This window comes from Telmatherina bonti, assembly GCF_933228915.1.
Source record: "Telmatherina bonti genome assembly, chromosome: 12".
NCBI lineage: Eukaryota > Metazoa > Chordata > Actinopteri > Atheriniformes > Telmatherinidae > Telmatherina > Telmatherina bonti.
In genome coordinates this window covers 3,571,048-3,643,136 of record NC_136610.1, presented here as the reverse complement: position 1 = coordinate 3,643,136, position 72,089 = coordinate 3,571,048, and the positions used below count along the sequence as shown (strand labels likewise).

At 44.3% G+C, this 72,089-nt stretch overlaps 1 protein-coding gene across 1 annotated transcript; it reads left to right on the top strand.

Moving 5' to 3' along the window:
• Positions 1-14,324: 14,324 nt before the first annotated feature.
• Positions 14,325-56,750, top strand: gfra3 (GDNF family receptor alpha 3; the record flags this gene model as incomplete). The annotated part of the gene is made up of 7 exons (XM_079249703.1): positions 14,325-14,637; positions 26,742-26,810; positions 30,428-30,782; positions 34,810-34,919; positions 38,777-38,911; positions 41,042-41,178; positions 55,877-56,750. 7 exons carry the CDS (start codon positions 14,325-14,327, stop codon positions 56,087-56,089), a joined length of 1,332 nt encoding a protein of 443 aa, XP_079105829.1. The 3' UTR covers positions 56,090-56,750.
• Between the last annotated feature and the right edge of the window lie 15,339 nt (positions 56,751-72,089).

Here is a 72,089-nt window from a genome sequence, read left to right as displayed (position 1 = left end):
TGCTCCAACATGCATTTATTTTTTACATGAGTCCAGCTTAGAACCCAGACCTGGATTGAGGCAAGTCTTTACTGGAGCGTCTCTCTTCACACAGTGTTGGTATGCAGCAAATGGATGTTTGTTGTTTTCAGGAGGAAAACAATGATAAACTCTTCTAACAATGATAGAAGGGTCTGCCGGCTGCCTGCAGACACACAGAGGCTTCCTCAGTCTAATCTCCCCTTCTGCTGAAAACAAATATGTCTGGAAAATTAAACCAATAAGAAGCGTGCACATGTATTTATCAGCCTTTTTTTTTTTTTTTTTACCAAAGATGAGGAAAAACATTGTCTAGTTGAAGATTTTTGAGGTAAAAGAATGAAGCCTTTTCATTTCCAGCATGCTGGTGGAAGCTGTGCAGGGTCCCTGACATGTTTGGTTGCCACTCTGTCTTGGCTGGAACACACACAGCATGCATCTGTTTGATGGGTTCAGGTCGTAGTTTTGTGATGGCAGGTTTTTTTTCTTCACTATGGAAAACATTTAAACCATTCTTTAGGTCTCTAACTCTGAAACGGACTCTTCCTAAAATCCAAAGTACTCTCTGTTGTTAGGGGTAAAAAATGAGGCGACTGTTTCTGCGCTGCTCATCCTGTCCATCACTGATACTTGACTGCTTATTAATTAATGGTGTCAGCTTTAAACCAAGAAAATAAGCTAACTAATGTGACCTGAAAGGTGTTGACGTCCTTATGAGACAAACCATGAACAGATGTCATCAGCTCTGCTTGCTGCCCTGGTGGGTTCCACTCAGAATCACATGACCGGCAAACAAGAAGTTTTTATCCCACATCAGTACTGCGACTGTAATAAGTTCTAACACACACGCATCGCTGCACGTATGCGCATACAGAGTATGACACACACACAGACACATACACACACACACACACACACACACACACACACACACACACACACACACACACACACACACACACACGCAGATAAATCAGCAGCAGCTTATTTTCTTTCTATGATTTTGTATTTATGAACAAATGTTTACAACTGGAGGGAAATAGAGGTGTTGAACCGCTGCGTCTCTTTCATCGCTGCTCACTCGGACTGAACGACACCCGCATGAACGGTTCCCCCGGTCCGGGGTCTGACGTTTTAGAGCCGAGACCCCAAGTTTTCTAACAAACCAGGTCCCACGTCTTTAGCAGACCCAACAGAACCGCTGGAGATACGGCAACAGTAAGAAACAACGGGAAGAAAACAGCGCAGACCCCCCCCACCCCTCCTCCCCCATCCCGACGCACATAGTAAACAAGCCCCCCCCTCCCCCCCAGCCCCATAAACAACAGAGTAACTCATCTAAACAGCTTATAAAGACACCGTAGCTGCATATAGAAGTTCTTACTTTTCATGTTCTTCTCCTTCAGGAACCACATCTTCTTCTGCAGTCAGAGACGTCTTCCTCTGTAAACATCACTGTTCCTCCGTGTAAACGACTCCTCCACCTCCTCGCGGGTGTAAACGACTCCTCCACCTCCTCGCGGGTGTAAACGACTCCTCCACCTCCTCGCGGGTGTAAACGCCTCCTCCACCTCCTCCCGGGTGTAAACGACTCCTCCACCTCCTCGCGGGTGTAAACGACTCCTCCACCTCCTCGCGGGTGTAAACGCCTCCTCCACCTCCTCGCGGGTGTAAACGACTCCTCCACCTCCTCGCGGGTGTAAACGACTCCTCCACCTCCTCGCGGGTGTAAACGACTCCTCCACCTCCTCGTGGGTGTAAACGACTCCTCCACCTCCTCGCGGGTGTAAACGACTCCTCCACCTCCTCGCGGGTGTAAACGACTCCTCCACCTCCTCGCGGGTGTATTTCCGCTTTTTCGAGTTTTGCATTTGTTCATACTGAGAAAAAGTGGACAAAAAGACTTCCTCTGGTTTGCGCATAGACGCACACAAGTACGCACGTTGTCGTAAATGTTTACGCACGGTCCCCCTGAAGCTATTTTACATCCCACACAGAGAAGCTGCACATCGCCATGACGGGAATTTAAATGGCTTGACGACAGCGGTGTCAGAACTGGCATCAGGGCTGATAGGCCAGGTCTGGAAGTGGAAACAGATTTGATGGTCAGCTAAAGGGATTTTGGAACAAGTCAAGAACGGGAATATACTTTAAAGCACTGGCTTTGTTTTTCCATCAAAAGGAAGCATCTCCCCTAAAAACTCCCTAAAGTGCGCCTGTAAACGTCCCCTCACCAACGTGGACACTGTTGCCATGGCATTTTCCAAGGGAACTGATTGGTCATGAAGTGGTGCTTTTATACTTGTTGATCTCTTATCCAGAACATAACCAGCTCAGTTTAACTGTTCAGCAAAGGCATCGAGTTACCCTGTTAGGAGGGAATCTTTGTGATTCTAAGTCAAAGTTACTTTGATGAGAAAATATTGTTTCATAGTGAAGGCCGCAGCTACTCACTATCTATTAGTACTCTGGAATGGTTCTCTGTCACACACAATCAGCTTTATTTTCTTCACTAAACAAAGCCAGGAAAGTTTTCATCAGGATGGATTTATCATGTTGATCAGTTCTGATGGGAAGGGTTCTTTTCAAAGCTTCCTTCACCGTTTGGCATCCATTCAGAGTTGATGCATTTAGCAGGCTAATAGTTTTTTAAAGTTGCTGGGTAATGTCAATACTTTACCCAGCAACTTTAAAAAACTGAACTATTCACAGAGCTGCATTAGCAGGAGATATATATATATATATATATATATATATATACATATATGTATTTATCTTTATTTATCTTTATTTATATATATATATATATATATATATATATATATATATATATATATATATATATATATATATATATATATATATATATATATATAGCTCCATCTTAAAGGTGTGGAGGGAGTCTGCCTCCCGAACACACGGTGGGAGCTGGTTCCATAAGAGAGGAGCCTGATAGCTAAAGGCCCTTCCTCCCTTAGTACTTTTTGAGACTCTGGGAACCACCAGTAAACCTGCAGTCTGAGAGCCAAGTGCTCTATTTGGAATATATGGAACTATAAGATCTTTTATGTACAATGGAGCTTGGTCATGGAGAGCTTTATATGTGGACATTCCATTCTAGATTGCACCGTCTGATGGCAGCAAATTGTAGTAGCTCTGACTTGCTATCTTGATTTTAAAAAAAAAACAAAAAAACCCCAACTCTTCTCACATAGATGTTACCTCAAATTCGGTCTTTTTTTCTGAGGATTTCATGTCGGTCCGGAGGGTGTGCTGCAAGAAAGATTTTTCTGCATATTTTTGGTTCTCTCAAGACTTGTTATGATGAGTCTCCATGGCAACGAAAGACTTGTTTACAATCATGATCATCTAATTAAACTCTCCAAAATCAGGATTATCAGTTAAACAACACATCAAATCCCGATGGAGTTGAAAAGAAAGAGAAGAGGATGCAGAGCGGGAGTGAGACAGAGGAGAAAGCGATGGAGATTTAAACCATTTCTCCCGACCGTCGTCATGGGTAATGTGAGATCGCTAGCTAACAAAACGGACGAGCTTGAGGGCAACACAAAAACAACTTCAAACACAAACTAAGAAGTGCAAGGAGGACTACAGGAAGAAGTTAGAAAGTCAGCTCCAGCAGAATAACCTGAGGGATGTGTGGTCTGGAATGAAGAAGATCACCGGCTTCAAGTTAAAGGGGGAGCAGCCTGATGGAGGTCTGGACAGAGCTAATGAGCTGAACATATTCTTCAACAGGTTCAGTTCACCCCCTACCTCCAGCCCAACAGACCACACACCCTCCATAAGCCCACTGCTTTCCTGTCACGCCTCCAATCTGTCACCCTGCAGCTCAGTCATGGACCAGAACACAGCTTCATCTCCCTCCACATCAGGACATCCTGAGACCTCCACCTTGTTTGTCTCCTGCAATCAGGTTAAGAAGCAACTTGAGAAACTGAACCAGAACAAGGCTGCAGGTCCAGATGGTGTCAGTCCCAGAGTTCTCAAGACCTGCTCAGAACAACTATGTCCGATTCTCCAGCACCTTTTCAACACCAGTCTGAGACAAAATAGGGTCCCAGTGCTGTGGAAAACCTCCTGCCTTGTTCCAGTGCCTAAAAAACACAACCAGCTGAACCAAGTGACTACAGACCAGTTGCCCTGACATCTCACATCATGAAAGTCCTGGAGAGACTCTTACTGGCTCACCTCAACAAGCAAGTAAACACCTTTCAGGACCCATTCCAGTTTGCATATCGTAATGGACTTGGGGTTGAAGATGCCATCATATACCTGCTCCAGAGAGCACACTCTCATCTGGACCATTCCGGCAGCACTCTGAGGGTCATGTTCTTTCATTTCTCAGTGCTTTTAATACCATTCAGCCTGCTTTGTTATGTGAGAAGCTCCATAAATTCCAGGTGGATACCTCCACAACCACCTGGATCTATGACTACCTCACAAACAGACCCCAGTTTGTGAGACTGAAAGGTTGTGTGTCTGAGATGGAGGTCAGCAGCACTGGTGCACCACAAGGAACTGTACTCTGGCCATTCCTCTTCACTCTGTACACCTCAGACTTTCAGTACAACTCTGAGTCCTGTCATCTGCAGAAATACTCTGATGACTGCAGTTGTGGGGTGTATCAGGGATGGACAAGAAGCAGAGTACAGAGAACTGGTCAGTCAGTTTGTTAAATGGTGCGGTGACAATCATCTCATATTAAATAGCAGCAAAACAAAAGAGATGATTGTTGACTTCAGGAGGAAGAAGAATAAACAAAGCACTGTTTCCATCCTGGGAGAGGAGGTGGAGGTGGTGGAGGAATACAAGTATCTTGGAGTTCAGCTGGACAACAAACTGGACTGGAAATGCAACACTGACTACATCTACAAGAAAGGTCAGAGCAGACTGTACTTCTTAAGGAAGCTGAGATGGTTTAACGTCTGCACCAAGATGTTGCTTATCTTCTATAAGTCTGTTGTGGAGAGTGCAGTCAGCTTTGCAGCATCTGCTGGGGTAGTAGCATCAGAACCAGAGACTTGAAGAGAATCAACAAACTGATCCAGAAAGCTGCTTCTGTGCTTGGAGTAACTCTGGAGCCGCTGGAGCTGATTGTCCAAAGAAGAATGCTGCACAAGCTGATGAAGATGATGGAGGATTCTTCACACCCTCTCCACAACACAGTGATGAAACAACAAAGTGTGTTCAGTGAGAGGCTTCTTCAGGTCCGATGTAAGACTGAAAGATACAGAAGATCATTCCTGGCAGCAGCCATCAGCCTCCGGAACAAGACCTCCTCTAGTTATTATTATTATATACTATAATATTGAATTTCCCTTTGAGGAAAAGTATCAAAGTATTTTTCATTCATTCATTTCATATAAAAGAAACCACCTGATCAGGGGTGAACAAACAGAATGGCTCAACACCTTATTGATGCCAGCATGACAGAGTTTCCATCTGTCCTGGAAACCTGGCAGATGCTTTTTTGTGCAAAAGGCTGAGTAAAGGGCACCAGACATCCTGATGTTTTTGATGTGGTGTTAGGCTGTCTGAAGCGCTGACAGATCCTAATGCTCTGCTGGAGCTTGAGGCTGGATGAATGCAGCTTTGATAACTTTATCAGTAAAAACAGACAAAAATGATACAATAAGACTCATAATCTCAGTTTTCTTCCACAAGTAATATTGTGATCTATGTGATTGATAGAATGTGTTGTAATTATACAGCTTGAAATGAAAGATGGAGTTTAGTCGCTGTTATTGCGAGACCAAAGAAAATCACTGCTGGCTGCCATTGAACAGATTGTTATACATCCTTGGTTGTTTCGTCATTTTCCTTTTGGGAATTGATAAAGTACTTTTATTTAGACCCCTATGATGATAATTACCATTGGGGGAAATGTTCCCTTGCCCAGACGCGGGTTACCGGGACCCCCCTCTGGAGCCAGGCCTGGAGGTGGGGTACGAGTGCGAGCGTCTGGTGGCCGGGCCTTCGCCCATGGGGCCCGGTCGGGCTCAGCCCGAAAGGGTTACATGGGCCCCACCTCCCGTGGGCTCACCATCAGGAGCCGTAGGGGTCGGGTGCAATGTGAGCTGGGCAGCAGCAAGAGGTGGGGACCCTGGTGGTCTGATCCCCGGCTGCAGAAGCTGGCTCTAGGGACGTGGAACGTCACCTCTCTGGTGGGGAAGGAGCCTGAGCTTGTGCGCGAGGTTGAGCGGTTCCGACTAGATATAGTTGGACTCACCTCGACGCATCCTCGAGGTGTGGAAGAGTGGCAGAAGCTGGACCTTCTTCCACTCTGGAGCTGCTCATGGTGGGAGGCGCCGAGCAGGTGTGGGCATTCTCATCAGCCCCCAGCTTGGTGCCTGCACGTTGGGGTTTACCCCGGTGGATTAAAGGGTAGTTTCCCTCCGCCTCTGGGTGGGGGGACGGGTCCTGACTGTTGTCTGTGCTTATGCATGTTACTACCCAGCAGTCTAGGGGTAAGAGCCGCAACATAAAACAAATGTGCCAGACTGAAAAGGGTATTGGGAAACTTTATTGTCCCACAGAAAAATAAAAAGGATTCAATACAGGCCAAATTGGAAGGGTAGGGCAACAAAATACTAGAACAGAGTAATTTTACACAAACACAATCAATCACCTTTAACCCAGGCCATTAAACAATCAAAACAAACAGCAAAGATCCAAGGCTACACAAAAGCCAACAAAACTACAGACTAGGCCTCAAAGGCTCTCCAAAACCAACCACCAAAATAAACCAGTCTCAGAGAGGGCAAGCTGTAGGCACCACACAGCTGCCACTGAAGGAAGAAATTGGCGCTCTTTTATCCTGATTTGGAGAGGTGTCGAATCCTCATTGGAGCAGAGGTCAGCCACTCAGAGAAGCCGAATAGACCAGGTGACGTGAAGGAAACAATCCCAGCCAAAGGGAGGCCAGATGATGGTTTCCAGGCTGAATGAAAATGGGTTGATGGGCAATTGAGGGCAGCCGTAACACAGCAGTTCAGAGTACCCACCCTTTCTGGAGTCCTTGGAGGGAGTGCTGGAGGGTGCTCCTTCTGGGGACTCCATTGGTCTGCTGGGGGACTTCAATGCTCACGTGGGCAATGACAGTGAGACCTGGAGGGGAGTGATTGGGAGGCATGGTCCCCCCCCTCTGAACCCAAATGGTGTTTTGTTATTGGACTTCTGTGCTCGTCATGGACTGTCCATAACAAACACCATGTTCCAACATAAGAGTGTCCATATGTACACCTGGCATCAGGATTCCCTGGGCCACAGTTCAATGATCGATTTTGTAATCATATCATCAGACCTGCGGCCACATGCCTTGGACACTCAGGTGAAGAGGGGGGCGGAGCTGTCAACTGATCACCACCTGATGGTGAGTTGGCTCAGATGGTGGGGAGCTCTGCCGGTCAGGTCAAAACATGTTGTGAGGGTCTGCTGGGAACGTCTGGCTGAGTCCCCTGTCAGAGCGAGCTTCAACTCCCACCTTCAGCAGAGCTTCAACCATGTCCTGAGTGAGGCGGGGGACATTGAGTCTGAATGGGCTGTGTTCCGTGCCTCTATTGCTGAGGCGGCCAGCCGGAGCTGTGGCTGTAAGGTCGTTGGTGCCTGTCGTGGCGGTAATCTCAGGACTCGTTGGTGGACACCAGCAGTGAGGGATGCCGTCAAGCTGAAGAAGGAGTCCTATCGGGCCTTCTTGGCCTGTGGGACTCTGGAGGCAGCTGATGGGTACCGACAGGCTAAGCGGCATGCGGCTTCAGCAGCTCCTTCAGCAAGGAGAAAAACTCGGGCATGGGAGGAGTTTGGCGAGGCCATGGAGAAAGACTTCCGGACGGCTTCGAGGAGATTCTGGTCCACCATCCGGCGGCTCAGGAGGGGGAAGCAGTGCTCCATCAATACTGTGTACAGTGGAGGTGGGGAGCTGCTGACCTCAACTCGGGACGTTGTGGGTCGGTGGGGGGAATACTTCGAAGACCTCCTCAATCCTACCAACACGTCTTCCGATGAGGAAGCAGAGCTGGGGGACTCAGGGGTGGACTCTCCTATCTCTGGGGCTGAAGTCGCTGAGGTGGTCAAAAAGCTCCTTGGCGGCAAGGCCCCGGGGGTGGATGAGATCCGCCCGGAGTTCCTTAAGGCTCTGGATGCTGTGGGGCTGTCCTGGCTGACACGCCTCTGCAGCATCGCGTGGACATCGGGGGCAGTACCGCTGGACTGGCAGACTGGGCTGGTGGTCCCCCTTTTTAAGAAGGGAGACCGGACGGCGTGTTCCAATTACAGGGGAATCACACTGTGCTGCCACTTCAACAATCTTCGGAGTGGATCAGACAAGCTCTGATAGAACCATCAACTCTGACTTGCAGATGAGCTCCCCTCCCAGTTTCAGTTCATTCTCTGCCATCTTTGAAAAATTTTTGCATTCCGGCTTGACTTGATGACAATCGGAGAGTTGGAGTAGAATGCCGAGGCGGACCTGAACATGTCGTTTGACCCTGGCATGAAGGGAAGCGATGCTTTTTTTATCTCCAGCAATGGAAGCGAGCTGATGATGATGATGATGATGATGATGATGATGATGATGTGCTGACAGGAGACGAGGCAGCCTCTGGTCAGAGACCGTCTGAGAGCTGAGCCGGCCCAGCAGAGCGATCAGCTCGTTGTTAGTGGAGTGTCGGGACTCGGCACTGCACAAAGACTGTTTGTTGAACCTACAATGTTTTATGTATGTGGTTAGTCTTTCATCAGTATTCCATTTACATACTGTCTCCTGATCCGCCACTGAATGTTAAGCTGTTTATGCTCTCTCAGCCACTTTATACTGACACTGAGATGTGTGTGTGTGTGTGTGTGTGTGTGTGTGTGTGTGTCTTAGACAGATTGCTTTGCCCCCTCTGCCCCCTCCCCTGTGGTTGTGCAGTATTGTGTTCGGGTAATAATGATGGGTTCTGTGCCTCCCAGTCTTCCTCCCAGCAGGACACACACATAAAAGAGTCCTATGGGCAGCCATATGTGTGTGTGTGTTTCAGTTAGTTTGCTGAATGTGTGTGTTTGTGTGCATATGTGCACATCTCTGTGCAATTCTAAGAACATCATTTTCGGTGGTGCATGCTGATTGTGCTTCATACTGTTCGCGTCCAACCCATCAAGGTTCACATTGGTTCTCTCGCTCTCTGTCTCTCTCTCCAACTCGCCTATATTCATCTATCTTTCTGTTCCTCAATTTCTCCTCTCCATATGACATTTTTGCTGTCCTCAGACTACTTCTCTAAACTTCCCTAGCACATATCAGCTTTTGGATTTGAGAAGGGAGGAGGGGCTCTCCTTTTACACGGCTGCTAATCGAAGCAGTCTGAAAATAAACAACTCCTCTTGGAGAAACTTTTGGACTCCGCATAAAACAGATTCTGCTAATAAACAAGAATTAAAAGTGGAAAATACCCAATTTCTGCTGCAAAGATAGGAGTCGCTTTTCACTCCACTCGAAGTTAGACTGGATAATCTAACATTGACTCTTATCATATATTTTGTGGCTATGTTACTGACAAAGTGTGAAATGCTTTGATATTTCATAGATTTCTAGTTGTTGTGCTGAACACTAAAAGATAAACCAGCAGAGTCCAGAGAGAAGAAGTTGTTGTGATGCACGGAGGAAAGATGCCTGGATCTTCTGCGGTTTGTGGCGGAGCAAACCGTAACCATCTGCGAACATTGGTCATATGATACGTTCAATAGTGAGACTAAACGTGTTTTTTTTATGTTTTGTTTCATTTTGTCTTAATATCATTAGTGTTGCTACTGCACCTCAGTCTTTAATCACATTACTACGGTGTTTACTGGAATATTTATTGTCGTACTATAGGGTTTACCATAATAATGTTTTTACTGCACTTTTGCCATGATAATGTTGGGATGGTTTTGACCGATGCTTTGTTTTAAGAAACTGTTGCATGGTGGTGTCGTGGTTGGCACCACAGCGAGTTGCTGGTTTGAGCCTCAGCTGCAGATGTTTGAACAGTGAGCTTTCTGTATGGAGTGTGCATGTTCTCCCCATGTATGCCACATGCATAGTCCAGGTGCACCCAGTGAATTTCAGGGATTAACTCCAGCTTCCCTGCAAGCCTGAATGTTAACTGGTGGAGGAAATTAATTAATTAAAAAAAAAAAAACAAATAAATGGCCGTTGCATGTTAGACGTCATGTCGACGTGCTCTTACTGTTTACATAGAGGTTGTTCTCATTGAATATTATGGAGCACCCTGAACATTGGTTGTTGATAAAATTAGAATGTGAAGGAGTTCTTATACTTTGGAATAACATATAAAATCCCAATGTGTGGTCTAAACAAACGTTTGGTCGAATAATTTTTTCTGCCACTGTGTGATCCTTTCACAGCCAGTGTCACCAACTGCGGCCCAAGATGGAAGATTTGCAGCCGACGCTGATTATGATATGTGCAATTTTAATAGTATATAATGAATAAATAACTTGTTCTTGCTCCCCTTGACACTTAGAACAAGAAAGGTATGAATTAGAGGCAAAACATTTTACTGGCGGACGGATTGAACTTGAGCCAGGAGGATGTTTTAATACACAGTGGCACCAAAAAGCACCTGAGTAGGATTTGTTATTCGGTTAATAGTAGCATGAATAACTGAAAAAGAAAAGAGGAAAAAGGAAGCTGGAGGAAAAAGTGCAAATTTAACTGAACATATAATGATAATAACTGCAATCAGTAGCTGTGCTCTGTCGCGGATTAGTTCTGGCGGACTGTTGAGGACTGGGAGGCAGAACTGCAGAGAGAACGATGGATCTCAGGTGATCCACTAAACTAATAAAGGATATAAAAAAACACAAAAGAAAGACAGAACCAGAGGGTTGGGAGGACTTTGCAGGAGCATGACTTTGATGTCCTCAGTTAATGTCCAACAGAGTAAACCAGAGAGTATGAGACATGCAGATCTGCTGCAGGAATTCCTGGCTTCTTTTTAAAAACCTGTAAACTAGAAGTTTAAAGTAGAAAAGTAAGAACTGTGGATGTCATGACCTGTGGAACATGCAGTCCCACATTTCATGATGGGCTTGACCTTGGATGGGAATAAAAATCAGCTGAAACTCCAGAGAATACAACACCATCATTGCTTTTTACCTGTGTGGCACAACAACCTTGCACTAAAAGTAAACTGTTCCATGTAGAGCAGAAACAGGAAACACTAGAGAAATTTAAGTTTGTCAGAAATCCGCTTATCGATAGTCAAAGGGAAACTTCTGGACAAACTTCAGCTTTTTTTCTCCATTAACAGAACTGTTTACCTTTAATGTTATATATTACAATGAAAATTTTATACAATGGCAGACAGATGCACACACACCACATATACAAAAACACGCTGCATAGATGATTAGAAATGCTAGCAGGAAAAGCTGCAAGTACAGAGGGGCGCGGCAAACCCAGAAACATGACGCAACGAAAGAAAAGTGCTGCAAACCCAGAAACGGGACGCAACTAAAGAAAAGCGCTGCAAACCCAGAAACGGGACGCAAATAAAGAAAAGTGCTGCAAACCCAGAAACGGGACGCAACAAAAGAAAAGCGCTGCAAACCCAGAAATGGGATGCAACAAAAGAAAAGCGCTGCAAACCCAGAAACGTGACGCAACGAAAGAAAAGTGCTGCAAACCCAGAAACGGGACGCAACTAAAGTAAAGCGCTGCAAACCCAGAAACGGGACGCAACGAAAGAAAAGCGCTGCAAACCCAGAAAGGTTATGCAACAAAAGAAAAGCGCTGCAAACCCAGAAACGGGACGCAACGAAAGAAAAGCGCTGCAAACCCAGAAACGGTACGCAATGAAAGAAAAGCGCTGCAAACCCAGAAACGTGACGCAACGAAAGAAAAGCGCTGCAAACCCAGAAAGGTTATGCAACAAAAGAAAAGCGCTGCAAACCCAGAAAGGTTATGCAACAAAAGAAAAGCGCTGCAAACCCAGAAACGTGACGCAACGAAAGAAAAGCGCTGCAAACCCAGAAAGGTTATGCAACTAAAGAAAAGCGCTGCAAACCCAGAAAGGTTATGCAACAAAAGAAAAGCGCTGCAAATCCAGAAACGTGACGCAACGAAAGAAAAGCGCTGCAAACCCAGAAACGGGACGCAACGAAAGAAAAGTGCTGCAAACCCAGAAACGGGACGCAACGAAAGAAAAGTGCTGCAAACCCAGAAACGGGACGCAACGAAAGAAAAGTGCTGCAAACCCAGAAACGGTACACAACGAAAGAACAGTGCTGCAAACCCAGAAACGGGACGCAACGAAAGAAAAGCGCTGCAAACCCAGAAACGGGACGCAACGAAAGAAAAGCGCTGCAAACCCAGAAACGGGACGCAACGAAAGAAAAGCGCTGCAAACCCAGAAACGGTACGCAACTAAAGAAAAGTGCTGCAAACCCAGAAACGGTACACAACTAAAGAAAAGTGCTGCAAACCCAGAAACGGGACGCAACTAAAGAAAAGCGCTGCAAACCCAGAAACGGTACACAACTAAAGAAAAGCGCTGCAAACCCAGAAACGGTACACAACTAAAGAAAAGCGCTGCAAACCCAGAAACGGTACACAACTAAAGAAAAGCGCTGCAAACCCAGAAACGGTACACAACTAAAGAAAAGTGCTGCAAACCCAGAAACGGTACACAACTAAAGAAAAGTTCCATTCCTCAATATTGCAAAAATACATTTTTTTTTATTATAGCTATTAATGTAATTATTAACAGCAGCCCAGGAAATGAGTAAAGCATAATTTTTCTTCAGAATAAACAGCCAAGAGACAGATTAAATATATTTTTTTCATTTCCAGTTTTATTTTCTGTTTCATTTCCAGTGGCGTCGCTCAGAACGTCACACCACAACTTCAGCTCTAACCTTGCAAAAAAGAAAAAAGAATCCACCAGCTCAGGTGATAAGACAGCTGGAGTCGAAGCAAGCAACAAACTGTCGGCTAACAGCGAGTCGTACGTACTGCGAGGCGGTGGAGCGAGTTAGCGAGTCGTACGTTCTGTTAGTCCAGTGATGTGACGTAAGCGAGTGAGTGGTTCAGAACTCACAGAGAGGTTGAGCAAGTCGAGGCTCACGTACGTGAACTTTAAGTGATTAGCTTGTGTTACTGTGAGAGTTGTACTGTTTTTGTACTTCAGTTTCACTGTAGCGATATTTTATCCCTTCAGTTAGCTCTGCGGTTAGCTAGCTCGCAGTTAGCTAGCAGTAGCAGAGTCAAGTCAGTTAATGATCAGTCGTGATGAGGAATCATGATTCATGAGTCAGTAAAGTGACTCTGGAGTTTCAATTCTTTCCTGACTCAGAAGCTTCCAGAAACCAGTGTGAACCCAGTTCAGGCTGAAATCCACACATGCAGGTTAAAGCTCCATCATGAAGAGGATCCAGAAACACGCCGTCTTCTCTGGACCAAAGCTCATTTAAAATGTTCTGAGTGGAAACCTGGATGAAGATGTGGAATAGTTTGTGGACAGCATGGACGGCGTGTCCTGCAGACTAAAGAGGAGAGGGAGCATCCAGCTTGTCTCTGACGGGACGGGGTTTCCGTTTCATCATCCGATACGTTGATATCTGCTGCTGGGAGAAAACACGAGATGATTCTGTTTTTATTTACATTTCAGACAGAGACCCAACATTTTTGGAGCTTACTGCTGGTGTCCACAAAAAAAGCTTAAAAAATTGTTGTAAGGTTTTACTTTTTGTTGATTTCTTTGTGTTTTCTACATAAACCGTGTGGTGGAAAATACTCTGGTCTTGAGAAGTTGTAATACATCTAAGAGTCAACTGTCTTCTTACAATGAGCATTTTATTATAAACTAATACAAGCACACGCTGGAGCTTGGAGAGAGAACGCTCTCTGCAGATGCTGAAGTAACACCCGATTATAAACCATGCCTAACTCCTCCTAGTTGCTGGGCAGACCACAGAAAACAATTATTCTCTCATTCAGAGTTAAACTGAGCTCACTAAGCATCAGTCACTCACTATATTACCTTTAACCTTTAGACAACCGGTCAACAAGCAGCTGACAAAAACAGATGTGCTGCAGGGAACGCTCCCTGTCCCAGACTTCATCTGCACATTCCAGACAAGGATCATATGACTTAAAGAAGCAGGATCACAGCAAATCAATGCATATATGTCTAATATTTAATACAAACCAAAACCCATAATAATTTCTCCAACAACCGCTACATAGGATGTCCACTCTTCTGTGTTGTCTCCATGTCTGCTTTCTGAATGCATCCTGCATGTTTTGTCTCCTCTCAGGTGTGCTGCCAACCTCAGGACCGATGTTTCCCTTCCCTTCAGCGACTGACTGTGTTGAAACTCATCGTGTGTGTTCTGTGGATCCAGAATGTGAGGCTCTGTATCGAGGCCTGGAGCTGTGTGCAGAAGATGCAGCAGTCTCTCCGCTTGGAGAACAGGCTGCTTCTGAGTGCCTGGAAAGACAAGACGCCCTGTTGGCCAAACACCCCTCTCTGCTGGCCTGCAAGTGCCAGCGTGGCTTCCGCAAGGAGCAGCGGTGCCTTCGTATCTACTGGAGGGTTCGTCTTCTGCCAGGTGTGCTGGGCTACTGATGGGATTAACTTAGTGTTTGTAAAGGAGCAGTAGAAGTTTGATGAAGTTAATATAATATAATACAACATAATACAACATAATATAATATAATACAACATAATATAATATAATATAATATAATATAATATAATATAATATAATATAATATAATATAATATAATATAATATAATATAATACAGTATAATATAATATAATATAATAAATTATAATACAATACAATACAGTATAATATAATATAATATAATAAATTACAATACAATATAATATAATATAATATAATATAATATAATATAATATAATATAATACAATACAATACAGTATAATATAATATAATATAATAAATTATAATACAAATACAATATATTATAATATAATATAATATAATACAATACAATACAGTATAATATAATATAATATAATAAATTATAATACAATACAATATAATATAATATAATATAATATAATATAATATAATATAATATAATATAATATAATATAATATAATATAATATAATATAAAATTAGGGGCATGAAGATGTTAATTACATGAATTATTTACAGAAAAATATGCATTAAACTATTAAGGTATTTATTTTCAGAACACAGAATGTTTGTATGTGCACACTTTCTTGGTACACGGATGACAGTGATGTTAACGGTCGGCCCAACTTAGAATCTACACAGTTTAAAGTGCAGATTTGCTGGTGAAATATGTCATAGTGGAACATTAAGCACTATCCCAGTTTGAAAGCTTCTTCAAATCCACCAAAATGCTAAAGTCCATCTCCCTCATGAACTGTCTCCATCTGCTAAACACTACACCCATGCAGACTCTCCTTTTATCCTGTTTATTATTATTTTTTCTGTTCCTGGCTATTTTCTCCTCCTTCTCACGGGGCAGAGTAGAGACAGTTCTGCATTCCAATGGAAAGTGGCATGTTGAATGATCCACTGTCGTCTTTGCTTGTTTCTCCTCCTCCAATGACACACAGGATTCACAGTTCACACTCCTGACTTTACTTTGGGCTTACAAACGTTTCCATTTATTTATTTTCCCTGAAATAAATAAAGAGTAAGACAGCTCTTCCAAATCCCCCGTAGGATAGGCGGAGTGTTTTTATACTCCTGTAATATGACAACGTCCTCCTTTCAGAATTCCTTCTAATAGTTAACGTAATAAGACCTTAGCGACTCCTTGTTGCGATATTGTAGATTATGATTACAGTTCACTGATGATTACGACAACAGAACTTTACCACACCGCAGACCACGTTCTGCATGAAGCAGAGGAAAATAAATGGAGGTACACCAATTCCAACCTGCTCAATGACTTATTTGTGTTTAGATCTGTATCAGAGGGAGCGGTTATTTATATTTACGCCCCAGGAGATATAAAGTATAATATGAGGTAAAGGTCCACCTCTTTGCCCATGTTTGTATTTTCATGCGTGATGCTTCCAAGATGGCGCAGATGTGAACTGCCCAATGAGCTTCAGCTCAGCGGTCTATGGCTGCAACCTTTTATAAATAACTCATTCTGAACTATGAGAACACTTCAATTGGATGCAACTGTGATTTGACATGAGCCAGTGTTTGGAAGCACCAGAGTCATCCACTGGTTGGCGTCCAGCGCTGGAACTAGTGTGATTCCGGTTAAAGGAGTCAAGGCGCCTTGCAGCCACCTGAAGAAGCAATATGGTGACTGCACATACGACCACAGAACTGTCAGATATTAAGTCCATTCTGAAAGGGATTGCTTCAGATACTTGCAAAAGTATTCATAACCCTGAACTTTTCCACATTTTGACACATTACATGCCACAAACATGAATATATTTTATTGGAATTTTATGTAAAAGACCAACACAAAGTGTCACACAATTCTGAAGTTCAATGAAGTATACACATGATTTTATCTTTTTCACAAATAAAAAAACTGAAAAGTGCAGTGTACAAAAGTATTCAGTGCCCCTGAGTCAATAATTGTGGAACCTTCTTTAGCTGCAATTACAGCTGCAAGTCTTTTGGGGTTCGTCTCTACCAGCGTTGCACATCTAGAGACTGAGATATTTGCCCATTCTTCTTTGCAAAACAACTCAAGCTCAGTCTGGTTAGATGGAGAGTGTTTGTGAACGGCGGTTGTCAGATCTTGCCACAGATCCTTGATGGGATTTAGGTCTGGACTCTGACTGGGCCGTTCCAACACATGAATATGTTTGGTTTTAAATCATCGTAGTCATGGCTTTACGTTTAGGGTTGTTGTCTTTTAGGCAGGTGGACCTCTGCCCCAGTCGCAAGTCTTTTGCCCTGTATTTGGCTCCATCCATCTTCCCATCAACTCTGACCAACTCTCCTGTCCCTGCTGAAGAGAAGTACACCCAGAACATGAAGCTACCACCACCATGTTTGACAGTGGGGATGGTGTGTTCAGGGTGATGTGCAGTGTTAGGTTTCCACCTCACATAACCTTTTGCATTTAGGCCAAAAAGTGACCAGAGCACCACTCTTCCATAAAGGCCAGATTTGTGGAATGCACGCCCAATAGTTGTCCTGTGGACAGATTCCCCTACCTGAGCTTTTGGGTCTCTGCAGTTCGTCCAGACTCACCATGGGCTCCATCTCTTGTCAGTGCTTTCCTTGTTCGACCTGCAAGTTTAGGTGGACAGCCGAGTCTTGGTAGGTTTGGCGTTGTGGCGTACTCTTTCCATTTACGGACAATGGATTGAACGGTGCTCCGTGAGATATTCAAAGCTTGGGAAATCTTTTTTATAGCCTTACCCTGCTGTAAACTTCTCTAAAACTTTACCTCTGACTTGTCTGGGGTGTTCCTTGGACTTCATGGTCGGTTTGTTCCCCAACATTCTCCTAACAAACCTCTGAGACGTCACAGAACAGCTGGATTGTACTGAGATTAGATTACACACAAGTGTACTCTATTTAGTCATTATGCCAACATTCAATCATTCAGCAGTCATCAGGCAACTTCTGAAGGCAACTGGTTGCACTCAGAGAAAAGGGAGCTGAATAAACTGCACTTTACAGTTTTTTATTTGTGAAAAAAGATGAAATTGTTTCATTTTCTTTGAACTTCACAATTGTGTGACATTTTGTGTTGGTCTTTCACATAAAATTCCAATAAAATATATTGATGTTTGTGGCGTGTATTGTCTCAAAATGTGGAAAAGTTCAGGGGTATGAATACTTTTGCAAGCCACTGTGTGCCTGCGATGAAAACAAGAATGGATACAATCCAGATTATGATAGATAGACTAGGCTGTTGGATGTCTGAAGCGGAAACAAGAATATCGATGAAAGAACATCAAAGCCAAAGCCAGAGATAAGATGGAGACTATATTGACAGTTTCCCATCACCAGGAGTGAAGATGCCAGCCGCTGCCAGACATTTGAATGATGGGAGTGGAAGAAGGAGCAGAGGAGAATGATATGTTGACGTTTATCCACAAATTATTTTTTGAAGCACTGGACATAGAATGCGTGTATAGAGTTGGTCAACAAGACAATAAAGCACAACATATCCCCTTTCTAAGACCCTGAACCTCAAGAAGTTTGATGAAGTAAAAAAACCTGCAAGAGGCCTGAGACAGCATGGTGTACCCAGCGGTGGCGAAGGTCAATGTTCACCTTCACCTCACCTGCTGAAACCAGCAACTTTCTTTTCTAAAACACATGAAATGCATTCTATACTACTCTCATTTTATAGCTTATGAATGTGAAAGGAGCTTTTGGTTTTGCTTCTTGATTTTGATATTACCTGCAGTGCCATATTATTGAATAACTTGTTAATACGAATAATTTAGCATGCGGTTAGAAGTTCTTTGTTGGCCTTGTTGACAAACGATGGTTTTATTGACCTTTATTTTGACAGTGGTTGCCCATAGATGGATTTGGATTTAAGTTTAATGACCAGTTGTTATACCTGAAGCAAACAACAGAAGTCAGTCATGTTTTATAGAAAATGTGTATGTATGTAAATTACAATGGTAGCCGATATGAAATCTACGAGTGGAAGTGATTTTCAGTCATGTTGGTTTTAGAAATGTGTTTGAATATTTTGAAATGATCCTAAAATATGGTTAAGAAAATCGATTTTAGTGGGAGAGGTGGAGTCCAGCAGGCTAAGGACTTTAGGTGTCATGGATGTATTATCTTCTTTCAGCTGCTTTTGTTTTGGTTTTGTTCTTTGTTTGATCTTCTTTTTTTGTGAAGGATAGTTTGTATAAATTTTTTTATAGTTGTTTTTTTTTGTGCACAGTACTAGACAAGTAAACACAGTTTTGTTGTATTAAGTTAGTTTTATTAGAATGTGTGACAGAAGGGCTTATTTTTACTTAGTAGGACTACTGGACTACTAAGTATAAGTCCTAGGACTACTAGGACTTATACTTTTTATGGAACAGTTTCATGACAAATGACTGGGGAAAATATTTTTAAAAAAGGGGGAGTCTCATGATAAAAATTAAGGTATTATCTTGGAACATTAAAAGAACAATCCTAGTGATAAAATTAAAACAAAACACTTTTGTATCTAAAACAACAGAAAACAAAATAAAAAAAATACTTTTGTATCTAAAACAAAAGTAAGTGTATTTTCTACAGGAGACCCATTTGAATAAGAAAGAGGCATGTTTGTTAAACAAGAGTATTCCTTAGCACTTTCTCATCCAACCAATAAGGGTGTCATGTTTTTGCCACCCTGATCTCCTGGCGCTCATCATTGGTAACTCGATCCACCTGCTGGCTTCCTAATTGCCTCTGCTACCTCATTCAGTTCACCTGGTTTCCTTTTCTCTCACTGCCTACTTAAGCTCCCTCCAATCCCTCCTTTTCTGCCAGATAATAATCAGACCTATGTCTAGTTTTGTTCCAGCGGTCTACGGATTGTTCCTCAGTTGCCGACCCTCTGCTTCATGCCCCTGGATTACCCTCCTTGCCCTCGACGGATACCGCTACCTTTCGGATCTTCTGGTTACCGACCCTGCTTGTCTTTGGATCTCTGAGCCTTGTCGTTGCCTGGATGAGTATTTTGCCATCCTGTTTACCTCCCAGCTGTTGCCTGGTTTCTTCTGCAGACCATTCCCCCGGACTGATCTTCTGTTCATACTCCTTCACCAATAAACTGGTCATTTGTCCAGAACTCCCTGTGTGTGGCTGAATTACGGATCCTCAGGGTAACTCATTACAAAGGGAGTTTGTATCTTGATTTGGAAGAATTTTAATGTGATTATTCATGGGCAACTACCTGATAAAAAGGTAACAAGGTGCTCTTTAATTATTATTTATGCTCTAAATACAGATTCTTCTGGGTTTTTGTGGATATTTTCCATTATAATAAAACGTACAGAGACTAAAACCTTATTAGTGGAGATTTTAACCAAATTAAATAGTTTACAATAAATAAATCCAACTTTATCTATTGTAAAGTACAACCAACTGATATGATTTATGACAATCCAGCACCCGGATTTGAACTCACAACCTTCTGAATGAAAGGCAATTCATTTTACCACTATACCTCTACAGTTGTAGCTCACCACCTGGCAGGTCTAATATTTTTTGCCGTTGGTATGGGATTGCCTTTGCCACCAGTGTGTCATCAGCAGAACTGCAAAAAGATGTGAACAGTTGAACTGCTGTCAAGGAGCCAAAGTTTATTTTAAATAGTTTGTAAATACGACTAAAATTCTGAAGTTAGTAGTGTAGTGTTATTTCACTTTGTGTAGTGTTATTTCTATGAGTGTAAAATAAACAGTGTAATAGATAATGATTGGTCCTTTATCAAGCAGTTCATAAAATAAATCAAGAACAAACACTTCAAAGTCACAGAAGGAAAGAACATCTGAGAGAAAACACAAACTACCTGATCAACCACAGGCCGAAGCCTTGCCCATGATGTTTGAAATATTCCTGTTTGAAGCAAATGTACATCTCTCTGCAGACTTGTGTATTGGACTAGGAAGTAAACTGGTCTTTTCAATAACCAGGAGGCCCCTCCTTCTGGAAAACTGGTTGACTACTTTTATTTACATCTTTAATCAATTCTTCCATTTTAACCATAAATGTTTCAGACTGGTCTGGTATGCACATTAAGTCCACTCACAACCCTCTAGCTTCAGCTCAAACACACACACACAGGGATGAAAGTGTTTCTGGAGAGGTGAAGTGTGATGCGTGCATCAGTAAGTGAGCGAACACTAGCCAACGTCCTCTTCTTCTCCTGTGGCCTATTAGTCAGTGGAGCATTAGTGTAATTACACACTCTTCAGTTCCCAGAGCTGCCCGGCTGCTCTAGTATGTCATTACCATAAAAATATATCCTGGGACAGGATTTACATACATAAACACTTTACATGCCATTACATTCTTGACTGAGTTTGCATTTTGGATGGTACTTAAATAATTAGCAGGACCAAATGGCTTGTCCACTCACCAGTCAGCGCTAAGTTAATAGGTTTACAATTGGACAGACATTGTTATTCTTAACATAAGATCATGACTGCTTTGTGTTATGCCGTAGATCAGTGTTGTGCAATGTTTTATCTATGCTGTTTGAATTGACAGAGGGATTACTGATTGGCTGAAAATAGCTGTTTTTGTGATATGACATTTATTTATTAGAGTCTCAGTCAACACAAGATTCTGTGAGCATGTTCTCTGGTGATGCAACCCACTTTTGAGGCGGGCTGTATTTGCAGATTATTCGAAGAATAACCAAGACCAAAATTAATCCCAGCTGGGGAAAGACCTACTTCTATGTAGCTGGTTCGTTGTAGAGGTTTGTCAGGCAGGAAAAAGACTCAAAGCTATTGTAAAGGGGTTCATTATACCTGAGCGTCTCAGTCTGTTAAGCAAAAACAAAAAACAAAAAAACAAAAAAGGTTTGTTTGATTGCTATGCGAACAGTCACACACTATCAAACAAACACCACTGTGTTTGATAGTGGTGGCAGCTTTTTATTCCACTTTTTAAGGGGTTTTCTGTTGGACTAATAAATTAGCTCACTTTATTTTACCATATTGGACCTCCTTTTTCAGTTCAGAACTGTGTTAATTCTTTGTTACATAGATACAACAAGGTGTTGAAAATATACCTCAGGGATTTTGCTCCATTTTTACACATAGTTGCTGCACTTCCAGGAAATATCTCTAGGAGAAGAAGAAGCACTTAGTGGAGTTCAAAAGGAAGTTACAGACTGAGAAAATGAGTTGGGAAATATGGCTGACTGTGTCCAGAGGTGGTTGATAGCTGGAGAGGTTAGTACAAGATTCTGGGTGTGGTGATGGAAACCAAGATGGCAGGTTGGGCAGGCAGGTTAAGACAGCAGGCTGGTGGATCAGCTGGAGATTAAAGGGATAATATGCAAGATTTTGAATTTAAATTTTTATAAAACAAAAAAAAAAACTAATCCAATGATTAAGGTTAATGAACATGTTGGCTGCCATCATTCCATATATGATGTTTTATTAAATTATGAAGTTGTTGATTCTTCAATGTTTTATGGTCCGTAAAACCTTTTTTTCCACCACTACAGAGACTTTAAGCCAATATATTGCAGAGAGGCTCACAGAACCGGATTCTGCTAAAAGGAGAGGAGGATAGGGGATGGGGAGGATAGGGGAGGTGTGTACTCGGTGCAGCGTTTCAACCAAGCAGCAACCTCTGGCAGTTAAAAGTGAACCCTATGCGGAAGTGCATAAAATTGCAGTTCTCCCTTCATCCACTAGGGGCTCCAAAGCAGACCAAATCCTCATAGACTCCCATGTTAAAAAGACCAACTTCACAGCAGAAATAAATATGTGTACAGCCTGGTACAAAATTTTTATAACTCCCCCTTTTAAAACTAATTTAATCTCAAAATTGGGCACATTTAGGGGCATGTCGTTTTGATCAATAGGTACCCGATCTCCTGCTTCAAGTAAGAAGAACGTAGAACAACTGCTGTTTTTAGTTAAACTTAGTTTTAGCCCGCTTACCTCCTTTAGCTGGTTAGCTCCTGTTAGCTCCAGGTTAGTTCAGTTAGCTCTTAGCTACAGAAAGCTCAGAGTTGGCTTGATGTCAATCATGAACCATGACGCTCACAGCCCCCCTCTCAGCTCCACCTCTTTGCCCATATTTGTATTTTCCGGGCGAGACGACACACTCATGACTCTGTAAAATGGTGATGGTAGGAACCGCCCACTGAGCTTCAATTCAGCTCTTCAGAAACCTACGGGTGACGTCACGGAGGCTCCGTGCAACTTTTTTTAAATATAGTCTATGGTTTTAACTAATTCAACTTGGAACCTTCATTGGAAGAGCCTACTTTGCAGAGACGTCTAATCAACCTATGTTAGTTTCTTTGATAGAAAGAATGGATGAAGCCACTTCTGGTAAAAAAGAAAAAAAGCAGCTTCGAGTCATAGAATATAACAAGATGTGTGTCAAAACTAGAACTGATTCTGGCGTCATACTTCACGCGCTGAAGAAAGCTTTGTGGGAACAAATGACTGAAGTCTAACGCAGATTTGTCTATGTTTCCTCTTGTCTGGTAAGTATGAATGTACCATGGGAATTTACACACAGTTTGCAGTTAGCTGTTAGCAGTTAGCTGTAACCCAGCAAGCGTTGTGGGAAGAGGGGTAATGGGGACTCCATGGTTATGTTACAAACATTATTTTGTCACTCAACTTCTGGATAAACAGTGATATTAGGAGACGCTGCTGCATTGGTGGTTCTGTTGACCACAAAGGTAGTTGTCCTACATATAGAGCAGCTGTGACATGTCCTAAATGTCTTGATCATAACAAATGACATGATTACAAAATGATGAGTTCACTTTTAGGAGCTACCACACAAGACTCAGATGTAATATGCAAGTTATGTTTTGTCTAATAAACTGCTTTACTTTATTTTGCTGTTTCCTTCATCAGGTCCAGAATGCAACACTAATCCTCCCTCTGTATCAGGATGTTGTCAGACCTATGATGACGACCAATCAGGATGTTGTCAGACCTATGATGACGACCAATCAGGATGTTGTCAGACCTACGATGACGACCAATCAGGATGTTGTCAGACCTACGATGACGACCAATCAGGATGTTGTCAGACCTACGATGACGACCAATCAGGATGTTGTCAGACCTATGATGACGACCAATCAGGATGTTGTCAGCCCTACGATGACGACCAATCAGGATGTTGTCAGACCTATGATGACGACCAATCAGGATGTTGTCAGACCTACGATGACGACCAATCAGGATGTTGTCAGATCTATGATGACGACCAATCAGGATGTTGTCAGATCTATGATGACGACCAATCAGGATGTTGTCAGATCTATGATGACGACCAATCAGGATGTTGTCAGACCTACGATGACGACCAATCAGGATGTTGTCAGACCTACGATGACGACCAATCAGGATGTTGTCAGATCTATGATGACGACCAATCAGGATGTTGTCAGACCTACGATGACGACCAATCAGGATGTTGTCAGATCTATGATGACGACCAATCAGGATGTTGTCAGATCTATGATGACGACCAATCAGGATGTTGTCAGACCTACGATGACGACCAATCAGGATGTTGTCAGATCTATGATGACGACCAATTAGGATGTTGTCAGACCTACAATGACGACCAATCAGGATGTTGTAAGCCCTACGATGACGACCAATCAGGATGTTGTCAGACCTACGATGACGATGAATCAGGATGTTGTCAGACCTATGATGACGATGAATCAGGATGTTGTCAGACCTACGATGACGACCAATCAGGATGTTGTCAGCCCTACGATGACGATGAATTAGGATGTTGTCAGACCTACGATGACGACCAATCAGGATGTTGTAAGCCCTACGATGACGACCAATCAGGATGTTGTCAGACCTACAATGACGACCAATCAGGATGTTATAAGCCCTACGATGACGACCAATCAGGATGTTGTCAGATCTATGATGACGACCAATCAGGATGTTGTCAGATCTATGATAACGACCAATCAGGATGTTGTCAGATCTACGATGACGATGAATTAGGATGTTGTCAGACCTACGATGACGACCAATCAGGATGTTGTCAGACCTACATTGACGACCAATCAGGATGTTGTCAGATCTATGATGACGACCAATCAGGATGTTGTCAGACCTACGATGACGATGAATCAGGATGTTGTCAGACCTACGATGACGATGAATCAGGATGTTGTCAGACCTATGATGACGATGAATCAGGATGTTGTCAGCCCTACGATGACGATGAATCAGGATGTTGTCAGACCTACGATGACGATGAATCAGGATGTTGTCAGACCTACGATGACGACCAATCAGGATGTTGTCAGCCCTATGATGACGACCAATCAGGATGTTGTCAGATCAATGATGACGACCAATCAGGATGTTGTCAGACCTACGATGACGATGAATCAGGATGTTGTCAGAGCTATGATGACGATGAATCAGGATGTTGTCAGACCTACGATTACGATGAATCAGGATGTTGTCAGACCTACGATGACGACCAATCAGGATGTTGTCAGACCTACGATGACAACCAATCAGGATGTTGTCAGACCTACGATGACGACCAATAGGAGTTGTCAGATCTGCGATGACGATGTATCAGGATGTTGTCAGACCTACGATGACGACCAATCAGGATGTTGTCAGATCTATGATGACGACCAATCAGGATGTTGTCAGAACTACGATGACGACTAATCAGGATGTTGTCAGACCTATGATGACGACCAATCAGGATGTTGTCAGATCTATGATGACGACCAATCAGGATGTTGTCAGACCTACGATGACGATGAATCAGGATGTTGTCAGACCTACGATGACGACCAATCAGGATGTTGTCAGACCTACGATGACGATGAATCAGGATGTTGTCAGACCTACGATGACGACCAATCAGGATGTTGTCAGCCCTACGATGACGATGAATCAGGATGTTGTCAGACCTATGATGACGATGAATCAGGATGTTGTCAGACCTACGATGACGACCAATCAGGATGTTGTCAGCCCTACGATGACGATGAATCAGGATGTTGTCAGACCTACGATGACGACCAATCAGGATGTTGTCAGCCCTACGATGACGACCAATCAGGATGTTGTCAGCCCTATGATGACGACCAATCAGGATGTTGTCAGATCTATGATGACGACCAATCAGGATGTTGTCAGACCTACGATGATGATGAATCAGGATGTTGTCAGATCTATGAAGACGACCAATCAAGATGTTGTCAGACCTATGATGACGACCAATTAGGATGTTGTCAGACCTACGATGACGACCAATCAGGATGTTGTCAGACCTACGATGACGACCAATCAGGATGTTGTCAAACCTACAATGATGACCTATCAGGCTGTTGTCCAACCCACAATGATGACCAACGCCCAGTACAAAGCAGGTGTAGATGCATTAGCCATGTCATAGCAGATGCTGCATTAATTCAGATGTCCTGCTCCATTCCTCGTCTCTCATGAACAAGACTCTGAGCCACTTGAAATTCCATGCTTGAAACAGGATGTCATGCCAACAAAGAGGGACTATTACCAAATTTTCCACCAAGCATCATGCTCTTGGACTTGGAGCTGATTCCCATCCCAGCAACGTCACACAAGAAAAATCTGCTCCAGTAAAAACTGCAGTTCACTGTCAACATTTCCAAAAAGCAGAAATCGGATAATGAGGTCACCAAATCTGCCACCCTCAACAACAGTTGCTGCATCTTGTAATTATTTCCATAACTGTAATGAACCAAAAAGGTGCCACGATGAAATTCAACTTACTCATTTTTTCTGTACCAGTCTCAGTGTGGACCTAATCTGTATATACATGGTGTACAACAGTCTGTTTCTGTGAGGTGACAACTTTAAATTAAATAAAAATAAATCAGATCACCCTGATGTGCAAATCTGAGTGACATTGTTGTTCCTCTTTTTCTGTTTCCTGTAGTCTACATCAGTCTTAGTCTTACATTTCTTCTGTTTGTCTTTTTTAAATAATTACAAATGTGTTTTACTATGTTTTCCTTTCATACAGGGAAGGATGAGTTGGAAATTTCCCCCTATGATGACACATTAGAAACCCAGATGGCCTCTTTAGTGTCAGGTAAGTTACTCAGGCTGACCTTATTCTCATTTTAAAGTGTTACTGAATGAATTTTGAGCATATTTTTAGTGAAGGATGGACTGGAGAAGAATATAGGTGTGATAACAGCAAAGGCCACTCGGTGTTTGCTCTGAAAAGATTCCTTTTAAAGAAGGAAATTCTCCTCCTGAAATTCTATGATAGTCATTTTCAGTCAATTTCCGATTTTTAAAAAAGCCTCCATTTATCAGATAATAATCTGATAAGCTACAGTTGTAGTGAGGTGTTGGTTTAGTAGACCTCCTGTGGACCCACCACCTGTGGGAGGGGCCGAAGGGGTTGGGTGCTTTGGCAGTTAGACAGCAGCCTAAGGCAGGGACCCTGGTGGTTGGTTCCCCAGCTACAGAAGCCACCTTTAGGGATGTGAAACATCACCTCTGTGGTGGGAAAGGAGCCTGAGCTAGTGCACGAGGTTAAGTGGTTCAGAATAGATACAGTTGGACTCACCTCAACACAAGGCTTGTGCTCTGGAACCAGTGTGCTTGAAAAGGGCTGGATCCTCTTCCACTCTGGAGTTGCTCCCAGTGAGAGGCACCAATCAGGTTTTGGCATACTTATTGCCCCCTGACTTGGTTGCCTGTATTTTGGGGTTTACCCTGGTGGATGAGAGTGTAGCCTCCCTCTGCCTTCAGATGGCGGGGTGGGTCCTGACTGTTAAACAACAATTCGGAGTACCCACTATTTTTGGAATCCTTGGATAGAGTGTTGGAGGGCAATCCCTCTGAGGACTCTTTCATTCTGCTGGGGGACTTCAATGCTTCCAAAGGCAATGACAGAGAGACCTGGAGGGGCGTGATTGGGAGGAATAATCTTCCTGACCTGAATCACATTGGTGTTTTGTTGTTGGACTTCTGTGCTCATTCTGGATTGTCCATGACGAACATCTTGTTCAAGCATAGGAGTGCCCCCTGTCTAAGATGCAGTTTGATGATAGACTTTGTAGTTGTGTCATCAGACTTGCGGCCGAATGTCCTGGACACTCGTGTCAAGAGATGAGCGGAGCTGTCAACACTACCTGGTGGTGAGTTGGCTGAGATAGTGGGCCAAGATGCTGGTCAGACCTGGCAGGCCAAAATGTGTTGTGAGGATCTTGATGGAATGTCCAGAAAAGACTCTTGTCTGAGAGAGCTGTAACTCCAACTCACCCCATATAACACATAACCTATCCAGCAGAACTTCAACAATGTCCTGAGTGAGGCGGAGGATATTGTGTCTGACTGGACTTCTGCGCCCTATTTTTGAAGTGTCCAGCCGAAGCTATGGTTGTAAGGTTATTGGTGCCTGTTGTGGTGTCATCTTCAAACTCATTGGTGGACACAAGCAGTGAAGCTGCTAGTATCAAGCTGAAGAAAGAGTCCTATCCTTGCCTTCTTGGCTTGTGGGACTCTGGAGGCTTCTGATAGGTATTGACAGGCTATGCAGCCATGGCAGTCTCTGAGGCAAAAACTCAAGCATGGGCGGAGTTTGGCTAGGCCATAGAAAATTATTTTTGGATGGCTTTGAGGACCTTCTGTTCCACCATTTGGTGGCTCAGGAGGGGGAAGCAGTGCTCTGTCAACACTGGGTACAGTGGGGATGGTGGGCTAGTAATTTCAACTTGGGACATTGTGGGAGGAATACTTCAACCTCTCCAATCCTACCAACAAGTCTTTTGGTGAGGAAGCAAAGTTGGGAGACTCAGGGGTGGGTCCTCCTATCTCTGGGGCTGAAGTGGTTACAAAGTTCCTCAGTAGCAAGGCCCCAGGGGTGGATGAGATCCACCTAGGGTTACTTAAGGTTCTGGATGCTGTGGGGCTGTCCTGGCTGACATGCCTTTGCAGAATTGCGTGGACATCGATTGGCAGACTGGGGTGGTGGTCCCACTCTTCAAGAAGGGGTCTGGAGGGTGTGCTTCAACTACAAGGGGATTGCACTCCTCAGCCCATCAGGAGGAGGACCCTGGATTAAAGAGGAGCATTATGGTGTTCATCCTGCCTGTGGAACAGGGGACCAGCTCTATACCCTCTTCACGGTCTTGGAGGGGAAAGAAGAGTTCTCAAAACCAGTCTTCATGTTTTGTGGACTATGAAAAGGCATTCAACCATTCAAGCCCTTATAAAGACTGCCTGGTCCCTGTATGACCGGTGTCAGAGTTTGGTCTGCACTGCCAGCAGTAAGTTGAATTCATTTCCAGTGAATGAGGTCCTGCCCCAAGTGGAGGAGTTAAGTATCTTGGGGCCTTGTTCATGAGTGTAGGACGGATGGAGTGCAAGTACAGACTGATTGGTGCAGCTTATGTAGTAATGTCCATTGTGTTGAAGAAGCTAAGCCAAAAGGCAAAGCTCTCAATTTATGTTCACCATTCTATGTTCCTACCCTTACCTATGGTCACAGGCTGTGAGTAGTGACCAAAAAACAAGATTGTGAATAAAAGCAGCTGAAATGAGTTTCCTCTCCAGGGTGGACAGGGTCTCCAATAGAGATAGGGTGAGAAGCTCGGTCATCCAGGAGAGGTTCAGAGTAGAACCACTGCTCCTCCCCATCAAGATGAGCCAGATGAGGTGGCCTAGGATCAGCTTAAAATGCCTCCTGAGCGCGTCCCTGTGAGGTGTTCTAGGCATACCCCAGAGAAGACCCAGGACATGCTGTTGGAATTATATCTCTTATATCTGGCTTGGGAACAACTCTGGATCTTGAGTTGGTCATGACATTGGTCATGATATGTCATCACCTTTCACTGCTGGCCCGTCGGCTACCAGGAGCGGAGTATGCATGGTGGGTGATCTCTCAGTTGTCACCAAAAGCCAGGACCTTTTCCTTGGTTGGTGATCTGTTATCAGCTCCTCGTCCTCATTAGATGACTCGTTATCGGGTAAAAAAAGACGGCTCATTACTTTCTCCCCTTACTGATTCTTCCATCGTCTCGTCAGAGTCCTCCGCACCCACATCCAGAGATAGTTCTCCTCCCTCCTACTCTTGATTACTCAGTTCTTGAAATAATAACCAAACTTCTTTGGCATTCATATATCTCTTGTATTTATCCATTTCTCAGATTTAGTGATCATAAAACCCTCTTACTCACTCTTTGACAGCTGTCAAACTCACAAGCTTTACAAAGCGACTATGAGTGGCATGAATGGGCGTGGCACAAAAACATCTGACAGATGAAAACAATGCATTTCATTAGGCGGAAGGAATTATCCCATTGGCGGTTCTAGATATTTATGGTCAGGTTTGTTTTTGTTGTGATCACACACTCACCCAAATCCACTACAAGTTCACTGGACCCATTTCAGGAAAAGTGATAAAATTGGAGAAATAGGGATTTTATTTTAACAGAGAAAGTCAAGGAGGTAAAAATGACCCACTTGGCGGTTCTAGTGTTAAATAGACTTAGCCTCTTTAATCTTTCTCTTACATGCACACTTTAAATACAATGTATGGCATATCTCTCCATGCGGAAAGTCTACAGTCCACAGATCTGCATTAGCTACTATATAAGATGTTTGTTTGTCTGTATCCAGTACTGTTATATTCTGTTGTATTATCATAATAAATATTATTTTGTTAATTTTGATCCCTCTCTACTGCCCCATTAGCTTCATCGTTCATGCAACTAGATGGGGAGAACCAGTGCCTGAAAGCGGCACAGGACTGTGGCCTCTTCGAGAAATGTGGTTCCCTCCGATCAGAGTATGTCCTGGCCTGCACCAAACCGATGCCTGCAACTACCCGATGCAACCAGCATAAGTGCCACAGGGCCTTGAGGCGTTTTTTGGAGCGGGTTCCTGAAGAATACAGCCTGGGCATCCTGTTCTGCCCCTGCACCAACAACTTGTGTGGTGAGAGGAGGAGGAAAACAATTGTACCGTCTTGCTCCTACCAGGATATGGAAGATGTGCAACCCAACTGCCTCCACCAACAGAGCTTCTGCCGCCGAGATGATCTCTGCAGGTTAGTCGCCCATCCTTTTTTTTTTTTATCTGTGTGAATAAATGCTCTTCTTGCTTAATTTGTCATTAAAATTTGAAATCCCAAACATATATTGGCTGAAAAATCAGGCATCCACAGCAGCAGGTAATAGGTGTTTGAGGAGTGATGTGAGTTTAGATGTGATGTCATAGATCCTTCTATATAAGTTATCCAGGATAGGTTTCATTACAGAATTAGAGAAACACTTCATAACATTCCAAGATGGCTGCTAATTAAGCGACTGCTTCACAACGGTCTCAGATTACTACATTAACTCTGATCCTTTGCGCAGTAGCATATAACAATCTTTTAAACGTAGTAAAAGATCAATATCTCCTTCCTCAATCTTGAGTGACCTGGCTATAAATTGAACCATTTAAGATACATACATTTGGAAAATGACTGATCAAGAGTTTTCCCTTCAAACAATCTGGGAGGCCATTCAGCAAAGCAAAACTGAATTGACGGCGCACATTGATGCTAAGATCTCATTATTTCAATCTAGTCTAAACAGTATACAAGGATCACTGTCTTCATTATATGATCATATTATGGAGATGGAGCAATGAGTTAGCTGTAATGAGGACAACGTTGAAGATCGACTGAGAACGGTTGCTGCACTCAAAAAGGATAATTCTTACCTGAAGGACAAGGCTGATGAAGCTGAAAACAAAAGCAGGGCTAATAATCTTCACTTTCTTAACATTCCAGAGCGTTTTGAAGGGGCTGACATTGTGGGATATCTTAACCAGCTCCTTCGACGTCTATTCGGCAATGAATGCTTTGCCACTCCGCCGATTATTGAAAGGGCTCATTGTTTAAATATCTTGGGGTCTTGTTCACGAGTGAGGGAAGGATGGAGCGTGAGATGGACAGACGGATCGGTGCGGCGTCTGCAGTGATGCGGACTCTGCGCCGGTCTGTCGTGGTGAAGAAGGAGCTGAGCCAGAAGGCGAAGCTCTCGATTTACCAGTCAATCTACGTTCCTACCCTCACCTATGGTCATGAGCTGTGGGTCGTGACCGAAAGAAGGAGATCTCGTATACAGGCGGCTGAAATGAGTTTCCTCCGCAGGGTGGCCGGGCTCTCCCTTAGAGATAGGGTGAGGAGCTCAGTCATCCGGGAGGGGATCAGAGTAGAGCCGCTGCTCCTCCGCATCGAGAGGAACCAGTTGAGGTTGCTTGGGCATCTGGTCAGGATGCCTCCTGGACCTCCCTGGTGAGGTGTTCCAGGCACGTCCCTCTGGGAGGAGACCCCGGGGAAGACCCAGGACACGCTGGAGGGATTATATCTCTCGGCTGGCCTGGGAACGCCTCGGGATCCCCCCGCAGAGTTGGCAAATGTGGCTGGGGAGAGGGAAGTCTGGGCTTAGACTGCTGACCCCGTGACCCGACCCTGGATAAGAGGCTGAAAATGAAGAGGAAGATGGCATAGTCGCACAATTTTAAGGCTCTGGTCATCTGTCTTGTTTTTGAACGTCCAGCTCCCTTTAACGCTGCACAGGACCGAAGACACACTTCACTTCCTTTCCTTGCCTTGGGACTTTTAAAATCTGATTTCTTTATATACCTGCAAGTTAGGCATCGTTTGCATTCCTTTAAGCCTGGCCTTGTCACTCTTCCAGACCCAGCAGTTATTGAAGCAGTTCTCTGTTTAAAACTGTCCCAGACAAAGGCGATATTAGTCCAGTACAACCTTTTCTCAACCCTACATCTGCCTCCAGTGACTTATATCAGACCTGCATGGGTCTGGTTGTTTTTTTGTCACCTGTCACACAAAACCTTGAATTTGATACTGAAACGGATCCTTTTATCTTCTCTCTGTGTTTGCCATTGTTTAATTCAGTTCAAGGTGGTCCACAGAGTGCACCTCACCAAATCCAAGCTTCCACCCATTTGCCCAAATATCAGTCCATTATGTGATAAGTGCAAAAGCCTCACTCATCGATATGTTCTGGTCTTGCCTCAGACTTCTGGTTGGAGGTTTTCTCTACTCTATCTCTGTTATTAAAAGTTAGACTACTGCCAAACCCCTTAATGGCTATGTTCAGCATCACTCAAGTGGTTATGGGCTTTTATTTTATTCTTTGGCTTTTATCCCAATGTAAGACAGTTTGTGTGCCTTATTTTTATTATTGTTTTTACTTACTATTTATTTAGTTTGTTTTATTGTTTTAATTCCATATTCCTTGTATGACCTCTTGTTTTTATGTTATTTATTTGCATTTGAACTGTTTTATTCTGTTTTGATTTTTTGCCGATTGTGTACAGCACTTTGTTTCAACTCTGGTTGTTTTAAAGGGCTTTATAAATAAAGTTGAGTTGAGTTGAGTTATCCTCAGTAAAATATCGCACCCCGACCTTCGCCTCCCTCGTGGCTAGATGCTGTGTTTTGCTTAAATGGATGGACACTTTCCCACCAACAAATAAGCAATGGCTATTGGATTTGATGTCCTGTTTGAAACTTGAAAAGATTAGATGTTCACCACAGCACGAGAGCTGGAAGTTTCATGGGACTTGGGACCCTTTTTAAATACAGTACATTCCAGATGACATGGGAGGGGAATTTCTCGTGCAGCCTCAGATTTGCAACAAAAAGCAATATCTTACAAGTCTTATGTTTATTTATTGGTTCATGCCTTCAAATCAGTACTGACCAAGTAGTAGTAAAATTAGGTCTTAGTGTTCTTTTGCTCTCTTTGTGTGTTGTTATTGTTATTGTTGTTTGTCATTTTCTCTTCAGCCCCCCACTTTACTGTTCTCATGGTTCCTGCATTTGTCTACTTCTCTTGACCTGTGCAAATGGTTTAGAGTTCTTGTATGTTTGGTGTCAAAGAAAATCTCAATAAAAAGATCTTTCATTAAAAACCACTTTATCCTTCTTTTTAAATAAAGATTCTGACACTTTAACAGCAGTAATTTAGTGGAGGATTGCAAGGTGACCCATTTGGTAATTACACACTCAGTTGTTGCATGGGGTTGGGATCACAAACACCATTGCATGTTATCTTGGTGGATATATCTTTAAAAGTTTGAGAACCATTTTTTTAATTGACCTTAATCAGTTTCAATAATTTCAATCATTGGAACAACCAAAAACAAACATGAGGACTTTTCCAGAGATCTGGAACAATGAACTGGTTGTCGTCCACTTCCTGTTACAGAACTAAGGAGGTGGACATGACGTCAGGTTAGACAAAGCAATAAATAAAGTTAGAAACTGGGATCACTGTGATGGCAGTGCTAGTTCTTACTGTTAGCCCAACACCTCAATAAAAACAGCTCTTTCATTTGTCACCAGTTAAGGTGCTCTTCATAACATTATTTTCAGCTCACCATTTGTTACAACAGCAATCTTTTGGCTTTTTGGTGAAGTTTTTCCAGCTTGCTTTCCTGCACCTGTTACCCAGAAGAGAGGAGCCTCATCTTTAAATGACTTTAACACTCATCTCCTTCATGAACACATTTCTTGACAGCAATAATTCTCACATACTTTGCACTTCTTCACCTTGTCTACTAGTCATCTGTCCTTTAAATAGATGTAACATTTCATTCCTAGACCTGAACTACACTGAAGCTTTAAAGTTGTTTTTTTTTTTATCACCTGTAAGTTATTTGGATTAAAAAAAAAAAAAAAAAATTACCAAAGGACCACATGAATTTTAGATCTCAGTTTTATGAATAGCATAATAACAACAACAATACAGGAAATATTGTTATGTTTGAGTCCACACAGTATTTTGCACAGATGATGACAATAATGATTTTTTACAGACTTTGAAATGCTAATTGGTTCTCATTTTAAATTTGACATGATATAATTCTGGTATTATAAGTAAAAATGAATGCCCAAGTTGCCATTAACAACATCAGCACCTGACCAAACTAAAGCCAATGTTTATGGGAAAGTGCAGCTCATATCCAGTCTGAATTTACTTAAACACAAGCTCACCCGCTCAAATTTTCCACTGACTATGAAACTGATGTTGAGATGTTTGTATCTTTGCCAGGTCCAGATTGGCTGATTTCCTCAGTAACTGTCAGCCTTCTCCTCTGACAGCTAGTGGCTGCTTGAAGGACTCAACTGGCCTTTGTCTCCGAGCCTACGCTGGACTTATAGGTACAAGACTCATGGGGAAGGTGGGGAGTTGAACTGGTTCAAATAGGGAAAGTATGTTAAACAAGAAGCCATGTTTGGTCCACTTAAAACCCACTATGGTTCACTTCCACAGCTGTTCATTTGGAGCAGTCTGAACAAAATGACCAAAGTGTCTTGGTTCACTTCCAGTTAATGCTGGTTGGTTTCTCTTCCAGTGTGAAAGCAAATGGAACATCCAGTCCAGCAAAGAGAAGAAGTGATGTAGGCCAACATGGTAGACATCTGGCTGTCCTTCCTCCTTATGTTCATACAGGACACATTCTGGTGATAAGGTCTGAGCACCAAAGTAAAGTGTCTGCTCATGATTTAAAACGCCACAGGAAACAATCTTAAGCACTTAGAAACGTGAGTTTTGAATGCAATATTCCCTTTAAAACCAAACGGCAGCATTATTTCAAGTAATCCTTGCTGCCATCTCCAATCTGAAGTCCAAGTTCCATCTAAAGAGAGATGTCAGAAGCAGGCCCTGAAGTGGCCATCCCAAGAGGACAACACCAGAAGAAGACAGTTTCCTCACCCTACCAGGACTTGTGGTGTGTTCCAGCTGTCTCCTAATTCTGTGTGCCTGAGGGAAGTTGATTTCATCACTAGGAAAACACTCTTTTCCCACTGGATCAACTCAGAAAAATAGCTAAAGATCGCTAATTTATGAGTTTATTAGGCATCAACACTAGAAAATCCCAAATCAGTTGCAACAATGTGAACTACGACCCCACCAGTGAGTGTTGGAGATCACAGTTGATAAACTAGACGTTTACCCAAGAGTTCATGAACAACCCCCCCATTAGCAGTGTCTTTTTTTTATCTTAACAACGTTGTGCTATTTACACTGGAAACCTAATGGAGTAAATATTTTAGATAGAAATGAATAAAGACCATTGGTGTACAGGGCTTAGCCATCCTGAAATCTCTTTTCCATTCTGAAAAAACAGTCATTTCATCATTTCTGTGAAAACATACCTTCAATAAATGATCTTGGAGAACAGCTGGATGCAGTTTGTGGAACAACATGGTAGACGGGCCTCTACCCAGAGCAATCGCCAGTCTCATAGCCCAGCCATGATGACCCTTCCACTGACCTTGTTTTGGCAGTCAGACTAGGTCATGAGCAGGGTCATCATTACATGAAAGCAACATAATCACTGAGTTGAGATACCTTGCATGTAGACTCTGAATTCATTAGCATATAAAAGCAGTAAAACCAGTGAGAGGACACAGACACAGAGTGAAAAAAACCAAAGCCAGGTTGTCAGACTCCGATCAATGGCAAATGTATCTTCCAGAGTGTGAGACCAGACAAAATTAAAAGCTGATGAAGAATCAATGAGCAGCAACCGTAGAAAAGTCTTTGTCCCTCGCTGTGTGGCGATAATGTTTTTGCATCTATTGCAACAGACTTAAAATCATTAAGAATCATGGGTAGTCTTAAGATATTCTACAATAAAAGTCTTTCCTGTAAAATGGCACTCAGTGGGCCAGCTGTCAAACTTAATGTTTAAGAAGATGAGTCCATCAGAGCCTGGGCTTTTCTTTATCAAACCCAGTCTTATCCACCTGAATAGAGCTCATCTGTGGAAAAAAACAGAGCTCTTCAAAATTATGATTATTAAAATGGTTATAAAAAGAGTTCAGCTCAGTGGAAAGTTCAAAGTCTGATTAACATAGAAATAAAGACCTTTCTTAGACTGGGTGTCCTCAGGCCATCTTGTTCTTGCTGCTGTTTAACTGAACTGAGTAACATTTTATTAAACCAAAAAGAAGCATTTCTGCAACATGAGAAGTCAACGGCGGAAGTGAATCTTTAGCTATAATTAAATAATCATTGAGAAAAACTATTGCTCCTCTGTTTTACAGTGGAGCTGAAGAAGCCTCTGACTGAATGCTCTTTGTTCTGCTGACTGTGTGTCTATCATGCCCATCATCTTGTGGAGCATTTTTCTCCAGACTGGTGATCCGTTCCTGACCACACATCCCTCATGCTGTTTTACTGGAGCACATGTTTTTGGCACGTCTTAGCTTCTTTGAGTTAACTCCTCAGTAACTCCTTGTCTCCCACCTTGAAGGCTTTCTTTTTCATATTTAGCTGCTTTTTTTGGTCTTGGCCGATGCAGGGTTTTCTACTGGGAAAGCATCTCACTGGTTTTGTTGGGATGATGCTTCCCACAAAGATGTTGATATGATCTCTCACACACTTAGTCATGGCATTTAAGATGTGGCCAACATCTCCTCAAAGTTTCTTTATTCTCTTCAGGTCGCAGGTTGTTGCTTTAGGTAGAGGTAAGGATGAACAGGTCATTTTCTCAGTAGAGAATGGGCAGTGGAGCTGTGTGCATTTTTAATATTTGCACAAAAATGAATCTCGTGTTTTTTTTTCTTTAACATTCTCCTAACATGACCTACTTCCCCACAACGGAAACAGGTGGCTTTGGTTGGCTGACTTGGGCCGGGTGGTCGTACGTGGTGGCGTGCCAGTCTGCTATCAGGCTTTTTTCTTGTGTTATGCCAGCTAAACTAGATGCTGCACCATCTCAGTCCCGTACCGAAGGCTGGACATGTTCCAGCTTCAGTCTGATCCACTCTGTCAGCAGCAGTGTAACGTAAACTGTTCCTCCTACTTTGTGCCTTGTAAGTGTATGCAACTAGGACAGAGTCCTGGCCTCATATATATATGTTTTATCATCTGCTGTACTTCCCAGCAATTCCTCATGCTCTTCATTCATTTAGTTTACTTTTTTATTGAGCTGTTTGTATTTTTATGACAAGCTCAGTCCAGCTGTGACCAAGAAGTTTTTGGGATTATTTGGATGTATCTTTTAGTTTTAACTTTGCAATCAGTTCTCATGATACCTGTGACTTTTAACAGATTTACCTGCCAGCTTGCCAACTTTTGCACACTCAGCACAGCACTTAGCTGTCCATTCATTGTGTAGCATTTGTTGCTAGCAGCTGGGTGCAGGAAAGATGCTGCTCAGTTTTTATCTTAATAATATTGCTTTATTGTGATCCACTCCCTTGGATTTGCTGCAGTGATTGATCCGATGTGAGGAAGGTGTCTATTTCTGTTTTCAACCCTGCCCTGAATGTTCCACTTCTGACACCAGTTGTTAGCTTTGGCTAATAGTTGGATGACTGCAGCATGAAAGATCACTTTCTATAAAACATTTTATTATTCTGTACTGAGGATGACAAAGCTTTTACAACCTGCAGGACATTACAGATTGACCTCCGGGACAGATGAAACTTTGTGTCCCCACCAGAGCCAGCGAGTGAACGTCCAACAGCAAAAACATTCTCAGGCAAAGTTTTATGAACAAACTGGTGGTTTCTTTGTATTAATCAATATATTACATAAATACTGCGTGTTCCCACTCTACACTATCCCCCACCCTCACTCACACGTGTGCATGCATGTGTGTGTGGATTTTCATCACATGCTACTAAAGCTTGATTTGGCGCTTTTTCAAAAATTGGTCTTTTGTGCCTTGAAAACTGCAGATGGCACAAAACATTCCTCCTGTCTGAAAACTTCTCTCAGTCCTTTGAGGAAAAGTCACAGATTCTGCATCATGATGCTTTCAGGTGATGCTTTACTTTTCTATGTAGGAAAAAAAACAAAACTCTGTTGTGATTTTCTGTCATGAAGTAATCACCTGCCAAACACTGAAACCTTTAAAAAAAGAAAGAAAAACAGTACAAACCACTTTTTATTATTCTTTCATGTCATGTTGTCAAAGTTTTTCTTTTTTCTCAGTAATGTAATCTTTCATTCATCCCAACCACACGTTCTGATTGGGGACTTTTCCATCTCCGTCCTGCAGGAACCATCATGACGCCCAACTACATTAGCAACAGCTCTGCTGATGTGTCGCTGTGGTGCAACTGTGAAGGCAGCGGCAACCAATGGCAGGAGTGTCTGAGACTGCAGCATCTCTTCACCCACAACACCTGCCTGCGTGAGTCTGCAGCCTACATTTTACCTCTACAAAGATGTACAGAACAGATGTAGATTCACTTTCAGTGTCTGCAGCTGATTTGCTTCAGTATAAACCCTGATTGTAAAACAGAAAATGGTTCATTTCTGATGGTTATTGTGTCATTTCTCATTATATTTCTCCATATTTTCATGCTATTGCCACCTAACAGCATCCCACAGAAACCAAGTCACCACTTTTTTTTGTGGGACACAAAAGGCAGCGCATCTCCTGATGTGAACACGCATTGTGGCTGAGTCAGCAAAAACACTCAGGAGGACATTATGAGAGTAAAAGCAAGAAAGAGGGAGAAGGCCAGGGCAAGAAATACGATAAGTGTCAAATTAAGACTGTCTTTTAGTGGCTGGCGAGACCTCAGAGAAGAGACAGGATGAAGATGGCTGCTGGATTAGCCGTTTACAGCGATCATGTTCCTGAGAGAAAATATCTGCAAATTCTCTGGTGAAATTGGAACTTGTGTCTTTATAAGTAACTTTTAGCTCCATTCTGAAAATCTTGAACTGAATTAATATAGATAGATAGATAGATAGATAGATAGATAGATAGATAGATCGATAGATCGATAGATCGATAGATAGATAGATCGATCGATCGATAGATAGATAGATCGATAGATCGATAGATCGATAGATAGATAGATCGATCGATCGATAGATAGATAGATAGATAGATAGATAGATAGATAGATCGATAGACAGACAGACAGACAGACAGACAGGTAGATCGATAGATAGACAGCAGTAGAGGTGGAGGAACCAGCCATGGAGGTGGAGGGAGCAGAATCAGAGGTAGAGGTGGCTGCAGAGCTGCAGAGCTGCAGAGCTGCAGGTTATTGGGCAAATGATGATATTTGTACACTTAATTTGACATGAAAAAGCCCTCTGCATGCTAATTTATAAAATCAGAGTCACATGGAGTTTTCCACATCAGTGATGAAAGATCAGGTTAAATCCCAGTTACTTACTGAGATCAGTCTTCAGCATAAAAATGAGAAGAAAACTTATGGGTCTGACAGAAGACAGATAAACAAGCCTGAGTCATCTCCACTCAGAGATGGCTCAGGCTTTGTTATCTCATCTGTTTTACAAAGTTTGATCATATCACCACTGTTACAAACTTAAAAGCTGTTCTTTCAACCATTTGGTAAAAACAACATTCATTGTTTCTGGTGGTGTCTAAAGGAAAAAGAGACGTTTTTCTTCTACTTTTACCTTGAAGAGTTGAAGACAGTTCCCAAACACACCAGTCAGGCCACTCTGAGGTGGAGTTTTTTAAGTAATATATAAATAATTTCATGTGATGAAATGCTTGTTACTCTCCAGAGGTGCTGTTCATATTAACCCTACAGCATGCGTGCTTTTAGATTTGAGGCTGTATAAGGATCAAATCTGAGAGTCAGAATTATGAAGTCTGTGTCGACGTCTCAATCAATGATCCAGACAGGAAGAGAGGGAACAGATAAAAACTGCTGGGACACAGCATCTGCTGAATGTGTCTGGGTGGCTGCCTCCTGCAGCTCTTCTCACAGCTGGAGCTGCTTTATATTTCAGTCTCTGCATCCAAAAGACTCTTAGAAATGAGTCTGCAGCACGAGGAATCTGTCGGGTTGGAGAGGTGTAATAAGAGAGGGGAAGAGGGGGGGGGGGCACTGCGTGTCAGTCAGTCACACCATCGGTCAAACACGCCTGTCGATACACACTGAACCTGAATGTCCAAACAGTACAGCCTTGTTCAATACGTCAAGGCACTTCCCATAAAACTTGGTGATTTATCAGGTGGAGGATAGCTTAAACAATAAAGCTGCCAAATAGAAATGTTGGTTTACACCCATTCAGACGTAGCAAAGACCCAACAACCTGCACGAACTCACACACACAAGCTGACAGCTACTCCAGTTAAAGTCCTGCTGCTCTGAACAGCAAACACAGCCTGCTGAGCCAGAATCCATTCATTCCCAACACACCTGTACTCACACACCTCTTGTCACCAATGATGCCATTAAGACCTTTCTTTGGACACATCCGTAAACCAGTAAATGTTAGTCAGGTGAAAGTAAACCCACTCAGATGTGTTGGTGCTGTCTCTGTACAGGTAACTCCATCAGCTGGATGGGAAGCCCTGGCTCCCTGCCTGCAGATGCTAGCCAGCCTCCAGCTCCCAGACCCTCCCCGCTGGTCCAGGAGGATGAGCTGATGAGCAGCAACCACCTCCCAGAGTTCACCAACAATGTAAGCACACAGAGATCATCATTTCAGATTAACCACCAAGACTCCCGTCTCCAGATACTTCCTTCAGTATTTGGTGCTTCATAAATAAATTTTGATCACAATCAATCACATTGTTAAGAACAAACTGTCCTTTTCTGTGAAACGTCCTGCAGAAATTGCAATAATATTTGGTTTACAAACACAAACGAATCCCTTTCTACGCAGTTATAGTTAAAATAGTTCTGCTAAATCTCATCTTATACATGATAATTAAGTCAATTATTTATGACAAAGAAGGATGAAAATTTCAGGATTTTCTAAAAAAAAGGTATTTCAGCCTGATGGATTCAAAGCTTTGTGAAGCTTCCTTCCTTCTGAACACAGAGGGAACAATATCAGATGGATTTCCAGCCATCAGAACCCCAGGAACTGACCAGGAGGACAGACTGAGCTGCTCTGAGTTACCTCCAGCATTATCTCCACTCACTACCACTGTCTTGGGACCAAGTCTACCAAGACCCCGAGTAGTTATTAGAGTATGCAATCTAAATATTGGTAGAACCACGTATTATGGGTGATTTACTAGAGTGATGGTGTAAATGGACAGCAGGTGTCAACATGTTGGAGACTCCTTATTTAAATGAGCGTTTTGCACATGTGGTGGATTGCAGCATGGTTAGTTTGGAGAGAAAACATTAGATAAATCTGTCTGACACACACGCTGTATGGGAGAAAATATCTGAAAAAGTTCATGGGTTGGTGAGTGAAAAGACGTGTAACGGCATTAGAAAGTGAACTAAAGAAAAATGGGCATATAAAAAAACAGGTGGGGGTGCAGGGTGGATGTACCCTAAACAATGAATGAAAACATGAATGAATATGAAACAGTCTAGTTTCTAATATAGGCCTCGTGTTTATATTTTCTAAGAATGTCATAAACTGACCCGCCTACAAGCCCGCCATCTGAAAACTCACCAGCTTGCATCTCGGAGACAGAAGACTGGAAGCAGGATGACATATTTTACTCAGGAGCGCAATCATTTGCTCCTAGTACTCTAAGAAATCCAGCTACTACACAATAAAACCAAACAAAAAAAAAACACTTGTTTGGTCTCAGTTAATGACGGCAGAGTGCGTGGAAACGTGACCTTTTCAGACACACCGCTAACTTGTTGATCTTTGGATTCTCAAGTTTGGATCTTATCATCATATGTCCATAATCTTTTCCAGGAAATGATGATAATCTCCAGGGACCATAGAGGTTTCCTAACAAAATGTTTGTGGTAGGCATCTTACCTTATAGCAGGGGTGTCCATCTCCACTCCTTGTGGGCCACAATCCTGCAGGTTTTAGTTATCTCTCTGATCCAACATACCAAAATAAAATCTGAATAAAATCTCTTAAACAACTTGTCTAGCTCTGCCCAACCATTTTGACTCATTTTCATTTGATTTATTAAGATTCTAATTTGTGACTGAAACATCAGGAGCTATTCTTCCTGGGGTTTCCTCTTCATTCATTCATTGGTTACGGTTACCTGCGATGGACTGGCGAGCTGTCCAGGGTGTACCCCGCCTTTCGCCCAAAGCCAGCTGGGATAGGCTCCAGCTTCCCTGAGACCCTTCATCGGATTAAGCGGTTAAGATGATGAATGAATCAAGGGCTTCGGTTACAAGATGTTTTGAATTTGGAATTAATAATTCAGAATTAACATATTCTTATACGAGTTTACATGAAAATAATCATTCTGAATGAAGGTTTACATGAAACATGTCCTCTTATTTCCTCTTCAGAGCGGCGGGTTGGGAATGGTTCTGATTGGACAGAGACATGACGTACGGCGTATACCGGAAATAAACAAAGTCGGCTCCCTGCTTCTCGTCTTTTCAGTCGTAACTTGTAAAAACTACATAATAAGAACCAGTTTATTTTTATTATAAATGTGAAGTAGCAGCTCCACACCAGCATACTACTTCACTTTCTGCAGCAGCTGAGAAGGAGAAGAAAGATAGAGCACCGAACACGGGAGGTAAAACAACGTCATCGGGACAGGACAAGGTAACGAGCATGCTCAGAACGACCGGAGTTAACTTAGAGCGGAACAAAGGTTTACATGACAGAGGGATTAAATAGATCGGGATTAAAATCCGAATAAACCAGCCGCTTACATCGGAATTAAGTTTGATTCCTGCATTAGGAATTAAGTCGTTGTTTATCAGTTTAAAGGGGAATTAACTTTTATACGGAATTAAACAGGAATTAAAACTCCCATGGAAACGCATGGATTTATTCATTATCTGAACCACTTAGTCTGATTAAGGGTGGCGGAGAAGCTGGAGCCTATACCAGCAGTCTTTGGGTGAAAGGCGGGCTACACCTTGGACAGCTCGCCAGTCCATCGCAGGGCGTTTCCTCTTTATTACAGTACAAATGGTGTACATAGTTTTATACATCATGCACACACATATATAAACACACAAACTGAACATAAAATACAACAGTTCAATGCAAAAAAAGAAAGATAAAACTAATGGTTGAGCTAATCGTGTGGTGAGCAACAGAGGAATGAATTTCTTATTGTTTCCAAACCCTAACCCATTTTTTTTAATACATTATTTATCTGGCTGTTCCAAGACATTTTATTATCCACAATTCCACTCAGTAAATAAACTTCTGCCTGTTGGATCACATTCTCTCCTTTGGTTAAGCACAATGTTGGTGAAGATATTTTTGACCAAACCACCATACTTACATTGATTACTAATTTATTCTCAGTAATCCATTGTTTAACTAAATTGAACTTGTTGTTTCACATAAATAAACAACTGCCTTGGAGCATCACACAACTAATTATTTCCCCCTCAACATAGCTACCATCAAAACTGACTGTGTCGTCACAATTTGTAAGATAAATTTCAGTCCAGTTAACAGCAGACTGTTCAAATCCACAACAAACCAACGGATTTAATAAAATATGATGGTCTAGAACATCAAAGGCTGCACTTTAGTCCAATAATAATGATCCTACCAGATTCTTCTTATCAATCTCCTGTAGCCAACGACCAGAAATCTCGGTGAGCGGCGCAGTTTTTTATAAGCATATTGATATATTGTATTTAATACATTATCATCAAAATACTCTTGTATATGATCATACACAATTTGTTCTATAATTTTGCTCACTGCTGGTAGAAAGTTTATTGGTCTGTTCTTACCATCTGGAAATGGTTCCTTCTTGTTTTTAGTTAAAGGTAAAAGGTTGGCATTCCAAAGGAAAAACAGCTGCTGTTAAATTTAAGTTGAGAAATGGAGAAATGATCAAATCTGCCACCATCTTTAAAAGTTTGACCTTAAATTAGTTTATTCCTCAGAGTTTATCTTTATTTGTTTGAAATGTTTTTTTTTTTTCCACACTGTTTTGCTGTCATTATACTATTTATCGTTTCATACGAGATATTTTTATCTTGGTCCAACTCCATGACTTTTCTGATTTTAATATTTTAGTTTTTGTTCAGATACTTGGCCATCTCTATCTCTCAGGGTTTTCTCTACCTTTGCACTATCCATTTCAGGGTCTCAAATTTTATTTTGATTGTTGTTTTGTTTTTATAATTAATCATTTTAGCCACATTGTTTCTTATGATGGTTATTCCACTGAACCACGTCGTTATATTTAATTGCTTCTACCTTAGCTTGACTCCTTTGCCTCATATATTCTTTGAGTTCTTGGTCCAGCCATGGAGTAGAGACACTGCTAAAAGTTTGTTTTCTCATAGAAACGTTTTTCTTCATAATCTTACTTATTAATTTATTGAAAAATGCCACAGCACCGTCCAGATTCTGTTGCTGTGTCCAACGGCCAACCAACCAACGTTTCTTATTATTATATTTTATTTTTAAGTCTTTTTAAATAACAAAGGACCCCCCTCTCCTACATTTTCCCCAAACAATCAGACAACAACAAAACCATTTCTTAGATCTTCTGTAATGTCATCCGTTCTACTTGAGAAACACTGGCTTTGTGTGAAAGAAGAAGTGGTCCTTCAGTTCTCTTGCTTTCTGACAGGAGCCTAAAAACCAGTCATCAGCTCTGAGCAAACAGAATGGTCCTAAGACTGCGTTTCCCTCCGTCTGTGGCCAATGGCGGAGTTCTGGCCAGTCAGTGTTGTGTTTGCAGAGCGGTGGGATCATGTGTCCTTGTGCCAGCCATGTTTTGAGGGCTCGGCTCCTCGCTGCTGCCGTCCAGTTCTGATCATTAAACGTGGTCCAATGCAGTTGCTCTCCTGGCTACTGTAACGTTGGCCAGACCAGGTCTCCCAGCATGCCCTGCTGCCAGAGGTAATCTGGGCCAGCAGACAAGAGGAGATTCCAACTCTCCACTCGTCCGCTTTGTGTTCATCTCTTTTTCCATCTGTGTGTCTGTCCCAGCGAGCAGATTAGAAGAAGTGTTGCTGGGAAGAAGTGCTTATTTAGTATAATTTATACATGTCCATATGTCTTCCTAGTCTTTCTCCTTCTTTCCTAAGTCCTTCCTCTCTCTCTGTCCTTTCCTCGACTCGTCACTCTTTCTTCTTTTCTCTCTTTTGTACGTCTGTTTTCCACCTCCTCCTCCTGCTGGTCCATACCTTTCGCTTGTTTCTCCAAAGTGATGTTCCTTCAGGTCAAAAGGTTTCACTTCTGCTGCAGCAGAACGAAGAAAACGTCTCACATTTAGAAGCACAGACCTCTCTCTGTTTTAGATGCTACAGCTCCACAGGGGATACAATCAAATGTGTAGGTGGCTGGAATTTTTAATAAGACCTTCTTATAGTTCTCTTCAGAAGATGGGCAATGGGTTCATCTCACATGTACTCTCATTCGTATCTGATTTTATATATTATTATTTATTGACTGTTTAGGTCACTAAAGCATCTATAGACTTAAAACTGGGATTAATATAAAGTTACCTAAATTACCGTAAATGACTGAATAAGTGGCGGCTGGGGGGCAACTTGGGGTTAAGTATCTTGCCCAAGGACACTTCAGCACATAGTCAGGGGAAGCCTGGAATCAACCAACCAACTTCCCAGTTGAAAGACAACTTCTAACTCTTCAGCTGGGGATGAACTCTTCAGTTCACCTTCTTCAGGAGATGACCGTTGGACTCTTTAACTCTTAAAGTTTCTCAGTTATTGAGCTCTTTGTAAAAGTTTAAATTCAGTCTTGTGATTGGATGACACTAAATGCAGATCAGACGATGCAGAAATTCAGCTTGTGCTGAATGAGCTGAATACTGCTTCATCGGGGTGCACCAGTACGCAATACCCAGTAAAAATATCACTGGTGAAAGAAATATTCAGCATCTTGTCACCAGTGTTTCTGGCTGTCCCTGTGCTGTTAAAGTTGCATTTAGGAACAACTGTGCCCTTAACACGCAGGTTCAAACAGCAAGTTTAATACTCTGGTACAAATAAGACAACGTGTTTGAAGATGAACAATAAAAAAAAAATATATTTGAAATATCATAAAAGCAAGTTTCAGTTGTTTTTCTGCTTTTTATGATTTAGTTCAAACACAAACCATTATCTTCAACCTTATTATTTCTGCAAACTATTTAAATCTATCTTTAGCTTTTTCACAGCAGTTCAAACAATGCCTCAACTTTCACCATTAGGAAAATACTGAAAACCGTATCTTGACTATGTAAAATGATTTAGTCGTTCTGTCCAAGGCTTCACAGGAAGCCTGGCAGTCCAAAGCTATACAGCAGGACTATTCATCAGGACATCACAAGCTGAGTTCTGGGGAGTGCTGTATTCATAAAGGAGGAGTTTGGTTTCTTTAAATCTACAGAGTGCATTTAGATCACAGTCTAAAACTGATCTATGTTTAATAATCTAGGTTTTTTTTTTTAGCAAATTATTTATCTATAGCTGCTTCACAGCACTTCTGTTCAACCTTTCACATTTTTGTCTAATCCCTCAACTTACACCATTGTGTAAGTATTAAAATACTTTACTTTCCCAACAGAAAAAGGAGTATTTTTCTGCCAGTTTCCCAGTGAGAACTTGGGCGGCCTATCCACCTTATTATGCCGGCTTTTATTTTACTTCCAGTTGTGCTGCTACTTAGACCCATATCGATTCATGGTAGTTTCCACCTGCATGTCACTCAAATAAGACAATGCTCGACTACTATTAGTACTATAACTACTATTATGTGTGCTGTTCAAGGGCATCGCAGCAAGTGAAAAACAAGCCATGACATCCTACAACAAACTTGTACTGACCACGTCAAGAAGTGGACCAACTGTTGTGGTCCACTGTTTAACACTGTTTAACATAGAATTAATTGTCCTTGCTAAGCGGCTATGCTAAGCTGGTAACGCTAAATTAAACTGAACTTTAGCAATGCTAACACTGTATTAGCTATAATGCTATCACGTTTTCATAAACCACTGCAAAAGGTCTCAACAATTTTTGTTAAAAAACATTTTATAAATCTTGTCTACTTCAGCAGGTTCTACTTATTTTAGTCAACAGCCCACAGTGGCAGAGCGCTGGTGGGCTTCGCCCGCTGGTGGGCTTCGCCCGCTGGTGAGCTTCGCCCGCCGGTGGGCTTCGCCCGCCGGTGAGCTTCGCCCGCCGGTGAGCTTCGCCCGCCGGTGAGCTTCGCCCGCCGGTGAGCTTCGCCCGCCGGTGGGCTTCGCCCGCCGGCGAGGAGTGGCAGAACGTTGAGAAAATGGCAGCTGCCGGGTGGGAGAGGCCACCAGCGTTGGCTGTATTTTTGTCTTGGCGCCGCTGTAAAAAAAGCCTCCATATCACAGCAAAGGCCACTGGTGCATGTCATTCAACCACTCTGTGGCGCTTATTACTACTTCACCTGACTTTTTAGGAGTTTGTTCCGTTTCTTCCCAGTTCCAGTGTCTGCATCTTGCTGACTTGCTATAGGCAGCAACTGGAATTGTCAACATAATTCCAGAAGTCGCCTACGTTTAAAAGTGATTGTGGCAAAATAAGGTGGATGGGTTAACCCCTTAACAGCCACCCCCCTAAATGCCAAATACACCTGAAAAAGACATACCCAAATTAAAGTAGATGCTGTTCTTGAACCCTTTGGAGTAGATTCAAAAGCATGGTCTCTTTTTAAGGTAAAAACTCTGAAGTTTTACCCTGAGCTTTCAGATGTATTGTAACTGTAAGCAGCATAAAGTTGTTGAAGTTGGAACACATGGAAATTTCAGGTTTTTTTCCCTCGTCTGGATTTCTCTACTTTGTCAACATGCTGCACATGGAGAGATGGAGATATGGACTGGAAAATCAGATGGAGCTGTAGCATGAAGCCTTTCCTATGACCAGTTAAAATCTGGTGACAATCGCAGCCACAGTTATTATTCTATGAGGGTTTTACTGTAAGTATGTTCATGCGCTCCCCAAAGTGGCCATTTGGAGTCTCCAAATGGCCACTTTGGATATTCCAACTTCAATAAGCTATAACTCCAGAACACTTCAACATACAGTCATCAATGAGACTCTAATGAAAGGTGGCATCAAGAGGAATCCTGTAGTATATTCATATTTACTATCAGTATTATTGAAATTCACCAGGTGGTGCATAAACACTAAAAGCTTATTTTTTCTAATGTGTTTTATAATAGAGTCAGAATAAGTTTTACAGTCATCATGTTTATATAAGTAAACAATATAATGCCATCTTATGTAATGTAAACCAAATGTAATCATAAAAACACCATAACACAATAAAATTTACATATTTACATTAGATTTGAACTATTGTCTGATAAAGACTGTTTGTAAAAGTAAAGTAAAAAGCAAGAGAGCAGAATATGTAGCTGTTATGATGAGCAGGGGTCCTGGTGGTCTGAAGGGCAGGAATGTAGTCTTCCTCTGGAAAGCAGAGCAGAAGGACTTCCAAAGCTGAGAAACAAACTGGGGTCCCCGGTCAGTGACTACGTTAGCAGTGATACCATGGAGGCGGAAGACATGTTTACCAGGAGCTGTGGGGAACCCACGGAGTGCTACAAAGTGTGCAGCCTTCGAAAACCGGCCTACAATAGTTAGGATTACGGTTTTACCATTGGAGGGGGGTAGCCCGGAGATGAAATCCAAGGCGATGTGGGACCAAGGCTGACCTGGAACGGGGAGTGGCTGCAACTGGCCCACCGGAGGCTGGTTGCTTGACTTGCTTCGGGCACAGACGGGGCAGAAGTTCTTACTTTTCATGTTCTTCTCCTTCAGGAACCACATCTTCTTCTGCAGTCAGAGACGTCTTCCTCTGTAAACATCACTGTTCCTCCGTGTCAACGACTCCTCCACCTCCTCGCGGGTGTAAACGACTCCTCCACCTCCTCGCGGGTGTAAACGACTCCTCCACCTCCTCGCGGGTGTAAACGACTCCTCCACCTCCTCGCGGGTGTAAACGACTCCTCCACCTCCTCGCGGGTGTAAACGACTCCACCACCTCCTCGCGGGTGTAAACGACTCCTCCACCTCCTCGCGGGTGTAAACGACTCCTCCACCTCCTCGCGGGTGTAAACGACTCCTCCACCTCCTCGCGGGTGTAAACGCCTCCTCCACCTCCTCGCGGGTGTAAACGACTCCTCCACCTCCTCGCGGGTTTAAACGCCTCCTCCACCTCCTCGCGGGTGTAAACGCCTCCTCCACCTCCTCGCGGGTTTAAACGACTCCTCCACCTCCTCGCGGGTTTAAACGCCTCCTCCACCTCCTCGCGGGTGTAAACGCCTCCTCCACCTCCTCGCGGGTGTAAACGCCTCCTCCACCTCCTCGCGGGTGTAAACGCCTCCTCCACCTCCTCGCGGGTGTAAACGCCTCCTCCACCTCCTCGCGGGTGTAAACGCCTCCTCCACCTCCTCGCGGGTGTAAACGACTCCTCCACCTCCTCGCGGGTTTAAACGACTCCTCCACCTCCTCGCGGGTTTAAACGACTCCTCCACCTCCTCGCGGGTGTAAACGACTCCACCACCTCCTCGCGGGTGTAAACGCCTCCTCCACCTCCTCCCGGGTGTAAACGACTCCTCCACCTCCTCGCGGGTGTAAACGACTCCACCACCTCCTCGCGGGTGTAAACGCCTCCTCCACCTCCTCCCGGGTGTAAACCACTCCTCCACCTCCTCGCGGGTGTAAACGACTCCTCCACCTCCTCGCGGGTGTAAACGTCTCCTCCACCTCCTCGCGGGTGTAAACGACTCCTCCACCTCCTCGCGGGTGTAAACGACTCCTCCACCTCCTCGCGGGTGTAAACCACTCCTCCACCTCCTCGCGGGTGTAAACGACTCCTCCACCTCCTCCCGGGTGTAAACGACTCCTCCACCTCCTCGCGGGTGTAAACGACTCCTCCACCTCCTCGCGGGTGTAAACGACTCCTCCACCTCCTCGCGGGTGTAAACGACTCCTCCACCTCCTCGCGGGTGTAAACGACTCCTCCACCTCCTCCCGGGTGTAAACGACTCCTCCACCTCCTCGCGGGTGTAAACGCCTCCTCCACCTCCTCGCGGGTGTAAACGCCTCCTCCACCTCCTCGCGGGTGTAAACGCCTCCTCCACCTCCTCGCGGGTGTAAACGCCTCCTCCACCTCCTCGCGGGTGTAAACGACTCCTCCACCTCCTCGCGGGTGTAAACGACTCCTCCACCTCCTCGCGGGTGTAAACGTCTCCTCCACCTCCTCGCGGGTGTAAACGACTCCTCCACCTCCTCGCGGGTGTAAACGACTCCTCCACCTCCTCGCGGGTGTAAACGTCTCCCCCACCTCCTCGCGGGTGTAAACGACTCCTCCACCTCCTCGCGGGTGTAAACGACTCCTCCACCTCCTCGCGGGTGTAAACGACTCCTCCACCTCCTCGCGGGTGTAAACGACTCCTCCACCTCCTCGCGGGTGTAAACGACTCCTCCACCTCCCCGCGGGTGTAAACGACTCCTCCACCTCCTCCCGGGTGTAAACGACTCCTCCACCTCCCCGCGGGTGTAAACGACTCCTCCACCTCCCCGCGGGTGTAAACGACTCCTCCACCTCCCCGCGGGTGTAAACGACTCCTCCACCTCCCCGCGGGTGTAAACGACTCCTCCACCTCCTCGCGGGTGTAAACGACTCCTCCACCTCCTCGCGGGTGTAAACGACTCCTCCACCTCCTCCCGGGTGTAAACGACTCCTCCACCTCCTCCCGGGTGTAAACGACTCCTCCACCTCCTCGCGGGTGTAAACGACTCCTCCACCTCCTCGCGGGTGTAAACGACTCCTCCACCTCCTCGCGGGTTTAAACGACTCCTCCACCTCCTCGCGGGTTTAAACGACTCCTCCACCTCCTCGCGGGTGTAAACGTCTCCCCCACCTCCTCGCGGGTGTAAACGACTCCTCCACCTCCTCGCGGGTGTAAACGACTCCTCCACCTCCTCGCGGGTGTAAACGACTCCTCCACCTCCTCGCGGGTGTAAACGACTCCTCCACCTCCTCGCGGGTGTAAACGACTCCTCCACCTCCTCGCGGGTTTAAACGACTCCTCCACCTCCTCGCGGGTGTAAACGACTCCTCCACCTCCTCGCGGGTGTAAACGACTCCTCCACCTCCTCGCGGGTGTAAACGACTCCTCCACCTCCTCGCGGGTGTAAACGTCTCCCCCACCTCCTCGCGGGTGTAAACGACTCCTCCACCTCCTCGCTGGTGTAAACGACTCCTCCACCTCCTCGCGGGTGTAAACGACTCCTCCACCTCCTCGCGGGTGTAAACGACTCCTCCACCTCCCCGCGGGTGTAAACGACTCCTCCACCTCCCCGCGGGTGTAAACGACTCCTCCACCTCCTCCCGGGTGTAAACGACTCCTCCGCCTCCTCGCGGGTGTAAACGACTCCTCCGCCTCCTCGCGGGTGTAAACGACTCCTCCGCCTCCTCGCGGGTGTAAACGACTCCTCCACCTCCTCGCGGGTGTAAACGACTCCTCCACCTCCCCCTGGGTGTTAACGACTCCTCCACCTCCTCGCGGGTGTAAACGACTCCTCCACCTCCTCGCGGGTGTAAACGACTCCTCCACCTCCTCGCGGGTGTAAACGACTCCTCCACCTCCTCGCGGGTGTAAACGACTCCTCCACCTCCCCGCGGGTGTAAAGGACTCCTCCACCTCCCCCCGGGTGTAAACGACTCCTCCACCTCCCCGCGGGTGTAAACGACTCCTCCACCTCCTCCCAGGTGTAAATGACTCCTCCGCCTCCTCGCGGGTGTAAACGACTCCTCCACCTCCCCCCGGGTGTAAACGACTCCTCCACCTCCTCGCGGGTTTAAACGACTCCTCCGCCTCCTCGCGGGTGTAAACGACTCCTCCACCTCCCCCCGGGTGTAAACGACTCCTCCACCTCCTCGCGGGTGTAAACGACTCCTCCACCTCCCCCCGGGTGTAAACGACTCCTCCACCTCCTCGCGGGTGTAAACGACTCCTCCACCTCCCCCCGGGTGTAAACGACTCCTCCGCCTCCTCGCGGGTGTAAACGACTCCTCCGCCTCCTCGCGGGTGTAAACGACTCCTCCACCTCCTCGCGGGTGTAAACGACTCCTCCACCTCCTCCCGGGTGTAAACGACTCCTCCACCTCCTCGCGGGTGTAAACGACTCCTCCACCTCCTCGCGGGTGTAAACGACTCCTCCACCTCCTCGCGGGTGTAAACGACTCCTCCACCTCCTCGCGGGTGTAAACGACTCCTCCGCCTCCTCGCGGGTTTAAACGACTCCTCCGCCTCCTCGCGGGTGTAAACGACTCCTCCGCCTCCTCGCGGGTGTAAACGACTCCTCCGCCTCCTCGCGGGTGTAAACGACTCCTCCGCCTCCTCGCGGGTGTAAACGACTCCTCCACCTCCTCGCGGGTGTAAACGACTCCTCCACCTCCTCCCGGGTGTAAACGACTCCTCCACCTCCTCCCGGGTGTAAACGACTCCTCCACCTCCTCCCGGGTGTAAACGACTCCTCCACCTCCTCGCGGGTGTAAACGACTCCTCCACCTCCTCGCGGGTGTAAACGACTCCTCCACCTCCTCGCGGGTGTAAACGACTCCTCCACCTCCTCGCGGGTGTAAACGACTCCTCCACCTCCCCGCGGGTGTAAACGACTCCTCCACCTCCCCGCGGGTGTAAACGCCTCCTCCACCTCCTCGCGGGTGTAAACGCCTCCTCCACCTCCCCGCGGGTGTAAACGACTCCTCCACCTTCCCGCGGGTGTAAACGACTCCTCCACCTCCCCGCGGGTGTAAACGACTCCTCCACCTCCCCGCGGGTGTAAACGACTCCTCCACCTCCCCGCGGGTGTAAACGACTCCTCCACCTTCCCGCGGGTGTAAACGACTCCTCCACCTCCTCGCGGGTGTAAACGACTCCTCCACCTCCTCGCGGGTGTAAACGACTCCTCCACCTCCTCGCGGGTGTAAACGCCTCCTCCACCTCCTCGCGGGTTTAAACGACTCCTCCACCTCCTCGCGGGTGTAAACGACTCCTCCACCTCCTCGCGGGTGTAAACGACTCCTCCGCCTCCTCGCGGGTGTAAACGACTCCTCCGCCTCCTCGCGGGTGTAAACGACTCCTCCGCCTCCTCGCGGGTGTAAACGACTCCTCCACCTCCTCGCGGGTGTAAACGACTCCTCCACCTCCTCCCGGGTGTAAACGACTCCTCCACCTCCTCCCGGGTGTAAACGACTCCTCCACCTCCTCCCGGGTGTAAACGACTCCTCCACCTCCTCGCGGGTGTAAACGACTCCTCCACCTCCTCGCGGGTGTAAACGACTCCTCCACCTCCTCGCGGGTGTAAACGACTCCTCCACCTCCTCGCGGGTGTAAACGACTCCTCCACCTCCCCGCGGGTGTAAACGACTCCTCCACCTCCCCGCGGGTGTAAACGCCTCCTCCACCTCCTCGCGGGTGTAAACGCCTCCTCCACCTCCCCGCGGGTGTAAACGACTCCTCCACCTTCCCGCGGGTGTAAACGACTCCTCCACCTCCCCGCGGGTGTAAACGACTCCTCCACCTTCCCGCGGGTGTAAACGACTCCTCCACCTTCCCGCGGGTGTAAACGACTCCTCCACCTCCTCGCGGGTGTAAACGACTCCTCCACCTCCTCGCGGGTGTAAACGACTCCTCCACCTCCTCGCGGGTGTAAACGCCTCCTCCACCTCCCCGCGGGTGTAAACGACTCCTCCACCTCCTCGCGGGTGTAAACGACTCCTCCACCTCCTTGCGGGTGTAAACGCCTCCTCCACCTCCTCGCCGGTGTAAACGACTCCTCCACCTCCTCGCCGGTGTAAACGCCTCCTCCACCTCCCCGCGGGTGTAAACGACTCCTCCACCTCCCCGCGGGTGTAAACGCCTCCTCCACCTCCTTGCGGGTGTAGACGACTCCTCCACCTCCTCGCGGGTGTAAACGCCTCCTCCACCTCCCCGCGGGTGTAAACGACTCCTCCACCTCCTTGCGGGTGTAAACGCCTCCTCCACCTCCCCGCGGGTGTAAACGACTCCTCCACCTCCTCGCGGGTGTAAACGCCTCCTCCACCTCCTCGCCGGTGTAAACGACTCCTCCACCTCCTCCCGGGTGTAAACGACTCCTCCACCTCCTCGCGGGTGTAAACGACTCCTCCACCTTCCCGCGGGTGTAAACGACTCCTCCACCTCCTCGCGGGTGTAAACGACTCCTCCACCTCCCCCCGGGTCTAAACGACTCCTCCACCTCCTCGCGGGTGTAAACGACTCCTCCACCTCCTCCCGGGTGTAAACGACTCCTCCACCTCCTCGCGGGTGTAAACGACTCCTCCACCTCCTTGCGGGTGTAAACGACTCCTCCACCTCCTCCCGGGTGTAAACGACTCCTCCACCTCCTCGCGGGTGTAAACGACTCCTCCACCTCCTTGCGGGTGTAAACGCCTCCTCCACCTCCTCGCCGGTGTAAACGACTCCTCCACCTCCTCGCGGGTGTAAACGACTCCTCCACCTCCTTGCGGGTGTAAACGACTCCTCCACCTCCTCCCGGGTGTAAACGACTCCTCCACCTCCTCGCGGGTGTAAACGACTCCTCCACCTCCTTGCGGGTGTAAACGCCTCCTCCACCTCCTCGCCGGTGTAAACGCCTCCTCCACCTCCTCGCCGGTGTAAACGCCTCCTCCACCTCCTCGCCGGTGTAATACGGCTGTATACATAAAATCAGTCAGAATATGTTATATAGTACTTGGTGACTTTTCTTTTTGTTGGCACAAGAGGCCAGGCCGGAATAAGTCCCAGACTTCTATCTTCTCCTATTCAAACACTTTTGCCATTTATGTTATTGATAACATAAATAATCAGAAGTTATTTAAGAAACAAAAGCAAATCACTCCTCATGCCCCCTGGAGTGTTTGGAGGTGTTGAGCAGCTCTGAATGAATGTTTGTTTTGTTTTAAATAAATAATGCAATAATTAATATAATCAAACTGGCATTAAAAGAGTGGAGGGTATTCTGTCATTTTCAGCTGGTTTGAAGTTATGCAAGTCATTTATGAAAAATAGGAGAAAAATATTGATATTGGATGAATTCATAGCAGTTTTTGTGCATGGAGATGTTTTGGCATGAGGGTCACCTCTGGGAGGAAGATGAAGAGCCTAAATGGGTCCAGTGAATTTCTTGCATTGTAAATCTGATTATGAGAAAATAAAGTACAAATCAGAAGTTGAGAAAGCTTTTACTCATCATCTGCTCCCTGACAGGTGATGGAGTCTGAGGAAGAAGAGGAGCTGATGGAGAGTCTGGAGCGGACTGATGAAGATCAGTTTGATGTCATCCCACCCTACTCAGAGAAGGCCCCCGTCTCCACGCTGGGCTCTTCTGGGACTGGCAGGGCCGTGCCGCTCAGCTCCAACCTGACTAACCCAGTCCTATTGATCCTTCTGCTCATATCTGCCTCCGTTAGCTGGTGGTAAAACGAAGGATGAGGAGGAGACACACAAACACACCCCTACACTCTTACATAAACCAGATTGGCCAACCATCTTGGACTGCTTGATGAAAACTGATAACAATTACAGAGAAGAAATGGACTTCACCCTTCATCTGTAGCTTCTCCTGAGTCCCATTGTTGTCCTTCAGTCCTTCACCCTCTTATGTGAAAAATGGCACTTTGTTTCATTCTGGTCAGAGATGCAGAGAGACTCTACCGTCAACCAATAAGCCTATCAGGTCAAGTTTAAACCATTTATTTATTGTTGCACGTCATTATAAACTGGGTTTGGCAGTGCTAACCGGTGGAAGGTGGTTTGCTTATGAAAAAGTGTGAGCTACTTGTCAAAAGAAGATGTTAAGATGAGACCCAAAAGTTTTTCCATTAAGCTGAACATCAAGCATCATAAGCATCACTCACATCTGCTGCTTTTCCTTTCATCTGCTGTCTGACAGATGTCTTCTTGTCCCATTCACTGTTATTTTGCTACTGTGTTAGCATCTGACAGCTAAATGTAGCGTTGAAGGAAATAATTTAGCATTTTTAGTAATGATCAAAGCATGGCATTGTCTTCTTTACCAAAACACTTAATTTATTGACAAAACGTTTCATTTGACTTTTTGGGACGTTTCATTGAAGTTACTGGTCGTTAACTGGATATCATGATGATACTGGTCTCCAGAAACACGCCCCAAAACTGTAAGTCTCATGTATTTGACTCAATTAAAAGATGAAGAAAACAAGAAGTGAACTGATTACGTACTTTTAATGTCCAGTTCGGGTTCATATGGGTCTGCTAATGAACATAATTATCAGCCGAGGAAACCACTGGAAATCTGAGCTGCATCACCATGCTGATGATTTTTATGGAACATAATAAATAAAAGTCATCAGGCCTCATTCACCAATATCTTCTCATGAACAGTTTGTTATTTTAAAGGGAAGCTGAATCGGAACGGGTCTGTAGACCACAAAACTGACTGTCTTTTCTTGAAAAGTAATTATAATAAAAAGTAGTAAATTAGACTTAATGTAGTCAACTTGACTTATTAAAGGCCAAATTCAGCAGGTGGATCTCAGGAGATGTGGACGTTTCTGTCTGAAGGAAGCGATCTGCGTGTGTTCAGTCTACACTGATGGTTTAGGAACACGAGAAATAAAAAATAACTTTCTGTGGAAGTTTTAAATGTCAGCACATGATCTGCATTGTCTGCCTTTAAACTGCTCACACAAACTGCTTTGTAAATGACCAAAAGTTATTTCACAATTTTATTATTGTACATTTGTATTTTTGTTTACTGAACAAGAGAAAACAACATGAATACGGATTTGTTCTAACATGCTAGTACTCACATGTCCGTAAGAGTACTTCACAGATTTTCAGAAATGCTGCAATATTCATAAAAATGACTTCAGAACTAGTCTGTAAGAATTGTTGGTGAATGAGGTTCATCACCAGACCTGATGTCTGTTGTGTTACCACCACTATGTGAAGTATAAACCTCCAGCCAGGTCTTTCTTCTCTCATCAGCCTGTCCTTTTAACGTAAAGTTGGTTTCTTCAGGACAGCCTCATCAGTCAGATTATGAGGTTAAAATGATGTAAGATGAATGTATTAATAGATATGGCAGCATAAAGAGCAAGCAGAAGGAGAAAACAGAACAACACAGAGATAAACGTCTACCAGGAATTTTCTCATCTGGTCATCAGAATCTCAAGTCTCGGCTTTCAGGAGAAAAATATTGGCATTGAAACAAACAGAAACTATTTACATGTTCTCACTTTTTCCTCATTTGCAGTTTTTTTTATGCGACCATTTTCCCTCAATCCTCACAAAACCAACTGCAAACCAGCTGCTTTCCAGTGTTTCTGTGCATCAGAAACAACTTCATTCCAACCACATAATTGTTCTTCTTTTCAGACATGCGTAGAACTTTCTGCTCACTTGTTGTCATCATCATGTCTTCATCAACATTTCCAGGCGATGGTCTCTGGACTCTCCCAGTAACATAGTGGTGATGTTTTTTATGATGAAAATGTGAAGAATAAAGGTGTTATCGTGGATCAGTGGATTCACGGGTCTCTGAATAAACTACATTTTGTGGCTGGATTGTAAGCCTCTTGGATGGGACATTAATGTCTGAATAACCCATGTGGATAAAGGGTAAAACTCACCCCACAGAGTTCCACACAGCCTGGACACTGATGATGACCTCGGAGGTATCTCTGGGGGATCTTAGTGGAGTTCTAAGGGTTAAAACATGCAGATGAAACTTTGAAGGCGTAACAGAAACATCCCACAGTTGCAGTAGATATGTCTATGCTTTACTCCTTGACCTTATTGATTGATGATTGTTTGTACCGTTGACTGCAGCTCACCTGTCCACAGCTCCCCCAGCGGAGTAAAGGTGGAGCTGATGTATGCTGCAGGGATTAGGCTTCATCACAGGGGTGAATGGAGCCATCCTGTCCCACTCTTCACCCACACTGAAAGACAAATTACACGCCTGCCTTTCATTGTTTGATGAACATCAGTTGCCAAGTGTGTGATGTGTGTGTTTGTGAGCCAGCATGCAGGGATCCAGCTGAAAGATTGCGAAGAAAAGCAGGCGAAGCTTTTTGTTATCATTTCAGGCATTCACTTCATCATCGCTGTCAGCTCAGCTGTACATGCTGAACAAGATCCATGCACACATCCCACCTTGCACTGAGGCGATGGTGCTCTTCCTGCCTTTATTGCTCCATCTCCGTCTCCCTCCCCGGTGCCTTGGGACTGGAACCAGGACCAGGACCCGAGCCGCGACAGGCGCTGATATGAATAAAACCCTCATAATAAAAACAATACACCAGAAACAATATGAGCTCCAAAATAAAATGCTGGAACAAATCAAATAGCACCCCAGCAGGCAAGAAAATACACACACACACACACACACACACACACACACACACACACACACACACACACACACACACACACACACACTGCGTCTGACAGACTAAATAAAATGAGTCAGAAAGAGAGAGACTGTTGCCTTTCAGTGTTTGATGTCTTTCTTGTTTTTTGTTGGGAAGCTGATAAAAAGTCTCGGACAACATCTCTTTATTATCTGACGGGCTTCTGGGGGGGTCGCTGGTTCTGCTTCTGTCTGGGGTGTGGTCTTTACTGTGATGTATTAGAGACAGAAAAGGAACACGATGAGAACCGCCTTCTCTTGACTTTCTGAGTCTTACAGATCTTTAGCTGACACTTTCTGTTGTCCTCTTCCTGTTTCTGAGGAAATTAACCTCCACCTTCCTGGACATGATGGAGGAAAACAAGAAGGGTTAGTGCGCTTGTTAACTCCTCTTTCCTGCGCTGTTCACCGCCAACTGGTTCTGGTTCTGATTAAGATTTTCCCACCTGGTCCTGTTAGTGGCTCAGATGGAGGTTTTCCTTTTTGGTCTGATGTTCACTTTTCCCTTTTAATAAGTTGACTCGCACATTTCTTACCACCTGGACTAATGTGGATTATAATTCATTTGATTCTATTACAGGTCTCGGCATTCAGGTAAAGCTGAATTAAAGTTATCTAAAAAGAGAAAAGAAAACATTTGGATTCTAAATTAAATTAAATTAGAAACTAAAGGGAATTTAAGATAAATTAAATTAGAGAAGGCAAAAAGCGGAGACAAGATTATTAAGGAGTGTTTGAAGAGAAGAAAAGGAGAAATGAATTGAGAGAAAAAAGAACTGATTTGGTATGAGGAGTAAGTAGACTGCAGGAAACCATGGAATGACGATAAAGCAGGTTGAAAGGAATGCAGGAATAAATGGAAGAATAGGAAGGAAGATACACCTAGAATAAAAACAGTGACAAGGTAAAAAGAAAAAGGAGCAAATTGATGAAGGATGAACAGAAGAAAAGAAAAGACAGTTTGAGGCAGAAAGGACTAAAACGGAGAAAAGATTTGCTTCAGTCCAGAGGGGATGAAAAGATGAGGGCAGAGATGGACTGAGGGCTGTGCTCTTCTTCAACCTCTTTCTTTCGGCTCAGCCATTGCTGCTGAGAAACACACACACACACACACACACACACACAATCTGAAAGGCTTTTCTGTGTGAATACCCCTCAGACAAAGACCCTGTCAGTCAGAGAAGCTCAAGCTCACCTGACCTCTAAGCAGAGAAGCAGCTGCTACTGAGATTGATTTCACACAGATTGAGTCAGAAACAGCAGCGACTAAAGCGTAGGACTACTGAAGGTTGTATCAGAGATGTTTTCATGAAGCATTTAAGGCAGGGGTCCTCAGTCCTGGTCCTCAAGGGCCGGTGTCCTGCAGGTTTGTCCTAGTGTCTGTGCTGCAACACACTTCATTCAAATCAGCGTGTATTCAGCAGACATGTGCAGAGCTGGTCCGAGTCTGAGTCAGGTGTCTTCACTGGCCTCTAAGTGTTTTTAAATAATTGTTTAAAAACTTATTAAACCAAAAATGTTTAACAAGTGCTTGTTTTGACCATTTATTCATAATAAAACTTCTTGGTGAGATGTCACGAGAGATCGTGATAAACACAAATTTTAGTTTAAATAATGTTAACGATGAGCGTGCTGACTGATTGCTGGAAGTCCAGCGCCGGAAGGGGGCGGGCCCAGTACGTCTATGCTAAAAACAACAGCTAGTGATAGCAGCTAACCCAATAAGCAGCACCTTTCTGCATTCAACCATTTATGTTTGAACGTGACTCTGAGTCTGAGAGAGAAGATACCGAGATGGTGGAAGGAGCACGTTTACAACAGAATGTCTCTGAATAGTAAAGTCATCATTTTTAATGTCTGCTCACCTTGCTGTAAAGTCAGATAGCATGTTGACAACGAGGCATGTTGCTCATGTTAATACGTCTCAGTTTTATTCTGTGTTGGACCGTTTTTAAATTATCATTGTACTTTTTAAAAAATTCGAAGTTAGAGATGAAAAAAATGAAGTAATGTTGACGCTGCATCATATTTCCCTACCAAACTTACACACACACCACACAGAACTTACCGACATCCAGATAAGCACACACACATTTTAAAGACATGAAACTGCACAAAAGCAGCGCGATTACTTTAGGTTTTATTTATCGTCAGTGTTTATTTTATATAATTAGCCGATTTAGATGTTTAAGCCACATGACAGATCTCTGGTTTATTTAGCCACCATGCGGCTGTGTTACTGTACAGATAAATAACATGAAGTTAAATATCCTGTATAAATAAAGCGTCACAGCTGCAACATCCTGATGAGGCTTCCTGCTGACCTATGTAGACCTGTGTTTTATATATGCAGCATCACCTGCCATCTTCTATGTTCTAATTATTGTCTGTTAAGCTGCACATGTGGAAATTTTGCTAATAGAAAGAGAACAAGGACATTGCAAGATATTACTTATACTGTGGGTTTAAAAATAAAATGTTTCTTTTTCATTTCTCAGGTTCTCAGACGGAATGATGAAGCTCCAAACTCCCCCGTGTCTGATCCAACATCCTGGTGTTGAACCTGTCTGTTTAAATGATTTTTCATTACAAAATGCAAGAAACATTTTTAAGCAGGACGATGTATAGTTTATCTGTTGGAGGAAATGAGAAAGAAGTTTCTCTTCTTTACCAAAAAACTCAGAAATAAAGTCAGTCAAATGACAACTATAAAAGATTAATATATATGTTCTTGCCATTTTACATTACAAATAGTAACTTTGCTGCAGTCACTTAAGGCAAAGGCAATTGAATTAAAGTAAATACACAACTTTACCAGATACATATTTCTGCATCTGAACTTTGAATGTAAAATGTAAAGCTGATGTAAAAATAATAAGTTCATCAAAACACAATGTTTTTATTGGCGTACAGAAATAAAATCAATGCTCATCTTTATTGTAGCTGAGTATACTGGATTATATGTGGTTAAATGTGGTGTCTCATGGTTCTGGAACCACTAAGCAAGCCTCCAAAGAAATCTTCATCTTCCTCCAGACTGAGTTAAGGCTTCTTCAGGGATGGCTGTTAGGACTAGGGAAGGCTGGAACCACGGTATCAAGAGATGTGCAGACTCCTACATCATCTTCACTGCTGTTGTCTGGATTCCTTTTCTGCACAGAACCAGATCCTGACATCAAAACGAGCAATAAAAGTTCCTCTTACCTTACATTAAGAATGTATATGTGTTTGTTTAATTATCATTTTCTGTATGTAATAGGAAGGAGTTCGGCGAGGTCATGGAGAATGACTTCTGGATGGTTTTGAGGCAATTCTGGTCCACCAACCAGCAACTCAGGAGGGGGAAGTAGTGCTCTGTCACTACTGTGTACAGTGGAGGTGGGGAGCTGCTGACCTCAACTTGGGACGTTGTGGGTCGGTGGAAGGAACACTTCAGAGAAATCCTCATTCCTACCAACATGTCTTCTGGTGAGGAAGCAGAGCTGGGGGACTCAGGGGTGGACTCTCCTATCTCTGGGGCTGAAGTCGCTGAGGTGGTCAAAAAGCTCCTTGGCGGCAAGGCCCCGGGGGTGGATGAGATCCGCCCGGAGTTCCTTAAGGCTCTGGATGCTATGGGGCTGTCCTGGCTGACACGTCTCTGCAGCATCGCGTGAACATCGGGACAGTGCCGCTGGATTGGCAGACTGGGGTGGTGGTCCCCCTTTTTAAGAAGGGGGACCGGAAGGTGTGTTCCAATTACAGGGAAATCACACTCCTCAGCCTCCCTGGTAAGGTCTATTCAGAGGTCCTGGAGAGGAGGGTTCATCAGATAGACAAATCTCGGTGTTACGACCCAGACTCTGCTAGGGCAACTGAGCCGCACAAAAGAAAGACCCGTGGCAAGGTGTACATATGGACCAATGCAGATTTATTGTCCAATGGGGGAAGATGAGGCAAGAACATGCCAGAAATGGCCTCAAAATAGCCAAACCAAGAGCAAAACAAGCCCATAAAGCAGTTCTCCAAACAAAAGCAGCACTGGTTTAACTATTCAAAAAAAAAAAAACCTAACAGATGTAACACGACTGGATTTTATAGCCACAAACAAGATTTAAGAACCACGTAAATGAGCAAAACAAGAGAAAACAATGCAGCTGTCAAAGTCCTCCAGAAATACAAAAGTTCAGAGTCACAACGCAAGCTGAGGGCAGACCACTACTGAGCCAGTGGTAGCCGTTGAATGAAGGACTCCTGGTGTCTTTTAAGTCCTGGCGATTAGTAGAATCAGCTGAGCTCGGAGCTCCAATTATCCAGTGAGCAAGGTGGAGATGAGCAGGTGACAGAAAGGACCAATCCCAGCCAGTAGGCAGCAACCAGAGCTGTGTTCGAGCAGGAATCCCAGTTGAAGGTTATCAGATTTAGTAGGCTGAAGAGCAGCCGTAACACTCGGAGAAGCAGTGTGGTTTCCGTCCTGGTCGCGGAACAGTGGACCAGGTCTTTACCCTCTTTGGGGTCCTGGAGGGGGCATGGGAGTTTGACAACCAGTCTACATGTGCTTTATGGACCTGAAGAAGGCGTTTGACTATGTCTCCCGGTAATTCCTGAGGGGGGTACTCCAAAAGTATGGGTACCGAACCCCTTCTATGAGCTGTCCGGTCCCTGTACGACAGGTGTCAGAGCTTGGTTTGCATTGCCGGTAGTAAATCAGATTAAATTCCAGTGAAGGTTAGAATCCGCCAAGGCTGCCCTTTATCACTGATTCTGTTCATAACTTATATGGACAGAATTTCTAGGCGAAGCCGAGGTGTTGACGGGATCTGGCTTGGTGGCCTCAGGTTGGGTCTCTGCTTTTTGTGGATGACGTGGTCATCCACAAAAAGCAAAGATTATAGCCTCACCTCGCCATAATCTCCAGCTCTCACTTGAGCGATTCGCAGCCGGGTGCGAAGCGGCTGGGATGAGAATCAGCACCTCCAAATCTGAGACCATGGTCCTCAGCCGGAATAGGGTGGATTGCCCTCTCCGGGTCGGGAGTCAGGTCCTGCCTCATATGGAAGGAGTTTAAATATCTCGGGGTCTTGTTCACGGTGGAGGGAAGGATGGAGCGTGAGATCGACAGACGGATCGGTGCAGCGTCTGCAGTAATGCGGACTCTGCGCCGGTCTGTCGTGGTGAAGAAGGAGCTGAGCCAGAAGGCAAAGCTCTCGATTTACCAGTCGATCTACGTTCCTACCCTCACCTATGGTCATGAGCTGTGGGTCGTGACCGAAAGAAGGAGATCTGGTATACAGGCGGCTGAAATGAGTTTCCTCCGCAGGGTGGCCGGGCTCTCCCTTAGAGATAGGGTGAGGAGCTCAGTCTACTCCTCAAAAACCCTGCTTCCTGAACATGAAAATATACTTAAACTGTCATGCTCTGCTCCCTCTTTTGCTTCTTGCCTGCAGCCATCTAAAAGCAGCTCTGTGATACATGTCTCACTTCAGAAACAGGTGCTGCAAGCACTGAGGAGGCTTTTCCATTGGTGAATGTCTCCCAGCTGTGTTGGCCATAATGTCTCTGTGTTGGGAATGACAAAGTCTGGGCCTACAGTAGATGCCAAATATGGCTTCGGCACATAACATCCAAATTATAATCGCTTCCACATGGTTGGCTTGAGCTGCTTCAGACCTGGACAGTGTTGGCTTCTCCTGAGGCAGCCTGAGGCCGTGATTGGACTTGATTGAGCAGATTGTAGGATTTTTTCAGACTTTACCATCGCTGGTGCAGACAGTTTGTAGTTCAGGGACTACAAACAGTGCAATTTGATCTCCAGTGGCTCACAGCAATAAACAGCATAATAACGCAAAAGAGTTCAATAAAGAACCTCCACTGCAGTTCATTTTGAACCACAGGGATTTACAGCCCATGTTCTAGATATTTATTTTGTATGGATACAATATTAGATTCTTACATTAATAGACAATGAATCAGCAGCATCTTGGCTATACTATTATGTTTGTTCCATGTTTTTATAATAATAATAATAATAATAATAATAATAATAATAATAATAATAATAATAATAATAATAATGATCACAAGTGTACAAATGTATTTGGTCATTTTCAACACATTCTAACACTGATACATTTAAGAAAAAGGGTTGAAGACAAAACAGAAACAACACAAAAAACAAAAAAGGAAAAGTGTCCAAATAAAATATATAATTTCAACCCAATTCTGTAACACTTCTATCAATTATTCATGATAAACGTAGTATCTAAGGCAAAAACAAAAAGAGAAAACAAAAATACAAAACACCTGCATATTTTGTGGCTTGTCCACAATTAAAACCACTTCCACAGATCCAATATAAAATTCCCAACATGCTGGATACTTAAAATCAATACATAGTCAGAAATAAACAGTTAATACATAAATAAGAGTTTAATCATAGTTCTAGCTTCTTTATGCATTAAATGCCTCCTTCCTGGTCACAGAAAACCTGGCCTGCTTCATTCATTCTGGCCACAGAGAGCTTTAAAGACAACACCTCTAAGAATTAATATATCAACAGAAGTATGGAGAGTGTGTACAGTGGTTGCCATCTTAGCCACAGTACAAGATGAAAACCATAAAAATCTTTTCATTAGATCAAAGTTGTGCCCTGAATCATCACTCAGTATACATTTAGGAGTCCAGCTGACCTCTAGACCAAGTGTTTCTGAGAGACGTTGTATTTGTTCTCAGAAATTTTTAATTGCCACGCCATATATTTGTCTCAAATTCTCAAAGCTTTGTTAACTAATATAATTTATTATGTCTTCTAAGCAATGGATACTTAAATTGTACCTCAGAGGTGAACAATATTGCCCTCCCTACTTTAATGAACTCTTAAAATATGCTGGGATATTAGCGCGCCATATGAATGTGCAGTTAAATACTTTTTCTATTCTTATGAAATTTTGAATTGCATCAGCCATTATTGGACCATACTCCGGTTAACATTTACTGACAAAGATTTGTCCAGAGAAAGCTTTTTTATAGAATTGGGGCCACCAGATTATCTTCAATATTAAGCAATGTGTGACAAAGTCAACTTGTCACAGACAGCCACAGCCACCAACCTGATGCAGTTGCGGACTGTTCTATCCCCGAAACTGGTACCAGTCGGTAATTTAGATTACAGCCTGACTATGGAGATTAGTCAGTGGACCTTTTACTAGGCAAAGATTTCCCTGTGATAACAGACTTATTGCAAAAGGCCACTGCTAATGCTACTGAGGGTACTAATGATGATGAAATGTGTAGCATGTCCGCTTGTCACCTGGGCCCAGGCCAAAGCTGGTGTGATGCCTCTCCCTGACTTAGACAGTGGTCTGTGCAAAGACAACGTCAAGGGCCCTAAGAAGTCCAGATGACAATGTCGTTTTGAGACATAAGACCTATATGCGGATTAGCTCCAGGTTTTACTGGCCGCATGTTTAAAAGTACTGCATATCCTGCCCCACCTGTCAAAAAACTTGCATGCCACAGAGAGCAGACCGTGCATGTCTCAACCCCCTTCCTGTCATCTCCACTTACTTTAGAAGGTTTGCCATGGACATTGTGGGACCCCTAGTAAAAAGCAGCCAGGGCCATGAGTATATTGTAGTTGTCTGTGACTATGTCACCAGGTACCCGGAAGCCTTTCCACTTTGTACCATCACTACAACCACAGTTGTTCATGTCTCACAGTTGTTCTCCTCCTTCGAACTGTTGTATGGGTGGGATGTGTAGGGACCTATGGACCTCCCATATAAAAGCTGGGAAGGAGCCACTAGCAGACCGGTTGAAAAAGGGATACAGCAGTTCGTGCTGGAGATGAGAGAACATCTGGTAATGTACCGTGAGGAGGCGGAGCTGAATCTGCAAGCGGCACAGCGAGCTCAGAAGACCTGGTATCATCAGGCACGACAGCGGGATCTTCAGCCAGGACAAAAGGTGCTCCTGCTCCTGCTGTCGTCCACCAGCAAGCCTCAAGCTAAGTAGCAAGGACCCTACACCATTACCTGGAAGATGGGTCTTGGAACCTATGAAGTCTCTCATCCGGACAAAAGGCAGACTTACCACATGAATCTGTTAAAAGGAAGAACCTCCCAACCAAAACAGGGACTGTGGGCTTGGTGGTCAAAGGAGATGATGGCGAAAGAGAGGACCCCACTTGGGGCAGTCTTATCTCGGCTGCCACATCAGAACTAAATCATCTCAACCCTGAACAAGCCGGACAACTGCAGCAAGTGTTTGATGGCATGCCGACATTGTTTGGACTGACTCCAGGGCAGACTGCCATCATCCAGCACTGGGTTCGACTGAAAGAAACCAGACCCATCTGACAGCGTCTCTATCGGCTCCCTCAGCTGCTGGTGGGGAAACTGCAGGATGAAATCAACACCATGTTGGAAATGGGGGTGATCGAGCCGTCAGAGTCAGAATGGTGCAGCCTGATAGTTCTGCTCACCTTAAATATGGCAAAATGTGTGTGGGCGAGGCAAGAAGTCTGTTACCTGGGATACCAGCTAGGACAGGGGGAAGTTCGGCCGTGGGTGGACAATGTGGAGGCCATCCAAAACTGTCCCCGACCCCGGACCAAAAAGGAGGTGCGGTCCTTTTAGGGTCTGGCCGGATGGCTGACTGACTGGACAGAGGTCTGGAAAGAGGAATGTGAAGCAGCCTTCAACTCCCTGAAAGAGCGTTCATCCCCAGTGCTGTGCAGCCCAGACTTTAATGAAAAGTTTTTGGTGCAGGTGGATGCATCAGCAGTCGTCATTGGAGCAGTGCTGGCTAAGGCTGATGAAGGAGCCGAACGACCCATCCTGTACCTCAGCTGACAGCTACTGCCCGGGGAGACCCACTACTCTGTGATTGAGAAGGAGGGACCGGCTGTTAAATGGGTTCTGGAGAGCCTAAGATATTATCTGCTCTGACAAGAGTTCATCTTGGAAACTGATCATTGGGCCTTGACATGGATCAGTTCTATGAAGGAGAAGAACAGTCACCTTACCCGTTGGTACCTTGCCCTGCAACCACTGAGGTTCCAGATTCGCCACCCATCAGGTAAGACTAATGTCATGGTAGATTATCTCTCACGGTTGCCCTATATCGTCAACCTCGGAGAGGAGAGGGATGATGTGACAAAGCCACCTTGTCACAGGCGCCCACACCCACCCACCTGAAGGAGTCGTGGACTGTTCGATCCCTGGATTTTCTGCTGCCAGTCCCCGTGGCCACTGTCGGCCAGGCAAACCAGCTGTCAGTGTCCGAAGTCTAACTGGGTGCACACCTAATAGTTCTGCTACTGAGACACAGTCACGGGAGGGGTGTTTTCCATGTCAGCTGGGGGGTGGGGTTAGTGTCAAACAGAGTCCATGGTTGTCCGATGGCCGGATTTGTGTTGCAGTGACGTCGCCATCACGGGATGCACCGGAGCGCCGCATCACATCGAATTATCCTGTTTAATTTTCCTGTGAAAGGTTGATTTTTGTGATGTTGGGGTTTAAATGTATATCATTTATGGGACGTCTTGGTATGTATATTTGTTGTGAGAAACTAATGGAACTTAAGAAAAGCCATCCAGGGTAATTGGGAAGCTTACGGTTATGGGAGGAGCTTTAGAATTATGAGGAGCTCATTCTGAGCTAAACAGTATGGAGAGTTAGGAGTACAGAGTATGGAACAGAGAGTGTTTTTTTTTGTTTGTTTTTTTTAAAACTGTGGATGTTTTGGAAGAACGACCTGTGTAAATATTGTACATACTGTACTTATGGTCTCACTGTAAATATTACTGCACTTTGGTGGACTTACCGGGAGGTTAATAAACCACCTCAACCAAAGTCCCGACTGCAGCATATTTTTGGGGAACAACCATGAACCCTGCCACAAAAAAGGAAATGAAGCATTTTCAGTGAAATAATTTAATAAAAAGACAAAAAGTTAGAGCATAGTTTAAAACTGGGTACATATAGACCCCTTCCGTCTTTGTAAATTGGCAACTTTTCTAATTGTGTGTCTGCCTCTCCATTAGGATCTAGTTATAATACTATATATTTTATCCCAGCATGTCAAGGATCAGCCCTGCAATGGACTGGCGAGCTGTCCAGAGTGTACCCCGCCTTTTGCCCCAAGACTGCTGGATAGGCTCCAGCTTTTCCGCGACCCTTCTTCGGACTAAGCGGTTAGGATAATGAATGAATGAATGAATTTAAACATGATAAGAAAAAAAGAGATGACTGAAAATGCAATGAACCCAATACAAAACTTCAGTTGAGGGGCATAAATACACAGAGGGAGCACCTAGGAACAGGTTAACTTCACACAGAAAATCACAAAGAGGTGAGCAAACGAACAGGAAACAAAATAGGCTACAATACACAATGGAGCTAAACTACTAAATAAAACAGGAACTAAAGTGACAACACACAGAAAAAGAGATTAAAGTCAGAAAGTAAATGTGTTCATGCTTTGATCCAGTATGGCATTCAGATCAGAGCTATTACTTATTACAAATTACCACTGGAAATTCAAACTCAGACAGTTCATCGAATATATTTTACAAACGAGTCCTTTTTATATGTGTTTGGTGCATATACACTAACAACACACCTTCATTATATATACACTTAATGAATGCAATTCTTCATTGCCTCCTTCATTAATGATATTTATTTGCAAATATGTATTATTATAACTACCCTTTTTGTTTTAAGAAAGGCAGAAGTCTAAGAAGCAAGCCAGTCTTTAGTTAGGACAGTTAATGTTATTCAGGTTTTCAGGTTACAATAAAATACTTTTAAACTAGCCATGAGGTATACCCCCCCCACCCCCATCCCACCCATCCCCTCACCAACCTGTGGGATGGGTCACCTCTGACTCAGACAAAAATAAAAAAGACAGGTATAAAATATAAGAAGAGAATAAAAGTCCTTTTGTACGGATTTTTCTGACTCGTTCTCTCTGTGCAAAGCTGCAGGAAACTTTAAATAAGAGGGGTAAGAAATGGGTCCATGTCACTTCTTTAGGCTCTGCTTAATTGAGCTTAATTCATTGATCTTATTCCAAAATAAGTTTTTCAATCCACAGAAGAAGTTGCGTTATTAAGAAATGGTTTCAGCTGTAGTTTAAAGGAAACCTTAGCGTCTGGTAAAGGAGCGCTTTTCTCCCCTGAAAGACACCAGCAGCTTGGCAGGGGAAGCGATGCCACGCCTCAGGCTGGCTGTGCATAAAAGCACCCGGACATAATGGAACTGGAACCTTTGCCAGTGCTGCTCTGTGGTCATACTGTGTCAGAGTAGATATGAATTCTTTGACCCTGATATTTTAATATTCCTCCCATCACCCCAAAAAACTCCGGATGGCCCATTTTACTTCCAAGCTCTGAAGCTGGACTAACAGTGGTAGTGGCTCCCTTTTCCAGGGCTTATCAGGGTTGGTTTGCTGTGCTCACTAGTGGGCGGGGTTTTACCCCAAGGCTTCACTGAAAATAGAAGTGGTGTGGAGGCACTGCAGGGGAGGTGTCCGACACCCTATTCCACTAGGAGAGTATTAAAGTCTGTGAATTCTCTGTACATACAATTACATGAGGACTGTGTCATCACAAGAGAGCCGGCGTACTTGTAGGCTTCACAGAGAAAAATGAAGAAGCAAAGCAGTTATTTGGCTGGTTTGACCAGGTCTCTTGTGCCCGCTCTTTTTTATAGAAGGAATATGTGGTGTCAAAACAAGACAAAGCAGTGCAGCTTCCCACCTCCAGGATAAACACTTCGTTGTCCACGGTGTCGAGTACCAGCTGAGACCCTCTCCCAGCTGAAGGCTTGGTGTTATGAGCAAATGTTGATGTTTCAGAGTAAAACACAAGTGATTTGTTGTCTTTTACTCGTTTACTTTGTTTTTGATCGACTCTTTGTCTGAACAATCCGCTCCGCTCTAGATTGACTTGATTTCAAAGCAGGAAGCGACAAAAGTAGAACAGATGTGTGTTTCAGAGAAGCAGATAGCAACAGGTCTTCTGCGATGCTTCAGAAACGCACCGCGGAGCAGTTGGTAGAACCTCCCGTTGACTTGGCGCCGCTCAAAGCTTCTCCAATCAGCTTCACTTTAGTATCAAATGCAATGAAGATTTCCTCCCAAACAATGTCTCCAATCAGTTTCAAAAGGCTTTGTGGTTTCATTGCCCCACTTAAATAGTTAAATAAATGCTATGTTTGAGATTATTTGGAGAAGCAGCATGGTGGGCGCTTTGTGCCCCCCTCACAGCATGCTGTGTACTGTGTGGTGAGAGGTCCTCTCCTGCTGTCAGCAGTTGGTGCTGATCGCTTGGCAAACCGCAGGCTGATCTGTGGCTGCACACCTGAGGGCCTGACTCAATGCTCCTGCAGGTAGAGCTTTCTTAGTGCTGCTGATCACATTTGTCCCTGACACATACCGATCAGGGCAAGTTGTTTTGGAGACCCGATCTCCTTCAGCTCCTTCTGGTCAGATCTTTATGACTGCTGATAATGTCAGAATGATATTAAATGTCTTTAGGTTAAAAGTCATTGTGGGGAAAAAGCATCAAGCTTCCTGCTTGGCGGGGGGGGGGGATAGTGGCTGATCATAGCCTGGCGAGTGTCTTGCTGTGGTTCTTGAGGTGAGCCAGTGTAAGACAGCTGCTGCTTCGCCCCAGTTTTACACGCTGGACTGGATTAAAGGGGAGTCCGCAGGCGGATGGTAAAGCTGACCAATGCGTTATTTGTCCTGTCTTGTTGAGGCACAGGGAGGATTTTATTCTCCTGTTTTGCAGGAAACCAACCTGTTTGTGGGTTTTTTAGATAATTTGAACTCTCCACTGAGGGAGGATTTCTTTATTTGTAAAACTGCAGAAGCTGAACCCTTTAAATCTCAGTTGACATTCAGAAGCGTCTTCCGAACAGCCTCAGCTGTCAGATTATAAAGCTAAAATTATGGTTAAGGTATCAATAGAGTTAGCAGCATGAAGAGGAAATAACTCATCAAAAGGGACTCAGCTTTTACTTATTTCCAGTTCTCTCTGCT